At 41.7% G+C, this 65,747-nt stretch overlaps 2 protein-coding genes across 7 annotated transcripts in view; both read left to right on the top strand.

Moving 5' to 3' along the window:
- LOC139538684 (splicing factor U2AF 35 kDa subunit) overlaps positions 1 to 7,612 on the top strand; it is a 16,127-nt gene extending 8,515 nt beyond the window's left edge. For 2 of the 6 annotated variants that reach the window (XM_071341029.1, XM_071341030.1), the window contains 7 exons: positions 2,384 to 2,450; positions 4,379 to 4,445; positions 5,393 to 5,442; positions 5,701 to 5,799; positions 5,952 to 6,085; positions 6,304 to 6,399; positions 6,566 to 7,612. In XM_071341029.1, coding sequence (XP_071197130.1) covers positions 5,413 to 5,442; positions 5,701 to 5,799; positions 5,952 to 6,085; positions 6,304 to 6,399; positions 6,566 to 6,701 — 495 coding nt within the window. In that variant the 5' untranslated portion in view covers positions 2,384 to 2,450; positions 4,379 to 4,445; positions 5,393 to 5,412 and the 3' untranslated portion in view covers positions 6,702 to 7,612. The remainder of the gene's footprint in view (positions 1 to 2,383; positions 2,451 to 4,378; positions 4,446 to 5,392; positions 5,443 to 5,700; positions 5,800 to 5,951; positions 6,086 to 6,303; positions 6,400 to 6,565) is intronic. The other 4 variants (XM_071341026.1, XM_071341032.1, XM_071341027.1 and 1 more) reach the window with 3 other exon arrangements.
- An 11,643-nt stretch (positions 7,613 to 19,255) lies between these two features.
- Positions 19,256 to 47,109, top strand: LOC139538683 (cystathionine beta-synthase-like). The gene is made up of 14 exons (XM_071341025.1): positions 19,256 to 19,392; positions 32,198 to 32,578; positions 36,140 to 36,246; positions 38,058 to 38,192; positions 38,519 to 38,598; positions 38,703 to 38,907; positions 39,004 to 39,095; positions 40,533 to 40,658; positions 40,879 to 40,963; positions 41,521 to 41,626; positions 41,790 to 42,002; positions 42,179 to 42,287; positions 42,410 to 42,494; positions 45,611 to 47,109. The coding sequence occupies exons 2-14, from the start codon at positions 32,205 to 32,207 to the stop codon at positions 45,769 to 45,771; spliced, it is 1,878 nt and encodes a 625-aa protein (XP_071197126.1). The 5' UTR covers positions 19,256 to 19,392; positions 32,198 to 32,204; the 3' UTR covers positions 45,772 to 47,109.
- Positions 47,110 to 65,747: the final 18,638 nt, after the last annotated feature.

The raw sequence follows: 65,747 nt of genomic DNA, 5'->3' as shown, positions 1-65,747 counted from the left end.
TCGCTTTTTTGAAAATATGTCGCTAGAGGGGTCTGAATACTCTGGATCCAACAAGTTTGTAGAGGCACAAGCTTGATGTCATTGTGTGCAAGGAATACCGACCAAATACTAAACTTTTGATTACTTTAATACACTATAAGTGACATTTGTTACATCTTCAAATGGGGGGACTAGATCTATAAAGAGCTTTCATTTCTAAACAGTAAATACGATGTGTATAAAAATACCCTCAAATAAAAGGTGATTTTATACTGTCACCTCATATGAAACATTTGATCTCAAATCCAACATGCTGGAATATAGAGCCAAATTAAAAATGTTAGCATCACTATCCACACACATGTGTACATAGTGGAGTGTAATTCAGAAACAAATCTTTCTCTACACATAAGATTGGATGAAAGGTGGCATGGCAATGCACTTCCCTCTGCATCTCCATTGTAATTGCTGGCCATGCCTTTTGCTAGAGATTCCATGCAGAAAGTTGCCTGCTTGAACAGACTGCAAATTGCTCTGGCCAGCCTCTGTTAGATCTGACCCTACCCTAGAGTGAGTTTTTCACTCTTTTCTCCAGGTTGTTGGCAGTCCTTTTTAGTTTTTTTGGCTAGATTATTGACATAGTCATGCGCCTGATGTCCCTCGTTGTAGGGATGTGACAACAACAACAAAACAAAAAAAAGAAAATTCCATGTGAATTCACAATGCAGCTCTGCTGCTGCTAGCAACTGTTTGGGTCTCATGGTGCGTTCCTTTCAGATGGTTAAGCATGGCACCTGTACTACCTCGAGGGGATGGGTTAAATGTGGAAGGCACATTTTGGGTTGAATCCATTCAGTTGTGCAACTGACTAGGTATCCCCAAATGTTAACAATGATGGCGTAGTGGTGGACAGTTGACTCAAAAATAATTGATTCCTTGTTTCCTTGCACATGAACGCTTATTTCTGAGTGTCAAGCAGAATCAACTCCTAAGATTCAGTATTTTTGGAACAGATGAGACTGATTTAAATTTGTTGCTGCACTTCCAACAACACAAGCATTTGCATTTTGGTCATTTAGCAGACACTGATACAGAGCGACTTACTGGAGCAATTAGGGTTAAGTGGCCTGTACACGGGCACATCAACTTTTTTAAACCTAATCTGCTCAGGAATTCGAACCAGCGGCCTTTCAGTTACTGGCCCAATGCTCTTAACTGCTAGGCTACCTGCCAAATATTTCATAGCTAGCTAGCGAGGGGTACCGTATAGGCGGGTCGGCCACCAGGCAGACAAGTTAGAACCGTGCACTAGGCTTATCTTTTGGCAATCAAATGCTGTATCTCGCAATTTCTTGGCGTGCAATGTCTCGCAACTTCAGTAAAGCAGGGCCTATCATCAATTAATAGGCTAGGATATTCTATACGCAACAGACCGAAGACGAAACACACGCATATGTCTTGGTAATCTCTTGCATGCCAAATTCACCAAAATCGCCTCAAGTTTGCCTCTTTCTCTCTGGTTTTATTTAAATTGCACAACTTTCCATGTCTTTATAGCCGATACAATAGCTAGCACTTTTCCACCAGTTGGCCTACTCTCTGCAATGGGTTGTCTGAAGTGGTAGGATTTATGTGGCCCGTTCCCATCTCAAAGTAAGATGTATCCCTCTCACTGAACAGATTATTAGAACATAGCACATACATACTCTAGGCTTCCTCTAGGTTTCCCTACAGCTCACCTTGCCTGCATGGGACAGAGAAAAGACACAAACTCCCCAGCGTGTCCACCGGTCAAGCACTCCTGCTTTATTTTGCCCTTACCCCTTCTACAGACTCAAGGTTCCTCTACATCCAGGGATTTGGTCCGCCACCCTCCTATAGGTTCTAGGTCTCGGGATTTTGTCTGCCCCCCTCCTATAGGTTCTAGGTCTCGGGATTTGGTCTGCCCCCCTCCTATAGGTTCTAGGTATCGAGATTTGGTCCGCCCCCCTCCTATAGGTTCTAGGTATCGGGATTTGGTCCGCCCCCCTCCTATAGGTTCTAGGTATCGGGATTTGGTCCGCCCCCCTCCTATAGGTTCTAGGTATCGGGATTTGGTCCGCCCCCCTCCTATAGGTTCTAGGTATCGGGATTTGGTCCGCCCCCCTCCTATAGGTTCTAGGTATCGGGATTTGGTCCGCCCCCCTCCTATAGGTTCTAGGTATCGGGATTTCTTATTTTATTGATTAAACCTTTTCACATTTTAGCAAGAGGGGCCAAACAGTCCTCTACCTTCAGCACCACCTGTGGGTTAAAAATAAATTCTGTTTTAGTTTGCTATATAGCCAGTTTTTTTGGGGGGGGGGGGGGGGGGGGTTTAGTTTTTGTATTTTTATAAACAATTTTTTGATTTTTCCCTCTGCAGACCATCGTGACTCAAAACATCTACCGTAACCCCCAAAACAGTGCGCAGACGGCAGACGGCTCCCACTGTAAGTGCCTCCGGTCCAGTCCTCTCAGCCCACCAGGTCATTCTAGCTCTCTCCCCCTCCTCAGATTTTAGGTCTGCGTCTCCACTGGCTTCCTGCAGGGCTTCGGAGGGTCTGTCTCAGCACTGGTAGCAGGGGGTACCACAACACTACCTCAACACTTTAGTATATCGCCAATCGAATCAATTTTTTTTTTTAAAGTATTTAAAAAAAATCTATTGCCATTCAGGAGGTCTAAGCCTAGGTGTAGAATGACATCCCCTGATAGTGACATTGAAAAGGACTCAAAAAAATAATGCCTTGATCCCCACAATTCACATTGGATCTTTACAGTGAAGTTATTATCCACAGGAAATCTCCTCATCGTACCTGTTTTCTAACAGTTATAGTGCACAGATGACTGACTTTAGGTATTTTTCAGGCGCTTTCAGAGAAGACTGACAACACACCCACTCCCCTAGTGCCCAACATGCGTTTGTGAATAGCTAGGTTTCCATCCAATTGGCGACATTTTATGCGAATATTCTAAAATCTGCGTAAAACAATGTATGCATTTTCCCCCATGAGATATTTTTCTGTTGCAGATGAAAGGCTGTGCGTGATGAGCGTGAACATAAAAATACCCTTTGCTGTTAAATGGGTTTCCATTGTATTTTCAACTCTACTGATGGTTTTCTCACAATAGAACGTGCGTTATAGCAAGTGTGCCCACTCTGGTATTGGCACGTGCGCTCTAGCAGCGCTATCTGCGCACCGTTGGCTAGAGCGCGTGTATAGCCTACATGATTACATTATTATTATTATTATTATTATGGACAAAAGAGCGAGATTATTTTTGTCAAACGGCAGCCAAACACCGATCATCATGTCACCAGAATAAGACTCTCGATATTTATTAGAAAGGAGCATCAAGCTCATCACCTTGCACTTTCACCACCCTGTGAAGTTCATCATAACTTATTTCATCTGTAGTCTAATAAACTGCATGCTTTACCGACGAGTCATAGTGGGAGGACCACACATGTCATCGCGTGACTCCCAAGTTGACTTTGATGTGATGGTTATTATATCAATATTTGCACTTAAAGTGTTTCCACCAGCATTTCTCGCATGATTAATTTTACCAACTCAAAAACATCCCACCTTGTCTAGCGTATTTTGTTTTGTCGACATTTGGAAAGTTTAATGAAAAATGTTTCCATCGGGCCTGTCGTGGCATTTATTTTATCCGACATGTACTTTACTCGCATAAAAAGGTTGGATAAGAACCTGGTTATAGACAGCAAAAAAATCTACATGAGTTACTGTCCAGACACAGAACAGTTTTGGATTTTAGTTTTAGCTCTTGCAATACTGCCGCCCCTATACGTTAGACTGATTCAGACGTCATCAGCCATATTGTAAATGTTACCCTGATGTTGAGCCCCAGCTAGCAGAGCTGATGCATTGCCACTCGCTTTCTCTAAGGTAAGTCGTGGGTTTGTGGTCTTGTTGCTGTCATGTATAACTGTTCTGTTTCTCAGCTGAGCAACTCAGAATGACTGGCAAAAAGTTAATTTTAAAAATGTATTAAAAGGAAGAAATGATAACTAGTAGTAGAAACATCTTGGCATCCAATCACCTATGATTCAGCAAGTTCTAGAGGTCATTTCAATTTTCGGTTGTATTGGATTTTCCACCATAATTTTCCATAGGCAAATATTGTCATGCTGAGATTTTCACTACTTCCAGCTCCATCTCTTTCAGTGTGGACCAGTCCCATGGATCATCTTAACCTCTTTCAGTCATTCCTTCCTACCCTGTTCTGGGCCTGGTTGGGGCACAAGTACACAGTTTTGAGGGGGGGGGGGGTGGGAGTAAATGCACCTATTTAACTACCATTTTAGAAATCTGCCTGAAACTATCTCAAAAATGTACATTTTGTATTTCAGACCATTGCCCTCTTGAACATTTACCGTAACCCTCAAAACACTGCCCAGTCTGCCGATGGTTTGCGCTGTAAGTTTCCCACTTGTTAACAGAGACCTGTGGCACAAAATGTTATTATTTTATCTTTCTCTTCATTTGCCCACACTTCCTTTTGGGGGTGCCATCTGTCCTCTATCTGACATGTTAAGATTTATCCCTTAAACATGATCAGTGATATACATTCTCTGCCCTTTAGTGCTGTAATATACATGTAATAAAACAGGTACTAATGTTAAGTAAAACAAACCATGTATACTACCATTCTGGTGCTATGTAGTCAGTGTAACTGAAATAGTCCAAATTATGTTTTGATGCATAAAGTATGTTTCTATTAATTCAAAATCTAACACGTATTCTAGGAAAACATTTTATTCATCATTGTTTCAACTACAGCTTCACTCACAAAACACTTTTTATTAATTATATTCTAGAGGTTAACCCTGCTCTAGTCTCAGGTGGTCAAACTAATTTAGGATACATTTTTAGTTTTTTATTGTACTAAATGTGATTTGACACATGGGGTGTGATTTTGGTGAGTTGAGTGACTGACATTTGTGTTTAGGCCCCAGTGAGTCTCATTCCTTAGCATCAATTGACGGCTGTATTGTCTGTGCCAGACCGTACCATTACTACTTAGCACTCACTGAATGTAACTAAAATTAGTCTCAAGACTGTCCTCTCATAATGGTCAAATGTCCAGTCTTACTGTTGTCCTTGGTGTGCAGAGGCACAATGAACATGTTTTTCGCATTGACCCTTTGCCTCCGGACAGTATTGTCTTTGCTGTTGTCCTTATTTCATATGTACTGGACTGTGTGCTATTAGATTGAATACATTTGTAATTCAGTTGTCCAGACTCCTAGGTGTTAGAAATATTTATCTTGTGCATGTAGTTTATGAAACCACAATGCTGATGTCACCTACTGTAACACATTGACTGGTCCCTGATGTGTGAGTTTCTCCCCTGTGGCCACTAGGTGCCGTCAGTGATGTGGAGATGCAGGAGCACTATGACGAGTTCTTTGAGGTGAGTCAGTGATGCGTCAGCGTGCGGTAGTAAGCCCATTTGAATGGTGTGGATGATGCAATTCAGGTCTACCTTGCTTCTCTTCCCCCTCCACACAGCCCATGTGGGAATCATTGTACAAAATACTGAAACAGAATAGAAATGTGTTTTTAGCATGTGTGGGAAATGCACTTTGAATTCAAATCCATTTGAAAAGTATTGTCTGTATTCACCCTTTTCTGTCAATCCCATTCTCTCCCTTGGTTTCTCTTGCTGTAGGAGGTCTTCACAGAGATGGAGGAGAAGTATGGAGAGGTGGAGGAAATGAACGTGTGCGATAACTTGGGAGACCATCTGGTCGGAAACGTATATGTGAAGGTGTGTCACTGACTGTGTGTGTAATGGTGGGTTTTGTGTACATTTGTTGACAAAACACGGTCTTCCTCTTCTCATTCAATCACACTGTCATTCTCAGCCTCATTAGAACCTACATTTGCACACACACTAACTCGGTGATGGTCTTTGTGTAGTTTCGTCGTGAAGAAGACGCTGAGAAGGCAGTGATGGATCTGAATAACCGCTGGTTCAACGGTCAGCCCATCCACGCCGAGCTCTCTCCCGTTACCGACTTCAGAGAAGCCTGCTGCCGCCAGTACGAGATGGGGTCAGTACTCCACCGCAGGACCACACGTACACCATTTTCAGTTCAACATTGCATTGGTTGGGTTATTTCAACTATATAAATGCTGTAGCAAGGCTAATTCCTACCAATGGCACCAAATCCACACACCTTTCTCTCTGTTACACAGATTCGATTTCTTCATACAAGAGTTGCTGCACCACCCATCCCCAGTGCACTAACTGAATTCTCGCTCTCTACAGGGAGTGCACTCGAGGAGGCTTCTGTAACTTCATGCACCTGAAGCCCATCTCTAGGGAGCTGAGGAGGGAGCTGTACGGACGCCGCAGGAAGAGGGGGTAAGCTCAGGCTCTGAGAGTCAACGCTAATCATAAAACTTATGCTGCTTTCAAGTGTTCTCCAGAATGCACGTTTCTGCTGTGATAAAGTTTTTCACGTATGTTTGAGTGGGAAAGTTCTCATTTTGAGTTTAACTAGCTTCTTTTTCCCCCCTCTCTTCCTCAGAGGGGGGCATCATTCTCGCTCCCGTTCCAGGGAACGTCGTTCGCGCTCGAGGGACAGAGGAAGGGGAGGTGGTGGAGGTGGACGCGACCGCGAGAGAAGGCGCTCCAGAGACAGAGAACGCTCGGGAAGATTCTAAACCGAGCATCTACCAAACAGCCACCCCTCCCATCTCCATTATCACTCTCCATCCTTCCCCAAATCCCTCTATCCTTGCCTCCATTGCGGCTTATCAATTCACCCTTGGCCCTTTCATGTAATTGTGTCCCAATGACAAATTAATTGGAATATGTTGGACTTGTTTTTTTTTCCTTATAATTTTTATTCAAGAAATGGAACACTTTCCTTTTCAATAAAAAAAACTATATGATTTGTACACTTCTATCAATTTCTTATAAATAGTTACTCTGGAAAACAGAAAAAGTAATGTTTTTATAGTGAACAGCAATGAGTAATTGTTGTCTTGAGTCATGCTCTAGACTGGGCTTACTGTAAGTGAGGGAAGTTAAATACTTCCCATAGACTCCTCCCTGATTCCCAGTAACTTGACTCCCTCAGCTAATTTCTCACTCAGAACATGCGCAGCTGTGAACTGAGTGTTCACTTGGCTCAAAAAGACAGTTGCCATAGATATGAAGGATTATCTCCTAACCCATAACCATATCATACTCCTTTTTTTTCCAGTTTCCCATGCCAACACTTGCCTGTTTGGATTATGTCTACAAGTACATATTATTGACTGTGTTGACCTGTAATTTTGGATAAATGGACTTGGCTGGAGAGGACTCAAGGCCATGGTGTGGTTGAAGTAACACATTTAATACTGAATTCTTCTAGGTACATGTATTTACATTTAATATGAGAATGACAAGAGTGTGCAAAGCTGTCATCAAGGCAAAGGGTGTTTACGTTGAAGAATCTAAAATATATTTTGGTTTGTTTTAATACTTTTTTGGTTACATGATTCCATATGTGTTATTTCAAAGTTTTGATGTCTTCACTATTATGCTACAATGTAGAAAATAGTACAAATAAAAACCCTTGAATGAGTAGGTGTGTCCAAACTTTTGACTGGTACTGTAAGTAGTTTCCATTCAGAATTGACAGACGCACAGTGCCAGAGACAAGAATGCTGCCCCAGATGCAGAATTTCATATGGGAAGTGAACATGAGGTGGATGCAAAGTCTGAAAGTCAACTTTCATTTCAAACAGAAACCAAGGCTTTGTTCAGTGTGTGTTGGACTACAGGCTTTATGATTTACAAAGCACTCCACCTATCAATGACACAATATCCCATTAGTTTAACATGGTCTCTTCACCTCTGTACAGAGAACCCTATACAGTAATTGCCAGTACATCATGGTTGTTATTAAGTTTGATAACAGGAAGGCGGCCTACGTAATGGTTGTCTTTTTGTGCTGAAAAACAAATGTTATAGCTTGTTGAGAACCTGTACCATCATTCTTTAAACAGCATGCAGAAATGTCAAACAGGCTGGCTGTACCTACTCATCGGTAGACAGTGTTATACAACACCATTTAGAACAGCGCACGGGTGGGAAGGATAGAGAAATCTTGAGATGGAAAAATGTATGTCTGTAGGGAAATTGTATACACGTTGATGTTAGATCTTGTGTGAGGTGTTGGAAGCGCTACATCTGGTTGTGAGTGGTTGTTAAAGTCACTGTAAGAATGCTTTGACTTGGCCTCCCAGATTAGACTGGAAGGGTGAGCTGGAACAGGGTGGGCTGTGTCCAATGATGTATACAGTGCATTCGGGAATGTATTCAGAACCCTTGACTTTTTCCACATTTTGTTACGTTACAGCCTTATTCTAATATGGAGTCAATAGTTTTCCCCCCTCATCAATCTACACACAATACCCCATAATGACAAAGTAAAAACTGGTTTATAGACATTTTTGCAAAAAAACTGAAATATCACATGTAAGTTTCCAGACCCTTTACTCAGTACTTTGTTGAAGCACCTTTGGCAGCGATTACAGCCTCAAGTCTTCTTGGGTATGACGCTACAAGCTTGGCACACCTGTATTTGGGGAGTTTCTTCCATTCTTCTCTGCAGATCCTATCAAGCTCTGAGGTTGGATGGGGAGCGTTGCTGCATAGCTATTTTCAGGTCACTCCAGAGATGTTCGATCAGGTTCAAGTCCGGGCTCTGGCTGGGCCACTCGAGGACATTCAGAGACTTGTCCCAAAGCCACTCCTGCGTTGTCTTTGCTGTGTGCTTAGGGTTGTTGTCCTGTTAGAAGGTGAACCTTCACCCCATTCTGAGGTCTTGAGTGCTCTGGAGCAGGTTTTCATCAAGGATCTCTCTGTACTTTGCTCCGTTCATCTTCCACTCGATCCTGACAAGTGTCCCAGTCCCTGCCGCTGAAAAACATCCCCACAGCATGATGCTGCCACCACCGTGCTTCACCATAGGGATGGTGCCAGGTTTCCTCCAGACATGGCACTTGGCATTCAGGCCAAATAGTTCAATCTTGGTTTCATCAGACCAGAGAATCTTGTTTCTCATGGTCTGAGAGTCTTTAGGTGCCTTTTGGCAAACTCCAAGTGGGCTGTCATGTGCCTTTTACTGAGGAGTGGCTTCCGTCTGGCCACTCTACCATAAAGGCCTGATTGGTGGAGTGCTGCAGAGATGGTTGTCCTTCTGGAAGGTTCTCCCATCTCCACAGAGGAACTCTGGAGCTCTGTCAGAGTGTCCATCAGGTTCCTAGTCACCTCCCAGACCAAGGCCCTTCTTCCCCGATTGCTCAGTTTGGCCGAGCGGCCAGCTCTCGGTAGAGTCTTGGTGGTTCCAAACTTCTTACATTTAAGAATGATGGTTGCCAGTGTGTTCTTGGGGACCTTCAATGCAGCAGAAATGTTTTAGTACCCTTTCCCAGATCTGTGCCTCTTTTCAAATCATGTCCAATCAATTTAATCTACCACAGGTGGACTCAAATCAAGTTCTCAAGGATGATCAATGGAAACAGGATGCAGCTAAACTCAATTTCGAGTCTCATAGTAAAAGATCTGAATACTCTGCCTACCTGGCAGTCCCAGAGAGCAAATCAAGTGCACCTATAGGCCTACCGCTGGCCAATCAGATAGCTCAGATCACCTTGTCTGCACAGTTTCCTCGCGTCATAGACTGTGCGCACAGCAAAGCTGATAATGTGAGGTTTTAAAAGGTTTAAAACCATGACTTGAGAGACTCAACGAATACATCAAAGATCTGCAGTTTTCATGAGTAAGTTCATGTTTAAGTTGTTATTCAGCACTGTCAAACGCTAACTTCCGCTCACGCTACAACCAGTACTGCAGCTGCAATGAAGGAGTATAGCAAAGTGCTTTGATAAGCTTCAGTTGTTATTATTAGCGGCTTGTGTCTTTTTTAATATCGAGGAATATTTTACTTTCTCTGGTCATAGGAGTAACAACATGAATTGGCGCAGAAATAAGGACAGTGAGTCGGGTCAGAGGAGGCCTCAACGCTGCTCCCTCCATCAGTTGCAGGCCATCGGTATATAAAAATTTAAAACGCTAATTATTATGCTCACTCAGCTGTGCCTCACAAGTAATACAAGAAATGATCTATTACCCGTGTGATCATATACAGTGCGTTCAAGTATTCATACCCTTTGACATATTACACATTTTGTTGTGTAACAGCCTGAATTCAAAATTGATTAAATATATTTTTTTCTCTGCCATCTAAACACGATACCCAATAGTGAAAACCAATTTTTTGACATTTTTGCACATTTGTTGAAAATTTAATTAAGAAATATATAATTTACATCAGTATTATTTACACCCCTGAGTCAACGTTAGAATCACATTTGGCAGCGATTACGGCTGTGAGTCGTTCTGGGCAAGTCTCTAAGAGCTTTGCATGCCTGGATTGTACAATATTTGCACATTCTTCTCTTAAAGCTCTGTCAAGTTGGTTGCTGATCATTGCGAGACAGCCGAGACAGTCTTGCCGTAGATTTTTTTACATCAAGTTTTTATTATTTCAATTCATAGGATTCATACAATAAATTTATAGACCTTTTTTTTTTTTTATCCCCACCCCACGCCCCACCAGCGATCTGAAAGCATGCAAAATAAATCATTAGATAAAAACAAATACATTTATATTACATACTAAATCTACTGAACAATACATCATATAGTCTCAGAAATAGTATTCAATTATTTATACACATTCATGGATGTCAAGGTCCGTTGGTTAAGAGTTCAGAAATGTACGCTACTGCTTTTTTCTATGTGTCTAGAGTGGACACCTTGGCCCTGTGGATCCTGGCTGTGGAGAGCTCCATAAGTACAATTTCCTTAAATGTGAGCAGCCATTGTCGCAATGGTAACTGATGAGGTGGATTCCGCAAACAGCTGTGGTTTCTGCCAACCACACTCTCCGTTGGCGTTCTGACAAGTGCAAATCAGAGTCATCACAAAGCAGCATCACTATTGGATCTAATGGTAGAATTTTATCTATAAGTACAGAGATGACATTGTTGACTTTCCCCCAGAATTCAACCAGATGCTGAAAAGTACCAAGGTCCCCTGTGGTGCAGAACACACATAATGGCAATGGACTGATACCCATGTGATGTCTTTTTTGAGGTGTTAGATAGGTTATATGGCAAAAGTAAAAATGTATTAATTGGTGATTGGGGTTTCTAGGTGACAAAATGTTATATTTGGAACTGCAAGTCCACCTAATGCTTTTGTTCATTGTAGTGTTGCATATTTAATCTGTGGTCTCTTTCTCCCCCAAATGAACTTCTTTATGACAGAGTCAAGTTTAGACCAATAGTCTACAGGAGGAGGCAGTGGAAACATGGAACTCATAAAATTGATAGGAGAGAGGACAATCATTTTAATAATTGAGATTCTAGCATGCAAAAAAGTGGACATAGCGGACCGTCTTTTTATGTATTTTTTGATATTTTCAAAGGTTTCTAAGTAGTTCTTCCTGCAAGTTGTGTGAATAGAGGGGGTTATGGTAATGCCTAAGTACAGTAGGTGATTTGTTTCTTCACTGGGATCATGGGTGGTAGTTGCACGCTTCCCATAGCTGAGTTAAGACGCAGAGCTGATTTAGACCAGTTGATCTTGTAACCAGACCATGAGCTGAATGCTGTTTAAATAGACATTATTGGCTGGAGAGATTTCTGAACGTTTGCGACGTAGAGCAGTATGTCATCTGCATACAGAGAAATTGCTTGTTCAGTTTGTTTGATTTTGATATGTGATGAAGGCTAATTTTTACGTATGCTTTGTGCCAGCGGTTCAAGAGCGCACTGCCCTAACCCATCTGGACAAGAGGAATACCTATGTGAGAATGCTGTTCATCGACTACAGCTCAGCATTTAACACCATAGTACCCTCCAAACTCGTCATCAAGCTCGAGACCCTGGGTCTCGACCCCGCCCTGTGCAACTGGGTACTGGACTTCCTGACGGGCCGCCCCCAGGTGGTGAGGGTAGGTAACAACATCTCCACCCCGCTGATCCTCAACACTGGGGCCCCACAAGGGTGCGTTCTGAGCCCTCTCCTGTACTCCCTTTTCACCCACGACTGCGTGGCCATGCACGCCTCCAACTCAATCATCAAGTTTGCGGACGACACTACAGTGGTAGGCTTGATTACCAACAACGACGAGACGGCCTACAGGGAGGAGGTGAGGGCCCTCGGAGGGTGGTGTTTTAGGAAAATAACCTCACCCTCAACGTCAACAAAACAAAGGAGATGATTGTGGACTTCAGGAAACAGCAGAGGGAGCACCCCCCCTATCCACATCGACGGGACAGTAGTGGAGAGGGTGGAGAGTTTTAAGTTCCTCGGCGTACACATCACGGACAAACTGAATTGGTCCACCCACACAGACAGCGTTGTGAAGAAGGCGCAGCAGCGCCTCTTCAACCTCAGGAGGCTGAAGAAATTCGGCTTGTCACCAAAAGCACTCACAAACTTCTACAGATGCACAATCGAGAGCATCCTGTCGGGCTGTATCACCGCCTGGTACGGCAACTGCTCTGCCCACAACCGTAAGGCTCTCCAGAGGGTAGAGGTCTGGACAACGCATCACTGGGGGCAAACTACCTGCCCTCCAGGACACCTACACCACTCGATGTCACAGGAAGGCCATAAAGATCATCAAGGACAACAACCACCCGAGCCACTGCCTGTTCACCCCGCTATCATCCAGAAGGCGAGGTCAGTACAGGTGCATCAAAGCAGGGACCGAGAGACTGAAAAACAGCTTCTATCTCAAGGCCATCAGACTGTTAAACAGCCATCACTAACATTGAGTGGCTGCTGCCAACATACTGACTCAACTCCTGCCACTTTAATAATGGAAAAATTGAAGAATTGATGTAATAAATGTATCACTAGCCACTTTAAACAATGCCACTTCATATAATGTTTACATACCCTACATTACTCATCTCATATGTATATACTGTACTCTATACCATCTACTGCATCTTGCCTATGGCGTTCTATACCATCACTCATTCAAATATTTTTTTATGTACATATTCTTATTCATTCCTTTACACTTGTGTCTATAAGGTAGTTGTTGTGAAATTGTTAGGTTAGATTACTCGTTGGATATTACTGCATTGTCGGAACTAGAAGCACAAGCATTTCGCTACACTCGCATTAACATCTGCTAACCATGTGTATGTGACAAATAACATTTGATCCGAGTAAAAACCCTGTTTTAGGTCAGTTACCAGATCACCACTTTATTTTAAGGATGTGAAATGTCAGAATAATAGTAGAGAGAATGATTTATTTAAGCTTTTATTTCTTTCATCACATTGCCAGTGGGTCAGAAGTTTACATATACTCAATTAGTATTTGGTAGCATTGCCTTTAAATTGTTTAACTTGGGTCAAACGTTTCGGGTAGCCTTCCACAAGCTTCCCACAATAAGTTGGGTGAATTTTGGCCCATTCCTCCTGACAGAGCTGGTGTAACTGAGACAGGTTTGTAGGGCTCCTTGCTCGCACACACTTTTTCAGTTCTGCACACAAATGATCTAAAGGATTGAGGTCAGGGCACTGTGATGGCCACTCCAATACCTTGACTTTGTTGTCCTTAAGCCATTTTGCCACAACTTCGGAAGTATGCTTGGGGTCATTGTCCATTTTTGGAAGACCAATTTGCTACCAAGCTTTAACTTCCTGACTGATGTCTTGAGATGTTGCTTCAATATATCCACATCATTTCCCTCCCTCATGATGCCATCTATTTTGTGAAGTGCACCAGTCCCTCCTGCAGCACAGCACCCCCACAACATGATGCTGCCACCCCGTGCTTCACAGTTGGGATGGTGTTCTTTGGCTTGCAAGCCTCCCCCTTTTTCCTCCAAACATAATGATGGTCATTATGGCCAAACAGTTCTATTTTTGTTTCATCAGACCAGAGGACATTTCTCCAAAAAGTACGATCTTTGTCCCCATGTGCAGTTGCAAGCCGTAGTCTGGCTTTTTTATGGCGGTTTTAGAGCAGTGGCTTCTTCCTTGCTGAGCGGCCTTTCAGGTTATGTCGATATAGGACTTGTTTTACTGTTTAAATAGATACATTTGTACCTGTTTCCTCCAGCATCTTCACAAGGTCCTTTGCTGTTGTTCTGGGATTGATATGCACTTTTCGCACCAAAGCACATTCATCTCTAGGAGACAGAACACGTCTCCTTCCTGAGCGGTATGACGGCTGCGTGGTCCCATGGTGTTTATATTTGCGTACTATTGTTTGTACAGATGAACGTGGTAACTTCGTTTGGAAATAGCTCCCAAGGATGATCCAGACTTGTGGAGGTCTATAAAAAAAAATCTGAGGTCTTGGCTGATTTCTTTTGATTTTCCCATGATGTCAAGCAAAAAGGCACTGAGTTTGAAGGTGGGCCTTGAAAGACATCCACAGGTACACCTCCAAATGACTCAAATGATGTCAATTAGCCTATCAGAAGCTTCTAAAGCCATTCCATCATCTTCTGGAATTTTCCAAGCTGTTTAAAGGCACAGTCAACTTAGTGTATGTAAACTTCTGACCCACTGGAATTGTGATACAGTGAAATAATCTGTCTGTAAACAATTGTTGGAAAAATTACTTGTGTCATGCACAAAGTAGATGTCCTAACCGACTTGCCAAAACTATCGTTTGTTAATAAGAAATTTGTGGAGTGGTTGAAAAACAAGTTATAATGACTCCAACCTAAGTGTATGTAAACTTCTGACTTCGACTGTAAGTAGGACACGTGACATTCCGGCAACTTTGAGAAAAAACACTTTATATCGGAGTTGTCTCAAGATGGCTATGCATATTCATGCAATTAGGCTAATAGCATTGCATCTCTCTCCATTGAATACAGGCGGTTGATGTCAACCACCCCCATCAAATATTAAAAAATACATCTCATTATTGTAATGCATCCAAAGAACGGATAGGTGGGAGCGAGACAGCCCGCAGTGCCGCTTTGTGGACAACGACTACTATTGTTACAGCAGAGAAACATGTATCTTGTCAATATATTCATAATCTTTGTTAATAGATACCTGGCCAACATCCAGTGAGATTGCAGCTCGCCAAATTCAAATAGAGAAATACTCAATATAAAAATTCAGAAAACAAAACATTTTACATAATCTTTAAAACTAACTTCTTGTGAATCCAACCACGGTGTCAGATTTTAAAAATGCTTTACGGCGAAAGCATACCTTATGATTATTTGAGAACATAGCCCAGCAGACAAATCATTACAAACAGTAACCAGCCAAGTAGAAGAGTTACACAAGTCAGAAATAGAGATAAAATTAATCACTTACCTTTGAGGATCTTTATATAGTTGCACTCAGAAGACATTCATTTACTCAATAAATGTTCCTTTTGTTCGATAAAAAATCTAAATTGTATCCGTAAAGTTCATAGAAACATGTCAAACGATGTTTATATTCAATCCTCAGGTTGTTTTTAGCCTAAATAATCGATAATTTTTCAACCGGACGATAACGTCGTCAATATAAAAGGTAAACATGAAAGGCACTCTCTCGGTCGCGCGCATGAAAAAGCTCTGTGACACGGCAGGGTCCACTCATTCAGACTGCTCTTACTCCCTCATTTTTCAGAATATAAGCCTGAAACAATTTTTAAAGACTGTTGACATGTAGTGGAAGGCATAGGAACTGCAATTTGACTCCTAAGTCAATGGATACTGTAATGGCATTGAATAGAAAACTACAAAACCAAAAGAAAATCCTACTTCCTGAATGGATTTCTCAGGTTTTCAGCCTGCCAAATCAGTTCTGTTATACTCACAGACACTATTTTAACAGTTTTGGAAATTTTAGAGTGTTTTCTATCCAAATCTACCAAATGCATATCATATCTTCTGGGCCCGAGTAGCAGGCAGTTTTATATGGGCATGCTTTTCATCCAAAATTCCGAATGCTGCCCCCTACCCCAGAGAAGTTAAAGATAATATGCTGAATCGCTCCGCCATTTCCTGGTTGCTAAAATTCTAATAGTTTGTCTAATATCAATTTATTTGACAAAACAAGCAACGTATAGGCCTATTGTAAAGAATCATTGTACCATCTAAACCGCTGTGAAGTATATTTTCAATAACCCAAAGGGTGCATTTGTAAATTCACTCTGGCTATCTACTCCAATTTCAGAGCACACTCCTCTGTGTACCAGAGCGCAGAATAACTGAGGAATTTACAAATGCGCAACACCCATTGAGGGTGAGTTCGTAAATTCACTCTGGAGTGCCTGAGTGCGCTCAGAGTATGCTCTGGGGTTCGTAAATTCAGAACATTGTAAGATTGTCCATTCTTAAATCCAGATGGTTCGTTCTCGGAGCGTTCAGAGTGCACACTGGACGCCATGGCCAAGGAGTAGGGTTGATCCTAGCTCACAACAGCAGTGAAGCACTCAAGCTAACTGGCTAAAGTTGGCTAGCTTGCTAGCTACTTCCAGACACAAATGAGAGAACACCTCGCTCTGACCATTTTACTCGCCTTAGCAGAGCTGGCATTGGTGACTGTAACTGTGCTGCTGGCAACAATTTAATTATGTTTTTTCCCCAACGTTTACTGGCATTGGCCATATTCAACGGGTGTTAAGCGCTCGTAACTTAATCAGTTATTCTGCGCTCTGGCACACTTAGACGAGAGTGCTCTGATATCGCAGTAGATAGAGTGAATTTACCAACGCACCCAAAATAGTGTATTTTCAGCTTTTTGAAGCTGGTGTACAAAACCAAAAGTAAAAGACACAAAAACAAAACGTAAGAAAGGGAAGCATAGAAATAGCCTACATAGAACAAATCTACCGCTTAGACTTGCCTTCAATGAGATTGACATATCTATAACTCACATTTCTATGTGCATTTGGTCAGTCTCCCAGAAAGTTACATATTGCAGCTTTAAATATTGTATTAATCAAATGTAAAAAAAAATATATATATATACAAAAAATAAATGTAATATGAAAATATATCACATTACACATTTAGTAATGGCAGAATGATATTTCAACTTCATGTTCAGTAACACTTTTGTATGACTTAAGTACATTATTTTATCAATAGGAGTGGGGGGAAAAGGTGCCTGTTGTTGTGCATTGATAAGCACACCAAAGCACAACAAGGTCTGCATTAATGATAAGTAATCAAATATAGGTGGCACTTCTAAAAGCCTTTTTCACACAATAGCTGCTGAATTTGCAACATAACTTTTCTTTAATTTTGACCAGTTACAAGTAGGATTGCAAAGGGTCATACATTTTCCCCAAAAATTCCATGGGAAGTTAAGCCTGGGAATTTGGGGAATTTTGCTTAAATTCATCCAAAAAGTTAGCTTATAACAGTGAACCTTTTTTGTGGGATACACATAAGGCAATTATAGGTCTTGTGGCATATTTTGGTTCAATGGAATTGCAACCCTCTTCATGCACAGTGCACTCCTCCATCACATGTACAGCTGATTCTCAAGATCTTGCACACAAAAGCCAAGGACTACATGCTTTCTGGTAAGTTTTAATTACAATACTGGGTGGGGTGAATATATTTTATATGACATACATGATTTTTTGTTAACTAGTAAATAGTAGCCTACAGCAAAGTGTGTTTTAAATCATTTCTAACTTGTTAACAATTTCTGCTAGTTAGTTTTTGCTACCATATGGGTTTTAGCTTGCTTGAGTCTGCTAACTGAGTGTTAATTCACTTGTTTCCATACATGTTCATTTTAAAACATTTATTTTACAATGGAGTTGTTTAATCTAACTGCTTAACTATTTATCTGAACATGGAATTGTATTTGTTTTTTTTTACTCTTTTTTTCTCATCTTTACAGGAAAATGCCATGCAATTGCTCAAGCAATTTCTCCAACTGTCAACACATTGAAATGAATAGAGGACATATACCTGGAGACGCGTTGGTTGGGAATTGTGTGGAGGTGCGCGTTCGTGGGTGTGGTTTCAGAGCCGCGTACCTACTGTATGTCACAATTGGACAGCGAACTATCGTGTCCCAGCGTCTGTGGACTATGATTTACGCTTTAGCAGCAGGAGGACGAGCAATATCCACCGTTATAGTACGGATGAAGCCTGAGCTGGAATGTGAAGCTGAAGCTGAAGCTGGTTAGCCTTAGAAAACGTCTGTGCTATCCGGGATCTTTGGGACATCCCTACCCCATTGAAGTAGAACTTTAAAATGGTTAAGGTTAGGTAAAGGTTATGGTTAAGGTTATAGTAAGGGTAGGTGTTAAGGATAGGGTTTAAGGGAACGTCCCAAGGACCCTGGATAGTACTGACCAAAATCCTTAGTAGATCCAGGCAGAGATATTTTTGATTAGATGGGAAACTCCATTGGAAGGAGTGAATGGGAGTCAATTGGGCACTAGCTTGAAATCTCAACATTAACATGAATAACGTGAAGCTAAAACATTACAAATATTTTCCAGAGATGTGAGATAATTAACTTGTTCTCTGTAATATCATATAGCTTTGAAATCGTGACATTACATACTTAAAAGGAAAATACTAGGCAGGTTTCTCAACTCATGGTGCCTTTAATTATTATTATTTTTAATATAACCTTTATTTAACTAGGCAAGTCAGTTAAGAGCAAATTCTTATTTACAATGACCGCCTACACATCTGGGACATCTGCGAACTCTGAAAAAAAACTAAGTTAAATCATGGTCAGTGATCTTCAGGTCGGAGAGTCAGAGTTGTGCAGGATGCCAGTGTTTCAAACTTGGAATTCAGAGTTGTATGACCGTTTTAAACGATTTTCCCAGTTGGAGATAGTTTTTTCCATGAGTTCCCAGTTGACTTGAACGCACTGAAGTCGGAAGTCGAAGATTTCCGAGTATATATGTGAACAATGCATCATACCTTTTTAAGAAACGATTACGTGACGATTCCCTTAGCAACTGAGTGACGCAGATGACAACGGGAACATGATTGGTCTACAGTCTGCTGGGCGGAGCATGAAACGTTTCGCCATTCATTTACCTATGGATTCTTATCTCCTCCTTTTCTAATATCTCTGGTAGATCTATCTTGATTCTTATGTGCGCAAAGGCCCGACAAATGTGTAAACTCTGAAAAGAGCAAGACCGACAAAAGCCCCCACGGTAGCCAATCAACGCACACATCAAACAAGTACACTCGAATCAGATTGGACCGTTGTCATCTTGGGCTGCTGGCAATGCTAATATAGTCGCATTCTACGAAAGATCTTTGAAATTGGATCACATACCGGTACATCACCACTAGCTACCTTAATTGACTCAAAGGTGAGTGAACATCAATGTTACTACCAAAGAACGATATTAATAACCATATCATTTTTATTTTTGAGTATTTTTTTGACTGATTCAGAACACTCCATCATTCCTCACGTGTGGCGCTTGAACATCATAGCGCTCTGTCTCTTTCCTACGTTTTCTAATCTATTGCAGTGTTATGTTATAGGGTTCATGGATTGTGTGGTGTCATGTAGAGTGACTTGACCATCTGAAACAACTGAGTGACATGAACAAGCATGATGAAATACCATTTACAGTAGCATCATCAGTCGCGCTAAGGTAGCCTACTGTAGCCAACGCGGACAATGGTGGAGTCCTATTACGCTGGTTTGGGATGAACCGGGCAATGTCCTGTCAAGTCATCGGGCGAATGTGGGGCGGGAGGAGCGCCTTTCTCAAATCAATCGGTAATCTGCGCCGATTGGTCATGGTGTCAACAAGGCAGAATGGTGCATCGTCCAGAAACATACACCTATTTTCCATTAACTAAATGTTGACTCTTCAAACTAGTTTTAATTGGGAAGGCAGATAAAACGTTTTTATCAAAAGCAATCACTTTTGCATGTGAAACAATTAATTACGTCACTTTTGTTTTTAGGCGTCTTCGCTATCCGCCAGAGCGGAGCACCTGGCTCACGACCGGGACGCATCCCTGTTCCAAAACGAATGCAATCACTTTTAACCCGGTTTAAACTCCTCCCACTAGGGTAACCCGGGCCAGGTAAACGAACCTCCTCAGTGTAAAATGCTGCGATTGCATCATCTATCTCATACGAAATTTTGTAGCCTAACAAAAAGTATAATTTGACATGCTGGTGAGTGGAAGATGTATAGCATTTAGTAGCCTACGACGGAGGGGGGGAAAGTATTGCCTACAATAGAAAGGAGACATAATAGCAGCTATCAATTTGATGTCAGAATTTATCTTTATGTCTAATGTTACATACGTGTTTTTTAATAGTTAATTCTGCACAGGTTTGTCTGTCCACTGTTGAACAGATTGACACTAAACCTATAATCAATAACTAGAATCATAAATGGTATGGCAACTGCTTGGCCTCTGACTGTAAGTCACTGGGGGCAAGCTTCCTGCCAAGCTTCCTGCCATCCAGGACCTCTATACCAGACGGTGTCAGAGGAAAGCCCTAAAAATGACCAAAGACTCCAGCCACCCTAGTCATAGACTGTTCTCTCTGCTACCACACGGCAAGCAGTACCGGATCGCCAAGTCTAGGTCCAAAAGGCTTTTTAACAGCTTCTACCCACAAGCCATAAGACTCCTGAACAACTAATTAAATTGCTACCCGGACTATTTGCATTGACCCCCCCCCACTACTCTCTGTTTATCATCCATGCATAGTCACTACCTCTACCTACATGTACATATTACCTCGACTAACCTGTGCCCCCACACACTGACTCTATCGGTACCCCCTGTATATAGCCTAGCTACTGTTATTTTAAAACATTTTTATTTTATTTTTTACTTCAGTTTAATTTAGTAAATACTTTCTTACCCCAAATTTTTCTTAAAACGGCATTGTTGGGTAAGGGCTTGTAAGTAAGCATTTCACTGTATGGTCTACACCTGTTGTATTCGGCGCATGTGACAAATACAATTTGATTAGATTTTTTGAAATATGTATACACTATTAAATCAGTACTAGCTAGGTAGTGTAGCCTGTAATTGCGAAACATTTTACATTTGCAAATGGTATATTGGATTGGGGGAAATTACGTGCTTTAATTCCCACTTTGTAGACTGTAAGACCAGTGCATCCTGGTTTTGCCTTTAGATAATAGGATAAATGTAGGAAAACATAATTTTTTTATGATCCGATATAGCTGGCAGACTAAATTACTATTCATTGAGGCTAAATTCACAATCTGGCACTCATACCATCAGGGCCACCTAATCATCCCCAGCTTCCAATTGGCTCATTCATCCCCCCTCTCCCCTGTATCTATTCCCCAGGTCATTGCTGTAAATGAGAATGTGTTCAGTCAACTTACCTGGTAAAATAAGGTTTAAATAGGTACAATAAAAAACTTATATGATCCTTGGAAAAATGTGTAATATGTCAATTAGTCTGCATAGGCTTACTTGAATATTCAGAAAGGCCTATCAGTTTACCTATAGCAGGGATGGGCAACTGGTGGCCCCTCTTTTGTAGGCCACGGATCAATTCTCTTCACTGTCAAGAGGGGGACCGCTAAAATGTTTTGCTTGCAAGGAGAGAGCGTGCAGGGCACTCGACAAAATGTAGCCTAGGGCCCCCAAAAGGCTAGGACCGGCTCAGACTTCATGTTTGGGTATGGATGGATGGGTACGCAGCCCCGCAATCCACTGCGGCCCCTCAATGATGAATTCAGATTGTGTTGTGTAATGTTTATGGCCGATGAGCACCGATACGCTTTATCTATAATTTCTCTTCATATGACTTGGTTTGAAAAGGATTTGCCAGTAGATTGTCGACGTGATTCATAATAATGACTGCTTGTCCAGTTTACTATCTAAAATTTTGAAAGTATGATGTTGACATGATCAATCAAGATTATGATAACATCCATCTGTGGTTACCAGGTTGTTAGCTAGCTAGCTAATGCTGTAACATGACTGAACAAGGTAAACGGCTCATGAACGGCCTGCAACATTGTTTATGAAAGTTAAAATGCGGCCCCCCCCAATATGCGATAGAAAGAAAATAACTAATCTGGGTTATAACATTTGAACAGTTTTATATAAACTGTTAATAAACTGTTTTCCCTGCAGTAATGGTTCAAGCATGACTGTCAAGAATCTGCCCTCAGTGTATTTTCTATGGCACTCAGAGGCTGCAGTGCAGCGAAGTAATCGTTTGGAAAATTATTATTGGCGTGATTCTTTCTCCTAGGAGCAAGAGTGCTTCCAAATAAAAATTCCAGGTAGCACAGCAAAATGTTTAGGAGCATATGCAACCAAAATGGTAGCACTGTAGAGCCCTGCATCACATACATTGGAATGGGCAGTATCTGTTTCTGCAGACTGTGTTCTCCCACTCAGTATTTGTTACAGCACATGGACACTCATATCCCCATGTGGTCTCTCTCTCCCCACAGCCCCAGCTGTTGTTGGGGGCTGTCTTGCAGGGCCAAACACCAACATCCCTGCTTTATAGAGGTATTCAAAAGAGCACACCTAGGGTATTAATAGTAGCTGTAGTAAAAGGTAGTGTGTGTGGTGTTGCTGTGTTGGCCTCGCCAGCATCAGTGGCAGTAACTAAAGCTCAGAATGTTTAAGTTTCCTGGGTGTGCTCGTTGCAGCCTCATACTGAAGTACACAGTCTTGGAAAAGGTAAACACTGTTGCTTCTTATACAGTTGTCTGTGTGAGCTGGTCTGCATCATCATCATCATCATCATGTAACCAGCCAATCAGTGTGTGCCGGGCAGGTGTGTGTGTTCCTTTCCCTTAGCACTCATTAACAGCTGCTTTTAGAGTTGATGGATACAGACTGTGTGTGCCTATTGTCATTTCCATGTAAAAGGACCCATGAGCACCAACGTCAAGTTCATAGGAGTATATCAAATTGGGTGTCAAATAAAGCTAAGAGTATATTTTAGAGAAATTAAGGCATAGATCCATTTTCCATAAAAAATGTTTTTGTCATAAGTAAAGTCTTTGATTTCTGGTCAAGAAAACATCTTAAAAGATATTAGAAATACACCAAAAGACCCCGTCAACTAATATCAATACTTCTATATTTAGTTCTGGAGAAATTATTTTCCTTCTCTATGTTTAACTTCTCTGCGCTACGGGATCATTTTCCTAAACAACCGCTGAATTGCAGGGCGCAAAATATTACTAAAAATATTTATAATCATGCAATCACAAGTGAAATATACCAAAACACAGCTTAGCTTGTTGTTAATCCACCTATCGTGTCAGATTTTGAAAATATGCTTTGCAGCGAAAGCAATCCAAGCTTTTGTGAGTGTATCAATCAATGCTAGAACAGCTAGCCCCAAATTACCACGGTCACGAAAGTCAGAAAAGCAATAAAATTAATCGCTTACCTTTGATAATTTTCGGATGTTTGCACTCACGAGACTCCCAGTTACACAATAAATGTTATTTTTGTTCGATAAATATTACTTTTATAACAAAAAAACGGCATTTGGGTTGCGCGTTATGTTCAGAAAACCAAAGCCTCATTCTGTTCAACGAAAATTCCAAAAAGTATCCGTAATGGTTGTAGAAACATGTCAAATGTTTTTTATAATCAATCCTCAGGTTGTTTTTAACAAACATAAACGATAATATTTCAACCGGACCGTAACCTATTCAATAAAAGAGAGAAAGAAAATGGAGAGCTACCCTTCTCGCGTGCAGGAACTAATCAAAGGACACCTAACTACGTTTGCAACAGCTCGCTCATTTTTCAAAATAAAAGCCTGAAACTATGTCTAAAGCCTGGTCACAGCCTGAGGAAGCCATTGAATCTGGTTGATACCCCTTTAAATGGAAGAAAGACGGGCAAGGAAACACAGATAAAAAATAATAATAATAAAAAATAAAAAAATCACTTCCGGGTTAGAATTCCTCAGGTTTTCGCCTGCAGAATCAGTTTTGTTATACTCACAGACAATATTTTGACAGTTTTGGAAACTTTGGAATGTTTTCTATCCTAATCTGTAAACTATATGCATATTCTACGATCTGGACCTGAGAAATAGTCCATTTACCTTGGGAACGTTATTAAAAAAAAATTATAATAATAATAATCTGACCCCTAGCGTCAAGAGGTTAAGAAACATTGCCTTGTAATTATTTTACCAAAACCCCACTTATCGTTAATATACACTGCTCAAAAAAATAAAGGGAACACTTTAACAACACAATGTAACTCCAAGTCAATCACACTTCTGTGAAATCAAACTGTCCACTTAGGAAGCAACACTGATTGACAATAAATTTCACATGCTGTTGTGCAAATGGAATAGACAACAGGTGGAGATTATAGGCAATTAGCAAGACACCCCCAATAAAGGAGTGGTTCTGCAGGTGGTGACCACAGACCACTTCTCAGTTCCTATGCTTCCTGGCTGATGTTTTGGTCACTTTTGAATGCTGGCGGTGCTTTCACTCTAGTGGTAGCATGAGACGGAGTCTACAACCCACACAAGTGGCTCAGGTAGTGCAGCTCATACAGGATGGCACATCAATGCGAGCTGTGGCAAGAAGGTTTGCTGTGTCTGTCAGCGTAGTGTCCAGAGCATGGAGGCGCTACCAGGAGACAAGCCAGTACATCAGGAGACGTGGAGGAGCCCGTAGGAGGGCAACAACCCAGCAGCAGGACCGCTACCTCCGCCTATGTGCAAGAAGGAGAAGGAGGAGCACTGCAGAGCCCTGCAAAATGACCTCCAGCAGGCCACAAATGTGCATGTGTCTGCTCAAACGGTCAGAAACAGACTCCATGAGGGTGGTATGAGGGCCCGACGTCCACAGGTGGGGGTTGTGCTTACAGCCCAACACCGTGCAGGACGTTTGGCATTTGCCAGAGAACACCAAGATTGGCAAATTCGCCACTGGCGCCCTGTGCTCTTCACAGATGAAAGCAGGTTCACACTGAGCACATGTGACAGACGTGACAGAGTCTGGAGACGCCGTGGAGAACGCTCTGCTGCCTGCAACATCCTCCAGCATGACCGGTTTGGCGGTGGGTCAGTCATGGTGTGGGGTGGCATTTCTTTGGGGGGCCGCACAGCCCTCCATGTGCTCGCCAGAGGTAGCCTGACTGCCATTAGGTACCGAGATGAGATCCTCAGAACCCTTGTGAGACCATATGCTGGTGCGGTTGGCCCTGGGTTCCTCCTAATGCAAGACAATGCTAAACCTCATATGGCTGGAGTGTGTCAGCAGTTCCTTCAAGAGGAAGGCATTGATGCTATGGACTGGCCCGCCCGTTCCCCAGACCTGAATCCAATTGAGCACATCTGGGACATCATGTCTCGCTCCATCCACCAACGCCACGTTGCACCACAGACTGTCCAGGAGTTGGCGGATGCTTTAGTCCAGGTCTGGGAGGAGATCCCTCAGGAGACCATCAACCACCTCATCAGGAGCATGCCCAGGAATTGTAGGGAGGTCATACAGGCACGTGGAGGCCACACACACTACTGAGCCTCATTACATCAAAGTTGGATCAGCCTGTAGTGTGGTTTTCCACTTTAATTTTGAGTGTGACTCCAAATCCAGACCTCCATGGGTTGATAAATTTGATTTCCATTGATCATTTTTGTGTGATTTTGTTGTCAGCACATTCAACTATGTAAAGAAAAAAGTATTTAATAAGAATATTTCATTCATTCAGATCTAGGATGTGTTATTTTAGTGTTCCCTTTATTTTTTTGAGCAGTGTATTTTCTAATTTCTCTCCCTCATGAGGAGGGAGGATAATACACGTTCATAGAAGTAGCAAGTAAAGGTAGACCTACCAATTAGTTATAGTGTTTTTACTTATATCATGTTTTGTTTATGAATTATTAAGTGATTAAAACTCGTAATTATCTTACTGCAATTGAATTGGCTACAATGGGATATCATAGTAGTCACAGTTGGGTCACTTGCTACTCCCTTCCACTGGCATACTGTTATGTTCAGCTCATAACTGTTTTCTTTCTCTGAAAACAGTCTGGACAACCCCTCCTCCTCTCTTCAATGTCACCTCTCCCGGCTCTTACTAACACCTACCCAACCCATGAGCCCCCTCACTTTCCATTTACTGTAACCATCATCCGCACCTACTGAGCACTGACCGACACTGGACGTCCATGGACGTTGAAAAGTAGTTTACATTTTGTCAGTCCGCTCTGGCTGTGATTTCATTGATTTTTGGGCCGGACCGTGGTTCAACGTCCACTGACGGCCTGTATTTGGCCCAAACAACCACGTCCATGATTGGTGACCAGACCAAATCTAAACCAATCATCGACGTCTATGTTTCACAAGTTTGGACAGCACAGTACAGTAAAGAAAAGTAGATTACAGTAGATTACACTAGAGCAGTGGTTCTCATGGTTTTGCCTCGGGACCCAAATTGAACCAGGTTGTCTCAGTCGTGACCCCAAGTTTCTTGTTGCGAAAAATAATCACCAAAATACAATCTGGAAAACAGTTTTTAATGCTATGTTGATAGTAAATGTAGCAATTACATGACAAGGGAACAACATTTCCACCTCTTTCATTTTGATCATATTCTTGATGAAGAATGTTAATAAAGTCACTGGTTTGAAACCACAAAATCAACCAAAATAGCTCTGCTAATAGCTCTATATTGAAAATACTGTGATTTGAAGAAACATTTTTCAGAGATTAAATTATTAAAACATGTATGTTCATTATCATTTCTACACACTTTCTACCTGGTTTAAGTCGTTTAAGTTCAGACTGGAGTATAACAAATATTTAATAAAATAAAACAATTTACACACATATATATATATTTTTTACTCCAACACCTGCGACCCATTCAAAACTTCCTGCGACCCAAATTTGGGTGGTGACCCACCAGTTGAGAATCACTGCACTAGAGTACATTATAATGTATTGTACTGCACTCTACTGTATTATACTGTACTCTACTCTACTGAACTCCACTGTGATGTGCTGTACTGTGCTGTAGTGTGATGTCCAAACTTGTGAAACATAAATATCTACTATTGGTTCAGATTTGGTCTGGTCTGGACCAACCAAATTTGTTCTTGTTTGGGGGTTGAGCTCATTATAATAATAGCATGTTCGTAGAATAATACCCATGAATGCAAAGGATGATATTGCATATTTCTACCTTTGTGTACCTATTCATAATACATCATCATGAAGAGATTGACATTCATATCCACAATTATGCATTTCTGTGTAGTACAGATCAGGCACGAGTTATGTAAATCTGTTACCGTAATTATTTTATTGGGTGTAAATCCACTTCACTTACTGTAGTTCAATAACCAAAGTTTTTATTTTTCAAACTCAAGGTGTCATGTGACACACCATTCTTTCTGCAGACATCTTTGAATCTTAATGTGGAGCAGATATTTAGCAACGTTTTTTGGAAAACGTGGACACAAAGAACTGAGTGAGATTTTACTGTAATTCTGTTACCACACTTTGCATCTACACAGTTCTTCCAGGGTTTTGTGAAGTCTTGTGTGTAAATTGTTGGATGTAGTCCTTGTGCGTAGAGTTGTTATATTAGGCATAAGTAAACTTTGAATTCAATGGTTTTTGTTTGGCATACATTTTAAAGAGAAAAATAGTAGTCACTGGCTAGGTTTCCATCCAATTGGCGACAGGTTTTCTTGCAAATATTCTAAAATCTGCACAAACGAAATATGCATATTTTCCCACCGGTGGTGTTTCTACCAAACTGACTTGTTGCAGATAAAAATCAGTGTGTGATGTAGAGGTCGACCGATTTATGATTTTTCAACGCCGATAGCGATTATTGGAGGACCAAAAAAGCCAATACCGATTAATCAGCCGATTTAAAAAATATTTTTTTTTATTTTTTATTATTATTATTATTATTTTTTTTAAATATATATATATTTTTTTATTAATTCATTTTTTAATAACGACAATTACAACAATACTGAATGAACACTTTTATTTTAACTTAATATAATAGATCAATATAATCAATTTAGCCTCAAATAAATAATGAAACATGTTCAATTTGGTTTAAATAATGCAAAAACAAAGTGTTGGAGAAGAAAGTAAAAATGCAATATGTGCCATGTAAAAAAGCAAACGTTTAAGTTCCTTGCTCAGACCATGAGACCATATGAAAGCTGGTGGTTCATTTTAACAGGAGTCTTCAATATTCCCAGGTAAGAAGTTTTAGGTTGTAGTTATTATAGGAATTATAGGACAATTTCTCTCTCTACCATTCGTATTTCATATACCTTTTGACTATTGGATGTTCTTATAAGCACTATAGTATTGCCAGTGTAACAGTACAGCTTCCGTCCCTCTCCTCGCCCCTACCTGGGCTTGAACCAGGGACACATCGTCAACAGCCACCCTCGAAGCATCGTTACCCATCGCTCCACAAAAGCCACGGCCCTTGCAGAGCAAGGGGAACAACTACTTCAAGGTCTCAGAGCGAGTGACGTCACCGATTGAAACGCTATTAGTGCGCACCCCGCTAACTAGCTAGCCATTTCACATCGGTTACACCAGCCTAATCTTGGGAGTTGATAGGCTTGTAGTCATAAACAGCTCAATGCTTGAAGCACAGCGACGAGCTGCTGACAAATGCAGGAAAGTGCTGTTTGAATGAATGCTTACGAGCCTGCTGCTGCCTACCACTGCTCAGTCAGACTGCTGTATCAGATATCAAATCATAGACTTAATTATAACTTAATAACACACAGAAATACGAGCCTTAGGTCATTAATATGGTCAAATCCGGAAACGATAATTTTGAAAACAAAATGTTTATTTCAGTGAAATACGGAACCGTTCCGTATTTTATCTAACGGGTGGCATCCTTAAGTCTAAATATTGCTGTTACATTGCACAACCTTCAATGTTATGTTATAATTATGTACCATTCTGGCAAATTAATTACGGTCTTTGTTAGGAAGAAATGGTCTTCACACAGTTCGCAACGAGCCAGGCAGCCCAAACTGCTGCATATACCCTGACTCTGCTTGCACGGAACGCAAGAGAAGTGACACAATTTCCTTAGTTAAAATAAATTCATGTTAGCAGGCAATATTAACTAAATATGCAGGTTTAAGAATATATACTTGTGTATTGATTTTGAAGAAAGGCATTGATGTTTATGGTTAGGTACATTGGTGCAACGACAGTGCTTTTTTCGCGAATGCGCTTGTTAAAGCATCACCCGTTTGGCGAAGTAGGCTGTGATTCGATGAGAAATTCACAGGCACCGCATCGATTATATGCAATGCTGGACAAGCTAGATAACTACACATGGTTGATAATATTACTAGTTTAACTAGTGATTATGTTAAGATTGATTGTTTTTTATAAGATACGTTTAATGCTAGCTAGCAACTTACCTTGGCTTCTTGCTGCACTTGCGTAACAGGTAGTCAGCCTTCCACGCAGTCTCCTCGTGGAGTGCAATGTAATCGGCCACAATCGGTGTCCAAAAATGCAGATTACCGATTGTTATGAATCGGCCATTCCGGTTAATCGGTCGACCTCTAGTGTGATGATGTAGTGCACATAAAATGTACTTTTTCATGAACCAAATAAAAATCGAATGTTCAATGTGTTTCCATCGCATTTTCAACTCTACCAATAGTTTTGTCACAAAAACTGTTGAGTTAAATAGTAAATGTGTCTACTCTGGTCTTGGCATATGTGCTCTAGCCAACAGCTCACAGATACAGTGTGGGTAGGCTCTGCAGATAGGCTAGTCTACAGTCGTGATCAAAAGTTTTGAGAATGACACAAATATTAATTTTCACAAAGTTTGCTGCTTCAGTGTCTTTAGATATTTTTGTCAGATGATACTATGGAATACTGAAGTATATTTACAATAATTTCATAAGTGTCAAAGGCTTTTATTGACAATTATATGAAGTTGATGCAAAGAGTCAATATTTGCACTGTTGACCCTTCTTTTTCAAGACCTCTGCAATCCGCCCTGGCATGCTGTCAATTAACTTCTGGGCCACATCCTGACTGATGGCAGCCCATTCTTGCATAATCAATGTTTGGAGTTTGTGGGTTTTTGTTTGTCCACCCGCTTCTTGAGGATTGACCACAAGTTCTCAATGGGATTAAGGTCTGGGGAGTTTCCTGGCCATGGACCCAAAATATCGATGTTTTGTTCCCCGAGCCACTTGGTTATCACTTGCCTTATGGCAAGGGGCTCCATCATGCTGGAAAAGGCATTGTTCGTCACCAAACTGTTCCTGGAAGTTGCTCTCGGAGGATGTGTTGGTACCATTCTTTATTCATGGCTGTGTTCTTAGGCAAAATTGTGAGTGAGCCCACTCCCTTGGCTGAGAAGCAACCCCATACATGAATGGTCTCAGGATGCTTTACTGTTGGCATGACACAGGACTGATGGTAGCGCTCACCTTGTCTTCTCTGGACAACCTTTTCTCCGGAGGCCCCAAACAATCGGAAAGGGGATTGATCAGAGAAAGTGACTTTACCCCAGTCCTCAGCAGTCCAATCCCTGTACCTTTTGCAGAATATCAGTCTGTCCCTGATGTTTTTCCTGGAGAGAAGTGGCTTCTTTGCTGCCCTTCTTGAAACCAGGCCATCCTCCAAAAGTCTTCGCCTCACTGTGCGTGCAGATGCACTCACACCTGCCTGCTGCCATTCCTGAGCAAGCTCTGTACTGATGGTGCCCCGATCTCGCAGCTGAATCAACTTTAGGAGACGGTCCTGGAGCTTGCTGGACTTTCTTGGGCGCCCTGAAGCCTTCTTAACAACAATTGAACCGCTCTCCTTGAAGTTCTTGATGATCCGATAAATGGTTGATTTAGGTGCAATCTTACTGGCAGCAATATCCTTGCCTGTGAAGCCCTTTTTGTGCAAAGCAATGATGACAGCACGTTTCCTTGGTGGTAACCATGGCTGAGAGGAAGAACAATGATTCTAAGCACCACCCTCCTTTTGAAGCTTCCAGTCTGTTATTCGAACTCAATCAGCATGACAGAGTGATCTCCAGCCTTGTCCTCGTCAACACTCACACCTGTATTAACGAGAGAATCACTGACATGATGTCAGCTGGTCCTTTTGTGGCAGGGCTGAAATGCAGTGGACATGTTTTTTTGGGATTCAGTTCATTTGCATGGCAAAGAGGGACTTTGCAATTAATTGCAATTCATCTGATCACTCTTCATAACATTCTGCAGTATATGCAAATTGCCATCATACAAACTGAGGCAGCAGACTTTGTGAAAATTAATATTTGTGTCATTCTCAAAACTTTTGGCCACGACTGTACATTAAAATATTATGGATAAGAGCAAGAATGTTTTTATTTGTCAAAACTGCAGTTGATCATTGATCATCATGTCACCAGAATAAGATTTTAAGGTTTTTAAAACATTCAGAAATTCAAGAGCCTTAAAATGATACAGTTGAGTTTTGCTTGTTTTAGTGCTCTTGAATACAGATGGCCAATCCAGCTGAGTATGAACAGAATTTACAAATGAACCCTGGACAGAGCATTGTTTCCCACATTGGACCTTTGTTTGGTCAAAGTTGCTGTACATTTCGTCCATTTTGACCTGTTAGGCTTTCTACACGATCGTTCCCACCTGCAATCCCTGAGAAGACTGCTATTTCAAAAGTGCTTTGCTTATCTGTTCAAGCAGTACAGAAAGGGAGAGTTGTCTTTGTTATCCAATAGAGTAATCAGGATAAGTAGTGTGTGTCTGTGTATGCAGAGCTAGGCTAATCAGCCCTTTTAAAAAGAGACCCAACTGCAGAGACCGAGGTTTCGTGCTTTACGCTCTAGTCTCTGCAGTGTGTAGCCTATGTAGGCTACCTGTGTGAAAGTCTGGGTTGCAGTGTGTAGGCCTGTTGAGGGAGCATTCTCCCTGGCAGTATTCACCTGAACATATCCTGGCTTGTCCCTTGTTATGTAAGGACAGGAATGGTAATAATGTATAAATAACCGGAATGTAACCACATTGGGTGTGTGTTCTTTTTTATAGATCTGCATATTAGCTGAGAAGGGTAGTACATTTTACTACAATAATTTGATAATCTGTCAGATACTATTTGTCTCCTCTCTCTCCGTCCTCTCTCTCAGGTGAGCCATGTCGTCGGTTCTCTCCAGCACAGACTCTGTGGGCGCCGAGCCCTCCGTCTGCCCCAACGCAGCCAAGCTCAGCAACACGCAAGCCAAAGGAGTGGCTGCCATTTTGAAAGGGGGGTGCAAGGTCAACGGAGAAGCCATGTTGAACGGCCACAAGCTCTCCATTAATGGATCGGCTCAAGTGAACGGGGACAGTGCTGGCCATAAGGCCCAGAATGGGTCGGTCCATGTGAACGGGCACGAGGGGAAGAACGATCTAGAGAAGGCAGCCGCAGGCGTGCAGGAGAGGCAGTGGATCCGTCCTGACTTGCCCAGCAAATGCACTTGGAAACTGGGCGGGTCTTCCGTAGATTCCCCTCACTGCCACTCTGAACTGTGAGTCACATCTCCATAGCAGAACCACAGTATTTCCACATATTCTGCTGATCCACCCGCCTCTTTGAACACATACAGTGCATTCGGAAACTATTCAGACCCGTTGACTTTTTCCACATTTAGTTACGTTACAGCCTTATTCTAAAATGGATAAAAACAAATGTTTTCCTCATCAATCTACACACAATACCCCATAATGACAAAGCTAAAACAGTTTTTCAGAGATTGTATTCAAAGTAAGAAACTGAAATCTCATATTTACAGGATTCAGACCATTTACTCAGTACTTTGTTAAAGCACCTTTGGCAGCGATTACAGGCTAAAGTGGGTATGATAAACTTGGGTATGATGCTACAAGCTTGGCACACCTGTATTTGGGGAGTTTCTCCCATTCTTCTCTGCAGATCCTCTCAAACTCTGTCAGGTTGGATGGGGAGTGTCGCTGCACAGCTATTTTCAGGTCTCTCCAGAGATGTTCAAGTCCAGGCTCTGGCTGGGCCACTCAAGGACATTCAGAGACTTGTCCCGAAGCCACTCCTGTGTTGTCTTGGCTGCGTGCTTAGGGTCGTTGTCCTGTTGAAAGGTGAACCTTCACCCCAGTCTGAGAACCTGCTCCAGAGTGCTCAGGACTTCATCAAGGATCTCTCTGTACTTTGCTCCGTTCATCTTTCTCTCGATCCTAACTAGTCTCCCAGTCCCTGCCACTGAAAACAATCCCCACAGCATGATGCTGCCACCAGCATGCTTCACTGTAGGGATGGTGCCAGGCTTCCTCATGACGCGACGCTTGGCATTCAGGCCAAAGAGTTCAATCTTGGTTTCATCAGACCAGAGAATCTTGTGTGTCATGGTCTGAGTCCTTTAGGTGCCTTTTGGCAAACTCCAAGCGGGCTGTCATGTGCGTTTTACTGCGGAGATGCTTACATCTGGCCACTCCACCATAAAGGCCTGATTGGTGGAGTGCTGCAGAGATGGTTGTCCTTCTGGAAAGTTCTCCCACCTCCACAGAGGAACTATGGAGCTCTGTCAAATGTGACAATTGGGTTCTTGGTCACCTCCCTGACCAAGGCCCTTCTCCCCCAATTGCTCAGTTTGACCGGGCGCCCAGCTCTAAGAAGAGTCTTGGTGGTTCCAAACTTCTTCATTTATGAATGATGGAGGCCACTGTGTTCTTGGGGATCTTCAATGCTGCAGAAATGTTTTGGTACCCTTCCCCAGATATCGGAACTCTACGGACAATTCCTTCGACCTCATGGCTTGGTTTTTGCTCTGACATGCACTGTCAACTATGGGACCTTATAGACAGGAGTGCCTTTCTAAATCATGTCAATTAAATTGAATTTACCACAGATGGACTCCAAGCAAGTTGTAGAAACTTCTCAAGGATGATCAGTGGAAACAGGATGCACTTGAGCTCAATTTTGAGTCTCATAGCAAAGGGTCTGAATATTTATGTAAATAAGGTATGTGTTTTATATTTTTAATACATTTGCAAAAATTTCTATAAACTTGTTTTTGCTTTGTCATTATGGGGTATTGTGTGTAGATTGATGAGGATTTTTATTTTATTTAATCCATTTTAGAATAAGTCTGTAACATAACAAAATATGGAAAAAGTCAAGGGGTCTGAGTACTTTCCGAATGCACTGTATAGTTTACATAGTTCACTGACTCTACTAATTTCCCTTGCGTAGCTAAGATATAGTCACCAGCTTGCTTCACTTGAAAGGAGAAAAAAGAAGCAAGATAGCCCAGCCCCATGTGCTTTTATGTTTCTCGTTTGGTTGAGCAACAACATTAAAAGCAGGATGTTGTTTTGACTTGCAAGAATTTGATATTTAGCCTGGCTCCATTTTCCTGCATAATGACACACCTGAAAGGACCAGAGCCACAGAGAGGACCCAGGAGTGAGGAAGGGTTGGGCAGAAGATGTTTGGTGTTTCACCATGACATGGCAATTTTAGGATTGTTTCCAGCAACACTGACGTCAGCTGGCATTTTGGCCTAGGGAAAAGGGTATGTGCGTGTGCATTTCTCTGGCACAGTCTGGCTGTTTGACACTGTAGTCTCTCCACTCAATAAATGTAAGTTGTTATATAAGGCATCAACAACTCAGTGCTGCCTGCCACATGCACAGGCGTGTTTGTCTCACTGACAAACAGAATCCATAGGCTACAGTACCATGTTACAAAACTCTGTCCCAAAGATGTCATGATACAGAGGTTACCCTGTTACAAAAGTAGCCAAGTTACACAAGTTTCCAAATTACAAAACTGTAACAACATTCAAGAAGATACACTACATGACCAAAAGTATATGGACACCTGCTCGTCAAACATCTCATTCCAAAACTATTGGCATTAATATGGAGTTAGTTCCCCCTTTGCTGCTATAACAGCCTCTACTTTTCTGGGAAGGCTTTCCACTAGACGTTGGAACATTGCTGCGGGGACTTGCTTCCATTCAGCCACAAGAGCATTAATGAGGTCGGGCACTGATGTTGGGCGATTAAGCTTGGCTCGCAGTCGGTGTTCCAATTCATCCCAAAGGTGCTCGATGGGGTTGAGGTCAGGGCTCTGTGCAGGCCAGTCAAGTTCTTCCATACTGATCTTGACAAAACCTCACTTTGTGCATGGGGGCATTGTCCTGCTGAAACAGGAAAGGGCCTTCCCCAAACTGTTGCCACTAAGTCAGAAGCACAGAATCGTCTAGAATGTAATTTTATTCTGTAGTGTTAAAGTTTCCCTTCACTGGAACTAAGGGGCCCGGACCATGAAAAGCAGCCCCAGACTATTATTCCTCCTCCACCAAACTTTACAGTTGGCACTATGCATTGGGGCAGGTAACGTTCTCCTAGCCTCCGTCAAACCCAGATTAGTCCGAGGGACTGCCAGATGGTGAAGCGTGATTCATCACTCCAGAGAACTCGTTTCCACTGCTCCAGAGTCCAATGGCAGCGAGCTTTATACCACTCCAGCCGACACTTGGCATTGCTCATGGTGATCTTAGGCTTGTGTGCGGCTGCTCGGACATGGAAAACCATTTTATGAAGCTCCTGACGAACAGTTCTTGTGCTGACGTTAGCGGTCCTCTTGTGTGGCTTACCACTTCGCGGCTGAGCCTTTGTTGCTCCTAGATGTTTCATCTTCACAATAACAGCACTTACAGTTGACCGGGGCAGCTCTAGCAGCCCAGAAGTTTGACGAACTAACTTGTTGGAAAGGTAGCATCCTATGACGGTGCCACGTTGAAAGTCACTGAGCTCTTTAGTAAGGCCATTCTACTGCCAATGTTTGTCCTTGGAGATTGCATGGCAGAGTGCTCAATTTTATACAACTGTCAGCAACAGGTGTGGCTGAAATAGCCGAATACACTAATTTGAAGTGGTGTCCACATACCTTTTTATATATAGTGTACTTTGGAGCAAATATACCCATGTTTACAGAGCATGTGACAAATACAATTTAATTTGATTTGTTTTTGTTGCCTTGTTTCCTTGGCTATTTGGGAATTATTTTCTGTGTATATTAACTGGGTCTCCATCCCATACCCGCCTCTCAGGACTGAAGCCCCCAGCATTCTACCCAACATCCTCGGGAAGATCGGAGACACACCTCTGGTCCGCATGAACAAGATCCCCAAAGCCTTTGGCCTTAAGTGTGAACTCTGTGAGTATTTACACATACACACACAGTCATGTTATGACACACACAGTCAACCTTGAAGGCATGACACACAGTCAACACACACAGCATGGCACCCATTAAGCATATTGACACTAGCCAAAAGACAACCAGATAAAGGCAATGTCTGTATTTGCACTTCCTTGTTTGTGTCAACATGATGGAAATACAGTAACTTATCTGGCTGTGTCATTTTTAACTCACATTTTCTGTCCCCCCCCCAAAAAAAACTGTGAGTGTGTTTGATTTACACATTGTGGGCGATCAGCTGTCTTCCCCAGAGCAGTTATATGTTTTAAAGCATAAATCCAGTAGTAGAGGACATGACAAAGAGGGAGGGATCGAGAGAGAGGAAGGAGCGAGGGTTAGGAGAAATGGGGAGAGGGAGATGGAGAAAGAAATGGGTACATGGCAATGAAGAGAGGGATAAAATAGAAGTGAGGGAGAATGAAATAATTGACCAAAGAAGAGTGCAAGAGCGAGGTAGAGGAGGCTCTCTAGACTCCTCCTGTAGTACAGTTTAGCTGTGAACGGTTACCCTTTGTTACACTGTCATTACTTCAAAGTAAACGTAAAGGTATCACATAGCCTCCTTTCCTGACATTACAGTCCACTAGGCTTCACTGTATGATGGTAGGGGTCTTGTCTGAAGTAGGTTAGTCCACTCTGGGTGGAGGGGGGTATGGTCACCTGAAAGACCCTCTGCTCTGTGGGAATAGGTGACCTTCTGAGGGCCACTGTAGCAAGGTGGGGTGGGAGGGGCGGCAGGAGAGGGGCAAGGTCTTGTATCAGGTGCCACTAGGCAGGATTGTGACAGTCACAAGGTTTGGGAAGTCTTGGGAAGTCAGGAGGTCGATTCTGAGGGAAATGTTCCCTTCATTACCTAATAGCATCTGTTGTTCTTGTTAAAGACCAGTTATTCTGCACGGCGACTAGCTAGCTCAGACAGACCCTTGTTTTTTCTCTGATTTGATTGGTACAGTTGACCAATGACCGGTAAAGTACAATAATACTAGACTTAATAATAGTGCCGTTTGGTACCACCCTCCATGTCGGGGGGGTTTTGAGTTCACTGCATGTGAACCATGTCACGATCCTCCGTCTAAATCTTTCCCCTCTTGCCAGTGAGTGTTTTTTATGGGCCTGATTGTTTAGAGTCAATCTCTGGTTGATTCACATGGCTTAGTGGGACAAAGAGGCCTGTTTCCATGGTACTTCCATGGATTTTCACGTGATTCAGATTTACTTTTTGGCTGTCCATAGTGGATTTGGGGCAGTTTGGAATCTGTGCCAATCGGCTGTTGTACGTGTGAAAGGGAGAGTGGGTGTGGTATGTGTGCAGACCTTTGTACGACCCCCCCCCCCCCCCCCCCCCCCATTTTCCAAATCGGCTCATGGGGGCTCAGTCTCTTCCCATGATCCCCCCCTGCCTGGGGCAACTTCTACTGTAATCCCTTGTGTTGTTAAGGGGCTTTATAGTTAACTTGTACATATGGGGGATTTTAGTTTGAGTCTTTTCTGTGGTATTAAAATATGTTTTCTAAATTGGTTTGTTTTGCCCATATGTTGTTACGCTTAAGTAAAGGATAACATGAGCCAGCGGAGTACATATTCAAAATTCAACATTTCCTCACACATGTTACCACCCTGTCTCTTCTTTCTTTCTTTCTTTCTTTCTTTCTTTCTTTCTTTCTTTCTTTCTTTCTTTCTTTCTTTCTTTCTTTCTTTCTTTCTTTCTTTCTTTCTTTCTTTCTTTCTTTCTTTCTTTCTTTCTGTGTGTGTGTGTGTGTGTGTAGTGGCCAAGTGTGAGTTCTTTAACGCAGGGGGCAGTGTGAAGGACCGTATCAGTCTAAGGATGGTGGAGGATGCAGAGAGAAATGGGATCCTCAAACCAGGAGACACCATCATCGAGCCCACCTCTGGCAACACAGGTACGCATGAGAGAGACAGACAGACAAGGCCCTCTCTGTGGAACTGGCTATGTGACTCACAGCAGAAAGATTACACCCCAGTCAAAGGATTTATGTTTGTGTTTTTTTGTTTGTGAGTATGCCTGTACAAATGTGTGTACACGTGTGTGTGCGTTTAAAATGAGTTTTGCCTGGTGTGGTCACTGAGACCTCCCAGCCTACCTTTGACATTAGGATCCACTGTAGCCCTGTGTTGTGCAGTATGGTCTGTACTGCTGACATGACCTGCAGCTATTCACACCTGTATTTACACCTGTCCTCTCTCTCTCTCTCTCTTTGTGCTGCAGGTATTGGTCTAGCCCTGGCCTCTGCAGTTAAAGGCTATCGCTGCATCATCGTCATGCCTGAGAAGATGAGCATGGAGAAGGTGAGGCTGCTGTGTGTTTGTGTACTCGTGTACGTTTGTGTCTGTGTGTCCATGCATAGGCATTTGTTATGTAACTAACTGTAATCTGGTCTTGTGTTCCTCAGGTGGATGTGCTTAGAGCCTTGGGGGCGGAGATCGTGCGTACCCCAACCGCCGCCCGCTTTGATTCGCCGGAATCCCACGTGGGCGTGGCCTGGCGTCTGAAGAATGAGATTCCCAACTCTCATATCCTGGACCAGTACCGTAACCCTAGCAACCCCCTGGCCCACTACGACACCACTGCCGAGGAGATCCTGGAGCAGTGCGATGGTATGTGTGTGTGTGATAGAGAAATTGAGTGAAGAATACCCTTTTCCTACTACTGTACTAATAGACAAATCTTTCTGCGTCGCTCTGCTCTTGCAGGTAAGGTGGACATGTTGGTGGCAGGAGCTGGCACAGGTGGCACCATCACTGGTATCGCCCGCAAGCTGAAGGAGAGATGCCCCAACATCAAGGTAGTGCACTGAGTCAAAAACACAGTGCCCAAGATCTATAAGGCAATCTGACTTGCATGTTATTGCCCTGCCCTGTGTACTTTGTCTTCGAGAGACAATTGCAAATTAATTTAGCTGAACGTTTTTAGCAACAACGTCAATTTAAGACCCACAGGGTATTTCAGCCACACCTGTTGCTGACAGGTGTATAAAATTGAGCACAGAGCCATGCAATCTCCATAGACAAACATTGGCAGTAGAATGGCCTTACTGAAGAGCTCAGTGACTTTCAACGTGGCACCGTCATAGGACGCCACCTTTCCAACAAGTCAAATTTCTGGCCTGCTAGAGCTGCCCCGGTCAACTGTAAGTGCTGTTATTGCGAAGACAAAACGTCTAGGAGCAACAACGCCTCAGCCGTGAAGTGGTAAGCCACACAAGCTCACAGAACAGGACCGCCAACGTCAGCACAAGAACTGTTCGTCAGGAGCTTCATGAAATGGTTTTCCATGGCCGAGCAGCCGCACACAAGCCTAAGATCACCATGAGCAATGCCAAGCGTCGGCTGGAGTGGTATAAAGCTTGCCGCCATTGGACTCTGGAGCAGTGGAAACGCGTTCTTTGGAGTGATGAATCACGCTACACCATCTAACAGTCTGACAGACGATTCTGGGTTTGGCGGATGCCAGGAGAACGCTACCTGCCCTAATGCATAGTGCCAACTGTAAAGTTTGGTGGAGGATAAATAATGGTCTGAGGCTGTTTTTCATGGTTCGGGCTAGGCCCCTAACACTACAGCATACAATGACATTCTAGATGATTCTGTGCTTCCAACTTTGTGGCAACAGTTTGCGGACGCCCTTTCCTGTTTCAGCATGATAATGCCCCCGCGCACAAAGCGAGGTCCATACAGAAATGTTATGTCGAGATCGGTGTGGAAGAACTTGACTGGCCTGAACAGAGCCCTGACCTCCACCCCATCAAACACCTTTGGGATGAATTGGAACTCCGACTGTGAGCCAGGCCTAATCGCCCAACATCAGTGCTGACCTCACTAATACTCTTCTGGCTGAATGGAAGCAAGTCCCTGCAACAATGTCCCAACATCTAGTGGAAAGCCTTCCCAGAAGAGTGGAGGTTGTTATAGCAGCAAAGGGGGAACCAACTCCATATTAATGAGCATGATTTTGGAATGAGATGTTCGACAAGCAGGTGTCCACATACTTTTGGTCATGTAGTGTAACGTATTGAGCTAAGCCATGAAGTTGGATCCTAAAATAATATTAAGCCTGCCACTGATAAATAAAGCCATAAAATGTATCTCAAATTGATAAAGTAAAGATCAAACAGTTGCCTCACTTGCCTTTGCTTTATCTTTGTGTGTGATGTATTTATTACCGTGTTATTTTGGTCTATTGATGTAATGGTTAGTTAACATTGTTGTTCTGTGTTGTGTAGATCGTGGGTGTGGACCCTGAGGGTTCTATACTGGCTGAGCCAGAGAAGCTGAACAAAACCGATAAGACCCAGTACGAGGTGGAGGGCATCGGATACGACTTCATCCCTACTGTACTAGACAGATCTGTGAGTGTGTGACAGTGACCTCCTGAGATGAGCTGTGTGTGAGACTGGTAGTGCTGGGTTTTCTATTCTGTATACAGTAAGATCTACAATAATATACAGTATGACAGCTCAAACTCAAGTGTGTTCAAATTGTGGAAGGTAAATGATTCATTATCTATACATAATGTATGTTGTATCTATGTGCTATGGTAGAATGCATATGAATGTTTCTCTCTTGCAGGTAATTGACAGGTGGTATAAGTCCAATGACGATGAGTCTTTTGCCATGTCACGCATGCTGATCAGGGAGGAGGGGCTTCTCTGCGGTAAGTTGACGTCACACACAATGACTGGTGCTCCCAAAAAGCATAATTCTGTAATAGTGTGTATCTCTGTGTAGTACTGTATGGTCTAGCTCTCTCTCTCTCTCTCTCTCTCTCTCTCTCTCTCTCTCTCTCTCTCTCTCTCTCTCTCTCTCTCTCTCTCTCTCTCTCTCTCTCTCTTTCTTTCTCTCTCTCTCTCTCTCTCTCTCTCTCTCTCTCTCTCTCTCTCTCTCTCTCTCTCTCTCTCTCTCTCTCGGTCTCTCTCTCTCTCTCTCTCGGTCTCTCTCTCGGTCTCTCTCTCTCTCTCTCTCTCTCGGTCTCTCTCTCTCTCGGTCTCACTCTCTCTCTGTGTCTCTATCTCTCTGTGTCTCTCTCTCTCTCTCTCTCTGTCTCTGTCTCTGTCTCTGTCTCTGTCTCTCTCTCGGTCTCTCTCTCTCTCTGTGTGTCTCTCTCTCTCTCTCTCGGTCTCTCTGTCTCTCTCTCTCTCTCTCGGTCTCTCTGTCTCTCTCTCTCTCTCTCTGTGTCTCTGTCTGTCTCTCTCTCTCTGTCTGTAAGTGTAGGAGGTAGTTCAGGCACGGCCATGGCTGCAGCAGTTAGAATGGCCACAGAGCTGAAGGAGGGCCAGCGCTGTGTCGTCATCCTGCCTGACTCCATCCGCAACTACATGTAAGCAACTGGAGAGGGAGAGGAGGGAGGTTGATGGGAAAAGGATGATGTGGGGGAGTTAAGTTTGGGATGAAGGAGAATTGCTAAGGTTTTTTTTATGGGGTACCAGTGATTTAACTTCAGTAGGACCAATTCTAACCCAGTTCTAACCCCTACCCCCCAGGTCTAAGTTCCTGAGTGACAACTGGATGTGTGATAAGGGCTTCCTAACCCCAGAAGACCAGATGGTGTCCAAACCCTGGTGGTGGAACCTGAGTCTGCAGGGTCTGGACCTATTTTCCCCCCTCACTGTGCTGCCTTCAGTCAACATCAAGAAGACCATCAAGATCCTCAAGGAGAAGGCCTTCGACCAGGCACCCGTCGTTGACGAGTCCGGGTACGATTTCACCTGGTTACCCTAGTTACCTTGTTGTCATAGAGGCCATGGGCCAAATGTTGACAAAATATTAGTATTGTTATTGACAAAACATTGATTATTATTGAAAAAAACATTGCCTGTATTCAGTTGTCATAATAATAATGACCATATCCTCTCTATCTTTGTCTGTGTAGCGTGATCCTAGGGATGGTTACCCTGGGCAATATGTTGTCTTCAGTACTGGCTGGGAAGGTCAAGGCCTCTGACCCTGTCGCCAAGGTGCTTTACAAACAATTCAAACAGGTCAGTCACCTCACCTATATGCCCTCATACTTCCACTCAACCGGAACCTCCTAAACAAATAGCTTTCAAACAAAAAGGTCATCATTGAGTAGGGTTTCCTCATTCTCATTTGTCGTCCTCAGGTGCGACTGACCGATAACTTGGGAAAGCTGTCCCGTATCCTGGAGACAGATCACTTTGCCCTGGTGGTGCATGAGCAGATCCAATGTAAGTTTACCCCTCCTCCTCTCTTTTATCGACCTTCATCTTCCCATCTTTCTGTCTTCCTGTTTCTCACTTCCTCTTATCACACTCCTACTCTTCTTGTATTGCTTCATCCTATTTTTTTCTCTCGCTCCTTTAAAAACAATCTTCTCACCAATGCCATCTTTTTCTTCCCACCTTTTATAGCCCCCACTTTGCTCCTTCTGTCCTTTTTCTACCACCGCTGGTTACCTCTGTCAGACAGTAGAGACGAACAGTCTTAGAAAAACCTGAGGTGCGTTCAGTTCGCCTGAACATTTGCTACGTTGCGGAACGGTTTGTACTGAACGACAAATTTCCCTAAAACGCTCTTTTACGTTCTTGAACAGACGTTGAGGAACGTTTGTGCCCGTTTGGTGGGTGTGGTAAGGTGAGGCTTGAAGCAATGAGTGACGTGTTTAAAGGGCAGTGGCCAGCGTTCCCCAACCCACAACTCTCCCCGTTTTTCAATTGGTTGTTAAGTACAGCACCGTGTCTGTTCAATTGAACGTTCCAGAAGGTAAAAACGCACTGAATGCAGCCCTGCTCTCTTCTGTTGAAGGTGACCAGCCCCTCTCCCAGCCAGAGGCAACATGGCGGTTGTTTTCCCTCGCTGGTGTTTTTCCCATGTTTCTCTAGGAATCTGATTAGCTTGCTCTAAGGCCCTGTTGCATCAGCTTTGTTTCCTGGCAGTGTTGTGGTCTACTAGGTAAACAAGGTGTGTGGTGGATGTCAAAGTCCACCGGTGGTGTTTTGGTGACTGTGTGCCTGGAAGTGCCTGGCCACCAGTAGAATGGTGCAATACTCAGACTGTTGTGTAAAGACAGACAAGGGGACTTTGCTTAATAGGTCATACTATTTTTGTCAACCCACCACCACACCTTCATCAGAAGACAAAGAACTTTCAACATTTATTTAGTTTATACTCATTCGTATACCACAAATTCTCCAGTGTAAAATCAGCAGTATTCAATATATCACTGGGCCAGTGTCTATATGGGTCCACACTTTGAGTGTTGAATTAACACTGTGCTTAGTGCTGATGCTGTTCCACTTTTTCAGTGTTCGGGAATTAACACTTTCAGCATTATATAATAACACCATATAAAGTATTTTTAACACTAGGAAGTGTATATAGTTTGCACCAATGGTATTATGCAATAACCCATCATATTGTATTTTTTACCATTACACCAAGAGGCCTGTGTCTCTAAATATTTACATGTCATTATTGCGACATGCTCTTATGTAAGCATTTACAGTACAAAGCCTTCAGAACTGGCAGCAGACATGCTCAAACTTGAATCAACATAACCATAGACCACTACCACTCTTGGGTGGCCAAAAATTATTAATTGAAAGCCACGGCCCCACTAAGCCACACACCCAACATAATTTCCCAGTGTGCTTTGCCTTTTCGAGTGAATTGTAGAGTTACCACCCATGGCTGTATTTGTTAATGACAGATACATGGTTGTTGAATTCATTTATTTTCAGTCCTGTGGACTTCACCAAGTGAGCTCCTACTGTAGGCTAATGTTATCATTAAAATGAAACTGTTTATGACAATATGTTACATATATCATAAGGCCTTACTTTGATGGCCATGTTTGATTTAGTCACATTATGCTGGCTTGCAAAATTATATGTAATTCTTATTGGAATCCAGCCAGAGTTCAGACATCTAACAGTTAGAATTTGTATTCACCTGCAACCTTGTATTTATAATGACTGTCAGGGTTGGGAACATTGATAAAGGAAACTACCTAAACCATTTAAGTAACGGGTGCAATAAATCTAACTGATTGGATTAGTTTAGAAAAATGTATTTTATTTATCTTTGTGTAGCATAAGATTAATCAATCATTCAGTCAATGTACTGTCCAAGCAAAAACACAGATTTAAAAAACAATCTTTAAAAACATCTAGCTGCAGTAGAACATGCTGGGAAATGTTGGGTATGGTTTTGATGGGAATGTTTTACTCTCAACAGAGTAAAACTGACACACTCAACAATGGTTATTTATTTAACTCCTGAATCAACACTAGAAATGTTACCCTGAAAACTCTAGTTGGGACCTAACCCTAACACGGAACCCAAACCGGCTGCGCCATCGTGCGCTATCGTGCATACATTTATTTTGCCCCCCCACACCAAACGCGATCACGACACGCAGGTTAAAATATCAAAACAAACTCTGAACCAATGACATTAATTTGGGGACAGGTCGAAAAGCATTAAACATGTACGGTAATTTAGCTAGTTAGCTTGCACTTGCTAGCTAACGTTAATTTGTCCTATTTAGCTAGCTTGCTGATGCTAGCTAATTTGTCCTTGGATATAAACATTGAGTTGTTATTTTACCTGAAATGCACAAGGACCTCTACTCCGACAATTAATCCACACACAAAACGGCCAACCGAATCGTTTCTAGTCATCTCTTCTCCTTCCAGGCTTTTTCATCGTTTAACTTATATGGTGATCGCATCTGAACTTGTATTGTTTATTGTATTACCACGACTACCGCAAAACAGTTCGTCTTTCAATCACCCACGTGGGTATAACCAATGAGGAGATGGCACGTGGGTACCTGCTTCTATAAGCCAATGAGGAGATGGGAGAGGCAGGACTTGCAGCGCGATCTGCGTCAGAAATAGGAATGAGTTCTATTTTAGCCCTTGGCGTCGCAGACGCTCGTTGGCGCGCGCAAGCAGTGTGGGTGCAATAATTGAATAACATGGATTTCTACATTTATTTTGCGGCGCTCGCGCACGCGACGTGTCCGGTCTGGTCAGCATGTAACCCTGTCTCTCGAAAACAGGAAGCTAGTTACATAACTTCTTGTAAACCGATTGGTTTGATTTGGCGTAATTGCCAACTATTGCATCCTTGGATAAAGAGCTTGGGAAGTTAGTTTCCAACTTCCTTTGTGGAAAACATTCCCATCTACCAAATCTTGAACTTGGAGAAGTAATTTAACATAATTGATGTGGTTCTACTGCTCTTAATTCACCTTTCGTCACAAACCTTCGTCACAGTCTGTTATCTCAATAGTAGTAATAACCATCTCTCTTCCCTCTCTCTTTCTCTCTCTGTTAAGACATGGAGGATGGCTCGCCCTGTCTTAGACAGATGGTATTCGGGGTGGTGACGGCCATTGACATGCTTAATTACATCACCACGCGCGAGAGGCAGGGAAGCACACGCGAGCGCACCCTGTCAGAGTGCTCAATGACGTCAGAGTGCTCGCTGACCGACTAGCTGTGACCACTTCCTGTTTCCTGTGGAGAGGAGGAAGTGACCGCCCGCCTGACACCCTCTAAGTAACGACAATGAAGAAGAAGATGAAGATGATGTAGACATTTAGAAGTGGTGGGGGTTGTGGTTGAGTCTTAAAACAAGTATATATTAATTTCCCCTCTTTTTGACTACATTGATTTTGTTATTTGTCTGTGATGATAATAATTATTCACTGTAGCTTATACTGCGATTGTAGCAGCTTAGCTGGTTTCAGATACATCGTTTTCCTCTAACTTTAAGGTATGGGAATTGCATGTAACAAACAGTGTGCAACTAGAGACGTTTCCATCTGCCTTGCCTCTTCATTATTGAAAGTCTTTTACTTTTTTTTATCTACTTAAAAATAATAGTGTTCCTCTGACTTTTCGTTTTATTGCAGAGGATACCAAAACATTACACTATCCTCGGCTAGACTAACAACTCAGTAAATGTGAATCTTTCAGTTAAATAGTCATCATATAGCTACCATTTGTATTGCATTGAGATTAGTATGTAACTGATATGCGAATGAGCTTCATCTTAAGACTAAAAAGCACATTATAGATTCTTGTTTGCGTCTTTGATACCAATGAAGTTACATCGCCATCTAGTGGCAGCTAAAGACGGCATGGGCCAAAAAATGACTATTTGGGTTGCTCAGTGTGAAATGGTTACCAAGAAGAAGCGTTACATTGACAACATTCAAAGAGATAGGATGTCGGTGAAGAGTACCTGTCTTTCTGTTTGAAGGTTTTGGCAAAGTAACCAAGGTCGCAGGTTAGGTCAGGTTAAGGATAGGAGAGTTTGGCACACAACCAAACTGCAACCCAAACAGTATGACTTGTGTTGGGTATTTGTTTTTCTTGTATTGAAACAAGATGTATTGAATAGTTTGTTGGCTGAGAGTATTTAAAGCAGAGAGGCCCCTCACAGTGCAGCTCTTTTATACAGGCCTGTCTGTCTGGGGCAGGTTGTTTGAACTTTGTACTGTTTTTCTGTGCTTGTTGACTTCATGTACAATCATTCATGTGTTATGTTATGTGTGACCATGGACCCAGAGCTGTTATGATCTATTTACTTTAGCAGGGATGTATTTGTATGTATATTTGTCTTTAGTGTTCTTAAGAAGGATGCTGCAGTATTTGTGTAAGGTGATGCAGTTATGGAGGTGATATTTGAACTACATTCCTGTCTCTTTATTTCCGCTCTGGATTCAGTTGTTCATTTCATATTTCTCTAGATTTTTTTTATTCAGGTTCATTTGTGATGTAAGTATATTATTACTAGCTTCCAATAAAGACTTGTTCTTTTTCTCTTTAACATTTTTATTTTATTTAACCTTCATTTAACTAGGCAAGTCAGTTAAGAACAAATTCTTGTTTACAATGACAACCTACCAAAAGGCCTCCTGCGGGGACGAGGGCCTGGGGGGAAAAAAAAAAAAATACAGTATAAATATAGGACAAAACACACATCACAACAAGAGAGACAACACTACATAAAGAGAGACCTAAGACAACAACATAGCAAGGCAGCAACACATGACAACACACCATGGTAGAAACACAACATAACAACACCATGGTAGCAACATAACATGGTAGCAGCGCAAAACATGGTACACACATTATTGGGCACAGACAACAGCACAAAGGGCAAGAAGGTAGAGACCACAATACATCACACAAAGCAGCTACGACTGTCAGTAAGAGTGTCCATGATTGAGTCTTTGAATGAAGAGATTGAGATAAAACTGTCCCGTTTGAGTGTTTGTTGCAGCTCGTTCCAGTCACTAGCTGCAGCGAACTGAAAAGAGGAGCGACCCAGGGATGTGTGTGCTTTGGGGACTTTTAATAGAATGTGACTGGCAGAACGGGTGTTGTATGTGGAGGATGAGGGCTGCAGTAGATATCTCAGATATGGGGGAGTGAGGCCTAAGAGTGTTTAATAAATAAGCATCAACCAGGGGGTGGTGTATGTGCGCACGTGGGTGTACATGTTTTCCTGTTTATCACAGTTTTACATATGGGTAAGAGGTGTGGATGCATGTGTGATGGTCTTAATGCTCAATGCTTCAATTAAAGACAATTACAGTGGAAGATTGTGCACATTGTCGTGGAAAATCATTTCAAATACAACGCTTATCAGAACTTGTAAATTCAAACATGCTCTTTATTACAACTGTACAGCCAACTGGCATGTCCCCGCGGAACACACCCCGCGGCCCACACACTCAGAAGTCCAGTCCTTTATATTTAAATCCACATAGTATTGTCCATCCCTTATGAAGTCATTCACCACCATCTGCTTTCAATTAGTTTATAATGGTGGCCGGACCCTCTATCCCAGTGTGTCAACAGACCCCATGCCCCTTCCCTTCACCACCAAATCAATGCACTCTTTGTTCTAGTCTCCCCTATCCCTAGTGTGTGCAATTGCCTTTAAGCGCCTCTCTGTCTGACATGTATGTTTGTAATAGAATGGTCAGACCATATGTCTAGTGTCCAATTGCCTTTAAGCGCCTCTCTGTCTGACATGTATGTTTGTAATAGAATGGTCAGACCATATGTCTAGTGTCCAATTGCCTTTAAGCGCCTCTCTGGTATGTGTGCCTCCAGTGGAATGTGCAGACCACAAGTCCAGTGTGTCCAACTGTTTCAAGTGCCCATGTGTCTGATCAGTCCGTCAGCACAATGGAGAAAACAAGAGGGCCAGAACGTCCCCTAGTATATCTCCATTACCACAGTCTCATGATCAACGTGAACATGTGGCTCGCTACTTTAATGTTCAGCTGTCTTATGTTACTACTACAATCCCCCCTCTGGGGCTATTAAGCCACATAAATGAGACAAATAAGACTTTGGGATAGTAAATGAAAAGACCTATGATAAACAAGAAAATACAAAAAATAAAAACAAAGTGAAGCATATAAACCAACTAGACCAAACATCTCCAATATTCATAAGAGTAAAAGATCCAATCAGAAACATTAAAGAAAACCTAACTAGACCAAACATTTCAACAATATCCTCCCTTGCAGACACCTACCAACCTTTGTGAAATGATTAAAGACATGGTCCATAGACACTTGTAACCGGAATACCCTCTGTTACCTAACATGTGTTTGTAAAATGAACCTAATTTTAGAAGGCAAAACTAATTGAAAGGAAAAGAAAATATATATATGTTCATCGATATATATCAAAAAATTCAAAGAAACATACAAAGAACACAAAGCATCAGGCAAAATAAAAATTCTAAAACCCCATTATCTAGGAGCACAGTCCTCATCCTTACAAATAAGACAATCTCCTCTTTAACACTTGGCACAGAAAAAAGGTTCTGGGTGATGGTTATGACCATCCTCATGAATTTTTGTACACCACTTGCAATAGTGACGCAAATGACACTTTTTGTGGACATGTATAAGTAAACATATATCTGAACTGGGTAATTGAACATATACATGGAAATCATCCTTACGAAAATCGTGACACGCATGACCAACCCCCCAATCACTTCATAGAGACAGTTAGGGTTACCAAAGGGGCAGTCAAGAGGTCCTCCAACCGCATTGCAAGGCTTTCCATACTTATTGGTATAATTGCCTGGGCTTCCCGGTACAAAATTAATCACCACAGGAGAGTCATCTCTCATTACAGACATCTGTTTAACTGTTGTCTGAACCACAATTAACTTTACCAGGGGTATAACACAACAAACTACAATACCCAGAGTCAATAACCCTCCTTCCAACACGATGGCCATCCTAGCAAACATGGCACCCCACTTTCCTAACGCTAGGACTAACCAATCCCATACAAGGGAGTCTAAACCAGTATTAGCCTTTACTTCTGCTCATAATCCTTTGAGTTTGTCCATAGCAATATTGGGAATAAAGGTGCAACAGTCATCCCCAAACATGACACAAACTCCACCCTTCTCCGCTAAGAGCCAATGGAGAGCCTGTCTATTTCGCCAAGTCATTTTACTGGTAGCCTGTACCTGTTCCCCCAACGCCGTTGGAGCCGAATCAGTATAGTTAATGAACATCTGTTGGTTATAATATATATAATTAATCCACTCTAAATTTTTATTTGGTGTTATCCACAAAAACATAGATTCAAATCCTGATTTAACTTCATCTCTTGCCTTGAACTCTCGAGGTACACCTCTAGGCTGGCCAATTGCATCAAGGTATACCTCAGGGTCTTCCTCATACTTCCTTTTAACTCTAGAATTAACATAGTCATCGTGGGGTGATTTAATAATGGTAACCTGTTGAATTGCTCTTACTAAGACACAAAGACCAATCCATTCATTAGGCAATACATTCAACAATTTGTTTTTTCCACACATCCAGAAATTATCCGCAATACCTCTGTCTTGATTCTTTAGCATAGTGAGAGACGGTGCAACCTGAGTTATGTGACCACACAACCCTTTTCTATTCATAATCAACCCTTTATCATTACTTTTACGAACTCCCACATTCTCTAACACCCAAATAGTATCACTTCTACTGTGGTGTTTCCTACATCAATTCCTTCGGTGTGGTGTCTGTAAAAACATTCATATTTTCCTTCAATCACGGTACCTCTGTCTAATTGAGGTACAGTTAATTCAGTCCTAATGTTATAGGCATCACAATCATTGTCTCCCAACATGGTCTTATTCAACATAGTTTTACCCCTAGTGCTTACCCAGAGCAATCCTATATTCTATGTCACACAAGGGAATAGAATACTTTCTATTGGTACAATGGTCCTTTTTCCAACTTACACAGTTTTTAAATGATGACAGTTCAGAAACTATTAAAAGATCAGACAAATGTGATTTTCTACACAAAATACAATTGTCCATTCTGTGTTTGTTTGCCATATACTTAGCCCATTTGTACCACTCGTTCTTCACTACTTCTTCTCGTGTGCTGTCCTTGAGTGGTTCTAATATATCTAATTCTGTCGCTTTTTCAATGTTCTTATCTTGAGGTAGATCATTAGAGTTTATCAGAAAGTTCCAAATGTCAGTAAAAAACTCTCCTGACTCTGATGTCTCAGGATGCTTTGTGGGTACAGTGATCTGCTTGGTAAGGGAGGTCGATGTCATCTTAGTGGTAGCTACTGTGGTCGTCACAGCAACCGCCACCCTTGTTGTTGTCACAGGTTCTTCCTGTTCAGGTGCAGGGGTAGGATCAATCTTAATGACCATGGTGCTACTCCCTTTGGTCACTGTTGTTCTTGTTATTTCAACTATTAATTCTTCACCTTCAACTGGTTCAATCTGATTCATGATGAGCACCCTCTCGTCTTTTTCTTTGATTAATGTCAGGTCACATCCTTTCGGATCCCAAACGACTTGTCCCTTTGTTTGGTGATGTGTCCATCCACAGAGTGCCATCTCTGGTAAGGGTTTGATCCTTATGATTGAGATAGACTTCAGTTCTCCAGCTTCTGTTATAAGTTGAGGTGGAACAGAGATTCTAACCTTGTCAGTCTTTTTGGATTGTTCGGCTGATTCCTTTCTTCTCTTCCTGCTTCCACCATACCTCTTGATTGTGCATTAGTCTGTTGGTTCTATACTAGCATTCACTGTTACTTCTGTTATGTCAATGTCATTATTCTTTTGTTGTTCTAACTTCAATTGTCTGTAAAGGAGACCATTCAAAAGTTTGAAAGTCAATTGTGGGGAAATCCCCATTTTCTTCAGCTTGCGGGACTTTTCCTCCTCTTTCTTCACCTGAGGCTCCCTCCTCAGGCCGGACTTAACTTCCATCTGGAAGGTTTCAATTTTTAGGGAAAAGATGTTCTCATTCTGTGCCTTGTGAGGCCTCTCCTCCTCTTCTGGGTGCATTAGTCGGTGCACTTGTCGTATTTTGGCCTTCACTTGATTTGCTGTTTTCTTGGCTCCTCCCTGGCGTCTCAATCGTTTCCGCTGCTCCTGCTCCCTCCGGGCTCCCTCCTGGTGAATCAGCATCCTCTGTGTCCTCATCTCTATGTGGTTGTATCCTTCTCTCTGTTGGGACTCAGCTGCAGTGGTTCAGATGGTACCACGTCTGGCTTCCTTTCACTTTGACGGCCGTTCTTGTTGCTTTGGCCACCTCATAGGGTCCTTCTCTTCTTGGTTGATCCCACTTCCTCCGGAACACTCGAACGTGGACTAGATCTCCTGGTATCACTGGGAGAGGTCCTTCTGGTCCCCTTGGATCATCAGACGCAGAACCTCTCGTCCTGGTTCAGGTTTCTGCCTACTTTCTGTGAGGCATTCATACTTAGAGACTTATGGCCTCTGTTCTATGATTGCACCATACATCCTCTTACTTCCATCACTCATCACACAACAAACTGACATTCCAGCTGAAGCTGGCGAACCCCTCTCCTTCTGTTTTCCTAGACATAAGACTTGGAAAACAACAGACAAAACATAACAGCATTGACAATGTTATGTGTTATGCATAAATATATTCATGCAAACTGAAATCTGAGACCATGACAATTCCCACTCTCTCTTTACCTGACTCTATGCCTCCAGGATACTTTTCTGCTGGACTCCACAAAAATAAAAGCCCTAAAAAGCTTCCTCATGCTTCCACCCAGTCTTCCCCTTTCGGCCCCAGGTTCTGAGAGGTGTTCCCAAATCATGTCAATTTTTACTTAGTTTCCCATCTGCTCCATTTTAACTGATAATCATGTGCATAACCTACAATTAACATTATCTCTTCTTGAATTAATTCAACACTGTTTATGCTTTCATATCAATCCCTTTAACATGTTTGTTTAGAGTATAATATCCTATCATCTATTCTTTTTCACATGATGTATTAAAAAATGAAACAAGTAACCCCCAATCTCAACCCAGTATGTCTATAGTGGAATCTAGTCTCTCTCTCTCTCTCTCTGATTCCACGTCCTCTGTCATGGTGTTTTCAAGCTCACCCTTTATTCAGCTGGACCTCACTTCTCGTGAGACTTATGTACCCACCAAAGAGAAACATGAAGAACTTTACCACTGCAGTGTTGTAAGAAGTATACCACCAGCCTGGTGTATCTTGATGTACACTCAGTCTCCAGAATGCAGCCCAAGCCCTTCCATTTCTGGCTGTTTTTTTCCTGAGGACATACACACTAACACATGGGTTATTCCCTGACAACAGACTTCCTTCTTATAGCAAGATCACTAAATCTTAATTTTTAATAACAGCCCTATGTAAACATTCTGCCTCAAATACCTGGCCTCCTGCCACAGAAATATTCATAATGATAGTCAAATGATTGTCCCTACAGCAACTGCTGTAAAATAACATATAATCATTCAAGCGTCTTCCAGTTGGATTAATATCCAATCCTAACAAAACTAAGTCATAAGTTTCTTAAACTTTTGCTCTAATGTTCAAAATGCCACCACTTATTCTTTTTACCATATCTTTAGATATGTGAATTGTTCTATTAACTTTTGAATTGTCCCTATATTTTACACAGCCAGCTGTCTTTCCTTTTCTGTGAATTATCTCTATTTTTATACATAGTTTCTAGAAATAACACCCCTTCACTACCATTACCTTCTTTTATGAGTCCCCTAACCCATAACTGCCATTGTTTGATACATACTTAAAACATCCTTAAGTCAATTTATATATCATTTATATCAGTATCAGTCCCACCTCAGGAACATATACACAACCTTATGTTCCTCAAAACAAAAAGAAATTGACCAAACGAGAAAAAGAGAAAAAAAAAAAAAAAAAAAAAATTATAATAATTACACATTTGCAATAAATTACCACTATTTGTAATGTAATTAAACCTGGAGAAAACGTCCATCCGTGTCATTCTATGCCCATGTTATTATTGGTCTCTTTCTTCTACATTCTTGGGTATCATCGCACAACAGACTACCTTTTTATTCAATCAAACAATACAATTTATCATTACAATTCCAATGACATTATAAAACAAAAGAAACAAAAAACCTCTAATCAAATATTCTGGAAGTTTTGTCAACCTCCTTGTCCCAGGATTAGATTCCAGAGCGGCCCTAGGCCTATTAAATTTAAACAGTGCTATATCTAAATAACTAAACAGTTATTTTTTTTTTTTTAATACATTTTCCAACCCAATATTCAGGATAACAATCCTTAGTGTTTACTTTAACTCAAATATGACCTTATCAATTCAATACACATCATCCCTTTAATAATTAACATTTATACTAAACACTTTTATTACCAGTATTATCTATTTTCCCAATAGCCCTTTTGTCTCAGTTTTTCTCTCATGAGTGGCCTGGTAATAAAAGTTCAATACCCCAATTCCTTTAATTCATAATTCACCCTGGCCCATATCATTTCAACATGTCTATTATTTGATACAGTTCACAGGTCATCAGACACAGTTGTCCCTCACTATTCAGTCGATTAGGGTGGGTATGAGCTCCACACCCACTTGTGGTGATATTCTCTCCCATGCCTTAAAGCATTCTGACGTCACCTTTTATGACAACTCCTTTATTCTACTGGTGATCTCTCAGATGAATTACAGATGATGTATTTATCAACAAAACCCTCACAGAAACCCACACTCCAATAAACCCTTTGGAGTAACTTACATCACTTTTTATATGCAGAATGAACAAAGCACATTTGTGTATTTACCCAAAGACCATAACCCCAAGGAACTGATAATTTTACCTATGAACACATGTTATATCAAAAAAACAAAAATAAACCTATTCCGAATAACTTATTCAATTTAAGGGTACAACTCTTCATAATTTTCCCAGGGACATAATAGATTTTCAAAGTAATTATACATTTTGAATAGAGTCTTGTGTCTTTTAATCATTTAAAAATTAAATCCCACCTGTTCCAACAATTTCCAGTAAAAGGTGATCAGTCTTTCACAGGAAATTCTTAGGAATCAGGGCATTTTGACACCATTAAAATGTTTCCACTCCCCTTTCTTTAGGAACAACTTAAATACATTTTTCAAAAAATAATTCCATCATTCTGCATACCCAAATAGAAACTGAAGTGGAAAAAGCCCTTCCAATAAATCTACTAATGTATATTCATTCCCAGTACATGGTGAACTTACTAGTAAACCATAGCCAATAGCACACAGGGACTGGACTCACTTATCCAGAACTCTATTTATTAGCCTTATCCAGATATTTTTATTTTTAAAGCGTCTGACTTTAATTAACTGCTTTCCACAGTAATGCAGACTCCAATGATATTTTGACCAGAGAAGATTAAACCCTTTTTTTTTCCTGGAAAAGAAAGTATACATATCGTTAATTTCACAACGTCAGCTTTTAATCTGCAAATAGTTTTTATTCCATAAACGTCTTAACATTTTTCAGAGAATGACGGTATAGAATGTCTAACAATTAAAATTCCATCTGTACTCTACTATATGTCAAGTCAAACGTGATCTAATACTTCTTTTTGACCACATATAAACTGTAATCTCTATGAACCACTCATTGTTCGCTCAGAGACAATACACCGCCAAGTAAAAATTCCATTCACACTAACCTCAAACCGATTAGTTGTTTGTTATTTTGACAAGGAAATAAACTCTCGTATATCGGCATTTCCTGCTACCACACTAAGTTCTAGTGTCACCTTACACTAATTTTCCCCATAACCCGCTATATCCATATTCAAAACAGGGAGCTATTTTCTTATTTGTTTTTAGATATTGTCAATAGTTCTACTAATCACCCGCACGTCTGCGAGGACGAGTGGAACCACATTTGTCTTTTATAGTAATGTATTTTCTGAAGATAGAATGTTACCGGGTAATGGCGTCCCCCATTATCCATTTTTTTCCATATTCAATCCGAAGTCGGTAGAACTAATGTGCGCGTCTTTCAGGGACTCCATGGCTTTTTAAAATCCCTCTATGCTAGGGAGAAACAATCATTTTTGTTTTCATGCCACTATTTATTCATTTATTTTTCCTAAATACTCCCATGTATTATACACCTTTTATTTATTATTTTTCCGAGGTAGAGCTAATCTCCTTTCCAATTAATAATTCATTTGTCACATCACTTAATTTCTCTTATCAAAGCCTACTCTTTATAGTACAGACATTATTTCTGAATACTACAGATGACTTAATGTCTTATTCTAGTACAGTACTTCAAATTTCACTGTGTTTGTCCCTTTACAGATATCATTATTAATTCATTTTATCCGTTTGGTTTATTCTATTCTTATAGCTCTAATCAATTTTATGATTACATTTACATTACATTTAAGTCATTTAGCAGACTCTCTTATCCAGAGCGACTTATAAATTGGAAAGTTCATACATATTCATCCTGGTCCCCCGTGGGAATGGAACCCTCAACCCAGGCGTTGCAAGCACCATGCTCTACCAACTGAGCCACACAGGTCCACTGCCCGCTCCGTTAAGATCTCTATCTAACGTCTTACTTTTACCTTTATTTATTTATTTTGTCTCTACTTTCTTACCTCTTCTCCATATTCTTATTGTTTGATCCTATGGTCAATTTACTAGTGAGTCAAGCCACCCCTGTTCTCCTTTTTATCCTGGCCACTCGATTTTGCACCGCTGTCTACCCTGCAGGCTATTTTTTAGACCGTAGCTTCTGTAGACACAGAGTGTCTGACGGCCTGTTTTTTCCTCCTTCTTTGTTTCACCGTACGCGAATTCTTAATGTGTCCTGGATTCCACTATTTATCTTAACCAACTTAGATTCGTTTTAACGTTATAGTACAATTTCAGTTTATTGGCGATTCTGTTTTCTCTTTTGTTACCCACTTCCTATTCGTATTATACTATTCGGTTAACGCCTTTTTAAGTATTTTTATTTATTATTTGTTTTGACACCTTTTTGTTATTCTTACCGCGGTCTCTTACCATTTTATCACATCAGTGTTTTTATCCTTGCTTATAACTTATTTTACTTCGATGTTTCTTAACTTCTTTCCCTCTGCCTAATAGCAGTTAACGGCACCCATCATCAACTCTACTCTGTCACAGGAGAGCTGCGCGCTCCCTCTCCTGGACGTTCTGCCTACACATACACAACTTGTCTTTCCTTCCTAATCTTCTATTTTTACACAGATCCACTCATTTCTTACAACATTCTCATTCATCCGTTTTATTTTTCACCTGTTCATTCAATCCCTTTGTTTTTACCTCAAAACAACTTAGTCTGTCTTTATTGACTTAATTCACTTCCACCTACATAAGCCTAGACTGCTAAGATTTCTACAATATGACGAGACTACTGTCTAATCGGATCAGCTTGTCTTCATATCCTATTCACCCCCCCAATACTGATCTTTTCTTCTATTATTAGAGTAGTATTGTGGCGTGACCTACTGAATTACAAAACCCTGTTAGCTAGACAGAGCGGTTTTTTATTCGCAGGATTTCTTTTGCATTTGAACGCTGCACAATCGGGCTAACGTTCTTCCTGCCTTCTAAATATTCATCCGTTCAGTCCCCCGTTCTGGGGCGGTAACCATGAAATATTTATTTAACTACTAAATATTCACCAACAGACCCTTCTGCCGTGACGTGAATATCCCACCCAAGCGGACCTCTTCAAAAATGTTCCTTTTTTAAAGAGCGGTATCGTGGCTTCCTAACTACTTATTTATGCAGTTCTCTGTTATCTTTAGAGCCGTTATTCATAAGTAACCTGTCCAAGCATTCCTTCTACTAATTTTATTGAAGAGGTATCACAGGATTTTCTACCTACATTATCTGTTTTGACCGTATGAGCTGTCCCTTATTATAACCAGCCATCTCAGCCAGATGCGCAAACAACCGCATCATTTAAGCTACACATTCGAACGGTCTGATCTGAACGAGCGCATGCATGCCCACTCTACATCTAACACAAGCAAAGTTCACAGCACCTATTCACTCAGTCTCTATACATGCGCATACATTTATATTTAATACAATTCCCCAAATTACACATACATGCAAATTCATTGAATTTAAAAGTTCTTTTGTATTTACTGGTTTCATTTTAGGAAATTTGAAAGAGAGACTTACGTGGCGCTCCTCTCGCTGAGACAGTATCTCTGAAGCAATCTTACACAAACATTTCAACTATTGTAAGAACTTGCTTACCGTCTAGTTGGGCGGCCACCCTTGTTTGCCAGATTGTCCAAAGAAACTATCTCCAGCCCTGAACGCCATTCCTCAGTCCCTGTCCCTCCTGGCTCAGCTCGCCAAATATGTCGTGGAAAATCATTTCAAATACAACGCTTATCAGAACTTGTAAATTCAAACATGCTCTTTATTACAACTGTACAGCCAACTGGCATGTCCCCGCGGAACACACCCCGCGGCCCACACACTCAGAAGTCCAGTCCTTTATATTTAAATCCACATAGTATTGTCCATCCCTTATGAAGTCATTCACCACCATCTGCTTTCAATTAGTTTATAATGGTGGCCGGACCCTCTATCCCAGTGTGTCAACAGACCCCATGCCCCTTCCCTTCACCACCAAATCAATGCACTCTTTGTTCTAGTCTCCCCTATCCCTAGTGTGTGCAATTGCCTTTAAGCGCCTCTCTGTCTGACATGTATGTTTGTAATAGAATGGTCAGACCATATGTCTAGTGTCCAATTGCCTTTAAGCGCCTCTCTGTCTGACATGTATGTTTGTAATAGAATGGTCAGACCATATGTCTAGTGTCCAATTGCCTTTAAGCGCCTCTCTGGTATGTGTGCCTCCAGTGGAATGTGCAGACCACAAGTCCAGTGTGTCCAACTGTTTCAAGTGCCCATGTGTCTGATCAGTCCGTCAGCACAATGGAGAAAACAAGAGGGCCAGAACGTCCCCTAGTATATCTCCATTACCACAGTCTCATGATCAACGTGAACATGTGGCTCGCTACTTTAATGTTCAGCTGTCTTATGTTACTACTACAACATTCAGTACACATTTTTCCCACAAGGGGGCAGTGCTAGCCTATGGTGCCTAGTTGGAACAAAATCCTGCAGTACCTGCAGCACTCCAGAAACAGGGTTGCCTACCCTTGCCTATGGACAAGGTATGACAGCAACACATTCTTTGGTTTAGTTTCCCTGGCACTGTTTCCAAATGCTAATATTTTAACATTTGTTGCACAAATCCCATTCAAGTCATGGGACCGATATTAGCATTTAATGAAACGTACTGCTATTTTACACAATTTGCCATGAGGCTGAGAGAAAATGTTGCTATTTTAAAGCTAATTTCCTGCAAATTATGACACAATTTACCATGGGGCAGAGAGGAACAATTGCAGTTTTATACAGTGATTTAAGAAAGTAGTCAGACCCTTTACTCAGTACTTTGTTGAAGCACCTTCGGCAGCGATTACAGCCTTGAGTATTCTTGGGTATGACGCTACAAGCTTGGCACACCTATATTGGGAGTTTTTCCCATTCTTCTCTGCAGATCCTCTCAAGGTCTGCCCGGTTGGATGGGGAGCGTCGCTGCACAGCTATTTTCAGGTCCCTCCAGAGATGTTAGATCGGGTTCAAGTCAAGGCTCTGGTTGGGCCACTCAAGGACATTTAGAGACTTGTCGCGAAGCAACTCCTGTGTTGTTTTGGCTGTGTGCTTAGGGTCGTTGTCCTGTTGGAAGGTGAACATTTGCCCCAGTCTGAGGTTCTCAGCACTCTGGAGCATGTTTTCATCAAGGTTCTCTCTCATTTTTCCTCGATCCTGATGATTCTCCCAGTACCTGCCGCTAAAAAATATCCCTACAGCATGATGCTGCCATCAACATGCTTCACCGTAGGGATGGTTCCAGGTTTCCTCATGACGTAAAACTCTACTGACAACTCATTTGACCTCATAGCTTGGTTTTTGCTCTGACATGCACTGTCAACTGTGGGATCTTATATAGACAGGTGTGTGCATTTCCAAATCATGTCAATCAATTGAATTTACCACAGGTGGACTCCAATCAAGTTGTAGAAACATCTCAAGCCTGATCAATGGAAACCAGATGCACCGGAGCTCAATTTCGAATCTCATAGCAAAGGGTCTGAATACTTATGTTAAGAAGGTATTTATGCTTTTTATTTTTTATAAATTTGCAAACATTTCTAAACCTGTTTTCGCTTAGTCATTATGGGGTGTTTAGTTATTTTTGGCTTCCTATCCTGTGAGAGTGAATGTCATTTCAGTTCATCTGTTCTGTTATATTGAATCAAATCTGACTAACCCAGTGCACTGCTTGCTATGGATTCTATCTGATGGAGCTTGCATGTTTAGGTAAAAATACAAATAATGTCCAGTTTTGAACAGTGACAAGTAAAGAGCATTAAATAAATAAATACATTTTTGCTCATTCTGGTTGGGTGGGCCTGGGCACACTAAGCTCCAGACACACTTTTTTTTAACATGAAACCTTTATTTAACTAGGCAAGTCAGTTAAGAACAAAATCTTATTTACAATGACGGCCAAACCCGGGCGACCCTGGGCCAATTGTGCGCCGCTCTATGGGACTCCCAATCACAGCCGGATGTGATACAGCCTGGATCAAACCAGGGACTGCCGTGACACCTCTTGCACTGAGATGCAGTGCCTTAAACCGATGCGCCACTCGGGAGCCCAACACAGTGACGTCCTCTTACTTACCCCGCATACTGTATACAGATCACCTTGTCTGGATCCCTGACTGTTATGAATTTTATGAATAATGACTAAATGATGTATACATTTAACTAGAACTAGAACTAATTGAATTCTACCCTGTTTTTCTGTATTGATAAATAATGTTAGTTCATAAGAAAGAGCTTATGTAGCATGTACATGGGAAGAGAGGAAGGTATGTGTTTGCCTAAAGAAAACAAAGTGGATCATTAAACTATGTTTGAACCGACCGGGCTATAACTCTGGGGAGATAAGATAAGACATGGAGAGCCCCTCCAGATTTCCCGTATCTGGAGGGGACTGGAACTGTCAGCTGTGTGGTACTAAACTTTGGTGAGACTCCAGGATAAGAGAGAATCCAAAGTTTAGTGTGTATGTATGTGCGTAGGTTAAGAGAAGGTATTAAAGGAACGTTTATGTATATACATAACAGAGCTCTCTAAATAAACATTCCTGACAACTGTAGCTGGGCCTCCGCCTGATTCATTTCAACCAGTTTCTTACAAACTCTGGGTTTCAGGCTGAGTAATTAATTCAATTTGTGTATTATGAACAACTGAGAACAAAATTCTTGTAACACTGACCCACTAAGTTTCCCCTATGACATGTAGTTAGGTTGCCACTATGACATGTAGTTAGGTTGCCACTATGACATGTAGTTAGGTTTGCACTATGACATGTAGTTAAGTTGCTACTATGACATGTAGTTAGGTTGACCCTATGACATGTAGTTAGGTTGCCACTATGACATGTAGTTAGGTTGCCACTATGACATGTAGTTAGGTTGCCACTATGACATGTAGTTAGGTTGCCACTATGACATGTAGTTAAGTTGCTACTATGACATGTAGTTAGGTTGCCCCTATGACATGTAGTTAGGTTGCCACTATGACATGTAGTTAGGTTGCCACTATGACATGTAGTTAGGTTGCCACTATGACATGTAGTTAGGTTGCCCCTATGGCATGTAGTTAGGTTGCCCCTATGACATGTAGTTAGGTTGCCCCTATGACATGTAGTTAGGTTGCCACTATGACATGTAGTTAGGTTGCCACTATGACATGTAGTTAGGTTGCCACTATGACATGTCGTTAGGTTGCCCCTATGACATGTAGTTAGGTTGCCACTATGACATGTAGTTAGGTTGCCACTATGACATGTAGTTAGGTTGCACCTATGACATGTAGTTAGGTTGCCCCTATGACATGTAGTTAGGTTGCCCCTATGACATGTAGTTAGGTTGCCACTATGACATGTAGTTAGGTTGCCCCTATGACATGTAGTTAGGTTGCCACTATGACATGTAGTTAAGTTGCCACTATGACATGTAGTTAGGTTGCCACTATGACATGTAGTTAGGTTGCCACTATGACATGTAGTTAGGTTGCCACTATGACATGTAGTTAGGTTGCCACTATGACATGTAGTTAGGTTGCCCCTATGACATGTAGTTAGGTTGCCCCTATGGCATGTAGTTAGGTTGCCACTATGACATGTAGTTAGGTTGCCACTATGACATGTAGTTAGGTTATCACTATGACATGTAGTTAGGTTGCCACTATGACATGTAGTTAGGTTGCCACTATGACATGTAGTTAAGTTGCCACTATGACATGTAGTTAGGTTGCCACTATGACATGTAGTTAGGTTGCCACTATGACATGTAGTTAAGTTTCCCCTATGACATGTAGTTAGGTTGCCACTATGACATGTAGTTAGGTTGCCCCTATGACATGTAGTTAGGTTGCCACTATGACATGTAGTTAAGTTGCCACTATGACATGTAGTTAGGTTGCCACTATGACATGTAGTTAGGTTGCCACTATGACATGTAGTTAGGTTGCCACTATGACATGTAGTTAGGTTGCCCCTATGGCATGTAGTTAGGTTGCCACTATGACATGTAGTTAGGTTGCCACTATGACATGTAGTTAGGTTGCCACTATGACATGTAGTTAGGTTGCCACTATGACATGTAGTTAAGTTGCCACTATGACATGTAGTTAAGTTGCCACTATGACATGTAGTTAGGTTGCCACTATGACATGTAGTTAGGTTGCCACTATGACATGTAGTTAAGTTTCCCCTATGACATGTAGTTAGGTTGCCACTATGACATGTAGTTAGGTTGCCACTATGACATGTAGTTAAGTTGCCACTATGACATGTAGTTAAGTTGCCACTATGACATGTAGTTAAGTTGCCACTATGACATGTAGTTAGGTTGCCACTATGACATGTAGTTAAGTTGCCACTATGACATGTAGTTAAGTTGCCCGTATGACATGTAGTTAGGTTGCCACTATGACATGTAGTTAGGTTGCCACTATGACATGTAGTTAGGTTGCCCCTATGACATGTAGTTAGGTTGCCACTATGACATGTAGTTAAGTTGCCACTATGACATGTAGTTAAGTTGCCACTATGACATGTAGTTAGGTTGCCACTATGACATGTAGTTAGGTTGCCCCTATGACATGTAGTTAGGTTGCCACTATGACATGTAGTTAGGTTGCCACTATGACATGTAGTTAGGTTGCCACTATGACATGTAGTTAGGTTGCCCCTATGACATGTAGTTAGGTTGCCACTATGACATGTAGTTAGGTTGCCCCTATGACATGTAGTTAGGTTGCCACTATGACATGTAGTTAAGTTGCCACTATGACATGTAGTTAGGTTGCCACTATGACATGTAGTTAGGTTGCCACTATGACATGTAGTTAGGTTGCCCCTATGACATGTAGTTAGGTTGCCACTATGACATGTAGTTAAGTTGCCCCTATGACATGTAGTTAGGTTGCCACTATGACATGTAGTTAAGTTGCCACTATGACATGTAGTTAAGTTGCCACTATGACATGTAGTTAAGTTGCCACTATGACATGTAGTTAAGTTGCCACTATGACATGTAGTTAGGTTGCCACTATGACATGTAGTTAGGTTGCCACTATGACATGTAGTTAGGTTGCCACTATGACATGTAGTTAGGTTGCCACTATGACATGTAGTTAGGTTGCCACTATGACATGTAGTTAAGTTGCCACTATGACATGTAGTTAAGTTGCCACTATGACATGTAGTTAGGTTGCCACTATGACATGTAGTTAGGTTGCCACTATGACATGTAGTTAAGTTTCCCCTATGACATGTAGTTAGGTTGCCACTATGACATGTAGTTAGGTTGCCCCTATGACATGTAGTTAGGTTGCCACTATGACATGTAGTTAGGTTGCCACTATGACATGTAGTTAGGTTGCCACTATGACATGTAGTTAGGTTGCCACTATGACATGTAGTTAGGTTGCCCCTATGGCATGTAGTTAGGTTGCCACTATGACATGTAGTTAGGTTGCCACTATGACATGTAGTTAGGTTGCCCCTATGGCATGTAGTTAGGTTGCCACTATGACATGTAGTTAGGTTGCCCCTATGACATGTAGTTAGGTTGCCCCTATGGCATGTAGTTAGGTTGCCACTATGACATGTAGTTAGGTTGCCACTATGACATGTAGTTAGGTTGCCACTATGACATGTAGTTAGGTTGCCACTATGACATGTAGTTAGGTTGCCACTATGACATGTAGTTAAGTTGCCACTATGACATGTAGTTAAGTTGCCACTATGACATGTAGTTAGGTTGCCACTATGACATGTAGTTAGGTTGCCACTATGACATGTAGTTAAGTTTCCCCTATGACATGTAGTTAAGTTTCCCCTATGACATGTAGTTAGGTTGCCCCTATGACATTTAGTTAGGTTGCCACTATGACATGTAGTTAAGTTGCCACTATGACATGTAGTTAAGTTGCCACTATGACATGTAGTTAGGTTGCCACTATGACATGTAGTTAGGTTGCCACTATGACATGTAGTTAGGTTGCCACTATGACATGTAGTTAGGTTGCCACTATGACATGTAGTTAGGTTGCCCCTATGACATGTAGTTAGGTTGCCACTATGACATGTAGTTAGGTTGCCACTATGACATGTAGTTAGGTTGCCCCTATGACATGTAGTTAGGTTGCCCCTATGGCATGTAGTTAGGTTGCCACTATGACATGTAGTTAGGTTGCCACTATGACATGTAGTTAAGTTGCCACTATGACATGTAGTTAGGTTGCCACTATGACATGTAGTTAAGTTGCCACTATGACATCTAGTTAGGTTGCCACTATGACATGTAGTTAGGTTGCCACTATGACATGTAGTTAGGTTGCCACTATGACATGTAGTTAGGTTGCCACTATGACATGTAGTTAAGTTGCCCCTATGACATGTAGTTAGGTTGCCACTATGACATGTAGTTAGGTTGCCACTATGACATGTAGTTAGGTTGCCACTATGACATGTAGTTAGGTTGCCACTATGACATGTAGTTAGGTTGCCCCTGTGACATGTAGTTAGGTTGCCCCTATGGCATGTAGTTAGGTTGCCACTATGACATGTAGTTAGGTTGCCACTATGACATGTAGTTAGGTTGCCACTATGACATGTAGTTAGGTTGCCACTATGACATGTAGTTAGGTTGCCACTATGACATGTAGTTAAGTTGCCACTATGACATGTAGTTAAGTTGCCACTATGACATGTAGTTAGGTTGCCACTATGACATGTAGTTAGGTTGCCACTATGACATGTAGTTAAGTTTCCCCTATGACATGTAGTTAGGTTGCCACTATGACATGTAGTTAGGTTGCCCCTATGACATGTAGTTAGGTTGCCACTATGACATGTAGTTAAGTTGCCACTATGACATGTAGTTAGGTTGCCACTATGACATGTAGTTAGGTTGCCACTATGACATGTAGTTAGGTTGCCACTATGACATGTAGTTAGGTTGCCACTATGACATGTAGTTAGGTTGCCCCTATGACATGTAGTTAGGTTGCCACTATGACATGTAGTTAAGTTTCCCCTATGACATGTAGTTAGGTTGCCACTATGACATGTAGTTAGGTTGCCCCTATGACATGTAGTTAGGTTGCCACTATGACATGTAGTTAAGTTGCCACTATGACATGTAGTTAGGTTGCCACTATGACATGTAGTTAGGTTGCCACTATGACATGTAGTTAGGTTGCCACTATGACATGTAGTTAGGTTGCCACTGTGACATGTAGTTAGGTTGCCCCTGTGACATGTAGTTAGGTTGCCCCTATGGCATGTAGTTAGGTTGCCACTATGACATGTAGTTAGGTTGCCACTATGACATGTAGTTAGGTTGCCACTATGACATGTAGTTAGGTTGCCACTATGACATGTAGTTAGGTTGCCACTATGACATGTAGTTAGGTTGCCCCTATGAC

This window comes from Salvelinus alpinus, chromosome 14, assembly GCF_045679555.1.
Source record: "Salvelinus alpinus chromosome 14, SLU_Salpinus.1, whole genome shotgun sequence".
Classification (NCBI taxonomy): domain Eukaryota; kingdom Metazoa; phylum Chordata; class Actinopteri; order Salmoniformes; family Salmonidae; genus Salvelinus; species Salvelinus alpinus.
The sequence above is the reverse complement of the archived record's forward strand: the minus strand, read 5'-3'. Positions and strand labels throughout refer to the sequence as shown.

Coding starts and splice junctions, on each gene's coding strand:
- LOC139538683 (XM_071341025.1), top strand. CDS start 32,205: ATGTCGTCGGTTCTCTCCAGCACAGACTCTGTGGGCGCCGAGCCCTCC. Junction 38,193..38,518: donor GCCCACCTCTGGCAACACAG/GTACGCATGAGA, acceptor TTTGTGCTGCAG/GTATTGGTCTAGCCCTGGCC. Junction 42,288..42,409: donor TTTACAAACAATTCAAACAG/GTCAGTCACCTC, acceptor TGTCGTCCTCAG/GTGCGACTGACCGATAACTT.